General features: G+C 43.2%; 1 protein-coding gene across 5 annotated transcripts; it reads right to left on the reverse strand.

The window, feature by feature from the left end:
• Positions 1-5,751: 5,751 nt before the first annotated feature.
• On the reverse strand, positions 5,752-59,157 carry TCAF1 (TRPM8 channel associated factor 1). 5 transcript variants are annotated; one of them, XM_006929456.3, is made up of 9 exons: positions 59,023-59,157; positions 37,101-37,734; positions 14,274-15,268; positions 13,914-14,011; positions 12,420-12,633; positions 11,922-12,161; positions 10,301-10,638; positions 8,665-8,915; positions 5,752-6,093 (listed from the first exon to the last, which is right to left on the reverse strand). In XM_006929456.3, the coding sequence occupies exons 2-9, from the start codon at positions 37,718-37,720 to the stop codon at positions 6,084-6,086; spliced, it is 2,766 nt and encodes a 921-aa protein (XP_006929518.1). In that variant the 5' UTR covers positions 37,721-37,734; positions 59,023-59,157; the 3' UTR covers positions 5,752-6,083. The 5 variants fall into 5 exon arrangements, with proteins under 5 accessions (XP_006929518.1, XP_011278977.1, XP_023106444.1 ...); XM_011280675.3 differs by lacking the exon at positions 59,023-59,157 and adding an exon at positions 46,740-46,872; XM_023250676.2 differs by lacking the exon at positions 59,023-59,157 and adding an exon at positions 44,626-44,757.
• Between the last annotated feature and the right edge of the window lie 2,735 nt (positions 59,158-61,892).

Here is a 61,892-nt window from a genome sequence, read left to right on the forward strand (position 1 = left end):
CATCACCCACCCTCCCACCCCCCATTAACCCTTAGTTTGTTCTCAGTTTTTAAGAGTCTCTTATGCTTTGGCTCTCTCCCACTCTAACCTCTTTTTTTTTTTTTCCTTCCCCTCCCCCATGGGTTTCTGTTAAGTTTCTCAGGATCCACATAAGAGTGAAACCATATGGTATCTGTCTTTCTCTGTATGGCTTATTTCACTTAGCATCACACTCTCCAGTTCCATCCACGTTGCTACAAAGGGCCATATTTCGTTCTTTCTCATTGCCACGTAGTACTCCATTGTGTATATAAACCACAATTTCTTTATCCGTTCATCAGTTGATGGACATTTAGGCTCTTTCCATAATTTGGCTATTGTTGAGAGTGCTGCTATCAACATTGGGGTACAAGTGCCCCTATGCATCAGTACTCCTGTATCCCTTGGGTAAATTCCTAGCAGTGCTACTGCTGGGTCATAGGGTAGGTCTATTTTTAATTTTCTGAGGAACCTCCACACTGTTTTCCAGAGTGGCTGCACCAATTTGCATTCCCACCAACAGTGCAAGAGGGTTCCCGTTTCTCCACATCCTCTCCAGCACCTATAGTCTCCTGATTTGTTCATTTTGGCCACTCTGACTGGCGTGAGGTGATATCTGAGTGTGGTTTTGATTTGTATTTCCCTGAAGAAATGGGCAGAAAACATGAATAGACACTTCTCTAAAGAAGACATCCGGATGGCCAACAGGCACATGAAGGGAAATGCATATTTTAATCTTGTGTAAGAGGACCAGAGGCTCTTCATTTCATCCTCTAGCACTGAGAAAGAAAAAAAAAAAAGCAGCTCCTGACCTCAGGAGCCTGTCTGATACAGCTAGGCGCTGTTTTTCCCCTTTGTACATAAACCATTCCATGGAACGTCCACGTCAAACAAGATCACTCTGAGACCATGATAAGGCAACAAGAGCAAGATCTCTGGGCAACCACAAAATACCAAATATCCGTCTCTCTTACCTAAAATGAGGACCTGCTACTTTTTCAGAGACCAGTTCTGGCTCTATGGCCACTTTAGGCATCCCTTTACCAATAGATGAGATTTTCTGAGACCATCATAGAATTGCCCCTGCGTCTTGACAGCATCCAATCCAGAACGAAGCCTTGCTTCCTTAGACCCTCCCCAAAATGATTCGCCCAAAGCTAAATTCTCTAGTCATTTCTTTTAAACACCTTTTACTGAGATGCCCAGTTCCCTGCAGTGTGTGCTTTTCCCTAGCCGCAATGAGTTACCCAGCTTGTTCAGCTAGAGGGGTGCTCCTGGTGGTCTTTGGCTGGAGGGCGTCAATACCATCATCTGTTAGACCTGAGGATATTCACCCCTCCCCATCCCATCCATCCCATTAAATTCTCTTCTTCATCCAGTACCAGAGACTCTGTAGGTGTTATCCAAAGGTCACTCTGACACTACTGATGTGAGTCACTGTTCGCCTTTTTATAGTTTAATGTCCATTTTCTACGAGGATTCGAGATTTGTCTGCTCTAGATTTTGACTGTTACCAACGGACCAGCTCACAGTGCCAAATGTCTTGTAAATAAGTATCAGAAACCTTGATTACGACTTACTATTGCTTCCTTTGTGTGGCCCCCAAGCTGCTCTGACAGTAAGAACCACAGGAGAAACTGTTAAAAAATAAAACAAAAAAATTGGAGTTGGCCTCTCCCACTCGTTACCTTGATGGAGGCTACAAGGAGAGCTCATGACCTCTTCCAGGTACTTGGCTCTTACTTAAAGCAAACACTTCACAGATAACAGGACTTGGCATAGGTATAGCCAGTTATATATACTTGGGCCCAGAATTACAGGTTGTGTTGGGGAATGGGGGGGGATGTCTCGGTCTGTGGGGCCTCTCCTGGACTCCTTGATTTGGTTGTCTTTATGTTTTACATTTGATCATTTTGCCCTCCTGGCTCCCACCCTCAACATTCTCCCACCCACCCACCTGTACTATCTCTGAACTCAAATTATACTAAATAATTTTGGCAGTCTGTGACAGTGAATTTTATGCCAAATTTAAGGCAGTTCATGCAAAGAAATTTTTAGTACCCACACGTACATATTTCTTAATTATGTATATTTGAGTTCCTTTATAGTTCAGATGAACAGAAGTAACATTTTAATGACCTTCATGTACACATACTTGTGTTAACATAGTCCTTGGCTCCTGATAACTGTCATCACTGATCAATGCTTGTTTTGTTTCTAATTTACTCATTTATTCTATTTTTTTCCTAATATAATGAACACCTATAAAACTACGCACCCAGCATGAGAACATTGCCAATAACAATGTACACAACCTTTCCTCTCAAAGAAATGCTTCTTTATAGCATTCAAATGTGTAAGAATCCAAATGAATCAGTAGCATTTCTATAGCTCTCTTGAATTAGATGTGGAGTGTGTGTGTGTGTGTGTGTGTGTGTGTGTGTGTAGTTAGAAGATGCTTGAAAAGTAGAGGATCCCCCCCCCCCCCACACACACACCTTCTCTACCACACTTCTGACTCTAATGATGAGGGTCAAAGAAAGAAATCGTTTTCAAAATGGAAGCTAAGTAGGGGTCCAAAAGCATTGAAGGAATAAAGAACCTAGAAGTGATGTCATCTTGAAAGAAGGCATAGAATGTGTTACTTTTGCCAGCAAAACCAGTCAACATCTAATGCCATATCTACTTACCTAGTGGCTTGCTAGCATATACCTTAGGTGAGGTTGCGACTCACCAATGTGAGGACATTGGTTTAGGGACTAAATATAGCAGCCTAATGTGTAAGGCCAATATATATGGCTGTAAGGCAAATGTTCCTTAGAGAGCTCCACCTGGCCTTGGGAGTTGGACAACAGAAGAAGGTAAACTAGTGGGGAAGGAAGAGCCACCAAGAGATGAAGAATAGCAAAACACAAGAAATTTGGGAGCCTGAAGATTTCTCCTACATAGTTGACTGCCTTTCCAAAATACAGGGGTGGGAGGCAGAGGGAGAATTGGAGAAAACAGATTATGATGTTCAAGCAAAGTGGCAAAGAACATAACAAGGAGACTGACAGATGGATAGAAATCTTCTGACATGACCTGGTCTCATCTAAGACTAAAACTTACCCAAATCGTCAAATGAATAGGAATGCAGGAAGACTTACAGCCCCATTATGATCTTGAAATGTTCCCTGGAATAGAATAGGGACAAATATCATGCCTTCTTGGGAAAGAACACTGGTTGGCAATCTTCATGCAACACCTGTTGAGTGTTCCTTCACTCAATATTAAAAATCTGCTAGAGAGTAAGCTTAATCTCAGTTACATGGTGAGATCAGGGACAAGCTTTGTTTTTTGTGGAACACCTGCAGAAACAAGGGAAGGTGAAGTGTGAATAATTGGAAGAGATTTAGCGTGGCCGGACCTAGAGAGTAATGGGAAGAACAGTGAACCTGGACACACTGGGTGGATCCAAATATCTAAGGGCCTCATAAGCCATTGTAAGGGTTTGGTTTGGAGCATATCTTAGTCAATATGAAGTCACTGGAGAATTTTTATTTGAGTTTATTAAAAATTTTTCAAAGTAATACATGCACAAGGTAAAAAATTAAATAGTACAGAAGGACTTAAAATGAAAAACACGGTTTCCCACCCCACCCTCTTTAACCCTAGCCCCGTTCCCTAGAGGCAATGCATTTAACATTTTCTATTTTTAGATTTTCTGTTAACTAACTTGCTAACATTAAATAATATGTCTGAACAATAATTCTTGACTTATTAACTTTAGACAATCTTTAATAATTCCCCATTACAAAAGATAAGGATTTAACTTACACTATCCCCACCTTTCCTTTGCCTGTCCTTTCCCAAGCTTTCGATAGATAATGCCATTTTTAAGACTTCTGTTGATTTCATTTATAACTTTGGACAGTATACTGCCCTCTAGTTCTTGTTCCATTAACTGCAGACTTCATCTTCTCATTCTCGCTGTGAATGCAGAAGTGGCCCATCTCTTCCTTCCACCCCTCCTCCCCCAACCAATCCTCAACCTCTTTCTGTTCTCTTGTTTCTTAGCCTGTCAGGATTCGTTATATTCCATTTCAGTTCTGAATAAAAAATTAAGCTTCTCATGTTTTGTCTCTAGGCTGATCAGAACACTGAATACCAACAGACAGCATCTACATTATTTTGTCTAGGTAAATAGTGTTTACTGAAAGCCGAGTAGATGCGAGGGCATTTTTTTGCCATTCAAAACCCAGTGTTCATGATTCCTATGCCACTTGTAAGGAAAGATACCTACCGCCAATGTCAAATTGCATCTCTTCATACATTCCACGAGTTTTTGTTTCACAGTTGGACCTGAATGTCTCGACATACTTCCGTTTCCTTTTTGCCGACTGAAGCATGTATGTCTTCCATATTTTCAAACATTCCAGCTTCTCAATGATACGATCTGTGGAACAGAATGTATATTCTTCCCAAAGAGCCTGAGACTGTGTGCTCTCATCTGAAATGGGTCTGCTAGAGTGAGGCATCCTGCTGGGACAGCTGTCACTCTAGAGTGACACATCTTGCTGGACTGTCACTCTAGAGTGAGACATCCTGCTGGACAACTGTCACTCTAGAGTGAGACATCCTAGGTGAGGTCCATTGTTTCCTGGATTCCATTTCTTCTTCTTTCCTGGTCTTCTTCCTCATTTTCTTGGAGAACTTCCTCAAGGTACTTTCTTAGTAAGGGTGCAAAGTAGGTAGACTTTCTGAAAACTTGCCTGTCAGAAAATGTCTTTATTTTGACGTCACTCTTGACAGTTTGGCTTGCTAGGTTATCCGGGATCCAAATATTTTCCATAAGGGAAGAAACTGCTCCATTGGCTTCCAGCACTCAGTGTTGCTGATGAAAAATCTGCTGCCAGTCTATTTCTCATCCCTTTTTAGTTGAGCTAATTATGATGACTTTATTTTCTCTTTGGGCACTTGTAATACCTTCCCTCTTTCCTTAATATTCCAAAATTTCACAAGATCGTGTGTAGATATAGGTGATATCAGGGTCCCTCCATCTGGAGACTTAGTTCTTTCTGTTCTTCAATTTTTAAAAAATTTCTTCACCTAGATTTTGTATGTTCTCTTTTCCAAAAAGTCCTAATGCTTAGATATTGATTGACTAGATCACTTTCCTTCATTTTTTTCTACTGTTTCTTTTTGTTGTGTATCTAGGGAGTTGCCCTCAACTTTATTTTCCAGCCTGTCTACTGAATATTTTGGGTAGTTTTATTTCACTTTCAAAGGGCTCTTTTTATTCAGTTTTTCTTTCCTTTGTAGCCTTCTGTTTTCATGTTCACTTTGTTCACCATGTTCACTTTGTTTCCTCTAGAGTTGGTTGTATTTTTCAAGTCTCCCAATTCTAACTGGTTATTTTTCTTACATGCTTCTCCCCTGGTCCTCCCCTTCCACCTCCTAATGCCCAAACTACTGGGCTGACCGTTTGCATTTAAGAATCAATATAACTGTTAACTTCTATAGGAATTGGCGTGGGTATCCTCTGCCATTGTATGGCTGGGTCTGTTTCTCTAGTTAAGCCTCTTCTGGAACTAGAAGCACTTGGGCATTTGCAGAGGGATTTTGACAGAGAATTAGCTGATAGGCTGGGGGGGGGGGTCACTTATTTCCAAAAAAGAGAAATCTTATTCTGGGGCACCAACTTCTACCTCTCCTCAGGCAGCTTAATCAACTTCTGTACAAACAACAACAACAACAAGAACAACAGATTTGTAATGGGTACCAATCGCAATACTGCCTGTGTTCTGCACAATGGTTGGGGTAGGATAGGACGGGGTTCCGATTTACAACGGGTATAAGGTATAACTCTATAGACTCTTCAGGTGCTCATGTTTCTTTGGGATTAGGTTGTTCAGATCAGCTTCTATTCTGTCTGAAAGACACCTTCACTCTTTCATTCATTATCATGCTTCATCCACCTTCTCTCTTCCAGAAATGTGTTGAGATCTTCTTCAGTTATAATCAAATCTGTTCCGTTTTCTTTGCTGAGATGTGTCAGTTCTCTTTTGCATTTCTTGACTTCAATTTCAGTGGGGCCTGGGGAGGGAGGGGAAGTAAACTTATATGCTTAGTTCATCATCTTAAATTCAAAGTCCCACTGGAAGCTTTTAGACACAAGAGTGACATGAATAACTTTATATATTTAAGAGGTCCCCGGGGCCGCAATGCTAAAAATGAACTAAAGAGGGCCAGAATGCATACAAATATTATTCTAGAGGACTAAGAATCTGATTTCCTCACTGAGAACATGCAATGTCTGAGACTTCTGGGAGTCAGGCACTTTACCAAAATAACCCATCATTCAAAACCCAGTAAGCTACTAGAATGCGTTCATGGTGCCCTAGAGATAATGCGTGAAACCTGAATAAACTGAACCTGAAAGACCCACACTGTCTTTGGAAAACACTTTAGGAGCCTACCGTAGATTCTTCCTTTGAACTGGCATTTGGGGTAAACAAAGGGACTTTCTGTTCTGATAAAATTGGATGGGGGGTGAGCACAAGCAGCCAAAAAGCTGGCAAGAAGGACATAAAGGTCCTTCTGTTTGCTGGCTGGTTTCATTTACTCACTGATTTGCTTATTCAAAGCACTTTCGTTACTAACACCCATTCGGTAATCAGAGGGCCCTGGTTCGAATCCCAGGTCTACCACCTGTTAGCAATGTAGCCTCAGGCACTTTACTTGATCTCCATAAAATTCAGCTCACTTATTCCTGAAATGGGAGCGATACATTTCCACTTCATCAGATTATTGTGACGATTAAATTAATCTATATTAAAAACAAAAAACAAGTATGTTATTTGGCACACACTCAGAAACCCTCTAATTGGCAGGATTTTTTCAAATGCTGAATGAACGTCCAACATCTACGTTTAAAGCATCTAGAGGAAGACATTCATGAAATAGAGGAAAATAATTCTAGGACTGAGAAATGACATAATAAAGGAATCCACAGAAGAATACTCTGTGGGTCCAATCTTGTTGCCTATGCCTCCACCCAGTTCCTAACAAAGAGAATAAAATAGTGTATTAAAACAACTAAATGAATAGAAGTGATCTAAAGGAAACTGGCTGGGTGTACAAATTAATCCCAGAGCCTCAACTCTAGTTAAAATTACACAGAAAATGGGAGGTTGTGAATAAGATCAGAAGAAAACTTAAGAAAGTCTTTGCATTGTAATTAAATGAAATTTGGGTCAGTCATATCCAGTTAGCTGGTTCTGAAGTAAAGATTTCTCTGTGTGTGTGGACTTCATCTGCCAAACTGGTAAGGAACTCTGGGCAGCGATAGGAATCTGTGCCACTCTGGAAATATAGACACCATCACTAAGCCGGGTGCCCATTGTTTGCTAGACAAACACCCTCATGGATTTGTTCCAGTTTTTCAAGTGACTTCCACTCTTGATCTAATCAAGGAAGGGCTTTTACCTGAAAGGTGGAACTGAATGGAGACCAAACCCCAAGTAGCTATTAAAACCCCACTGTGGATTTAGAGCCTGTGGATCCTGTAGATGCTAAAGCAAGATTCCACAGTGCTTTCAGAGGCTGGTGTATAAAGTGTAGGATGGGATGGGATAGATCACACTGCCATCTGTAAATACCATCTAAAAGGGCGGTCTCACTCTACAATGATACCGAATTCATTAGACAGTAACAACAGAAGCTGACACTTTCTCAGTACCTGCCAACTGCCTGGTACTGTCCCAATTCCTTTTAGAGGTGCTGAAATTTAATCCTCACAATAATTCTATGAAATAGATCCCATTTTATAAGCAGTTTGCCCAGAGTCACGTGACTAACAGGTGGAAGAACCAGGCTTTGGATGCAAGGAGTCTGCTGTGAGAGATGATGGTCTTAACCTCCAGGCTGTGGCGAGAAAAGAGGACGTACTAAGCTCACTACTCCGTGGGCCAGCAGAACGCGGAGCAGTCTCTGAGACGTGCAAGTACTGTATTCGCAGGCCTCTTCAGAGCTATTTGTCTGAGTTTTCATGACCACCCCGTGAGGCAGGGATTTTTGTCCTCACCTCACACTCATAGAGCTACAGTGACTTTCCCAAGAGCTAACCCCAGCTATGGGCTCTTTCTGGTACACTAGATTGCGTCTCACGCTCTTGGAAAACGACCTAAGACACAGAATATCAAGGAACTGTCTGGTTATCCTGGTAAATTTGTGCTGCAGTAGATTCTAGGGTCAGGTTTTTGGAGCAGCTGGTCAAAACATACAAGACCAGAGAGTCCTCAGGATGTCAGAATGAGGACCACCCCCTAAGGGCCATGGCCCCCAATGGTGAGCCAAGGGCTGGCATGAAGGCAGGTGTCAAAGCTCTCAGAACCAGGCCAGTATAGGGCCAGGAGGGAATCTGACAGCTGAGAGCCGAGGAACGAGACTCGCAAACAGAAGGCCTTGCTCCTGAGAAATTAGGATTCCCCTTTTTGCTGTGTTCTTAACCCACTTTCTAGGGATGGAGCCAGGCAGTCAGGTACAGGGGCAGGGAGCTGAGAGGGCAAGGCTAGGACCCTAAGAGACAGAGGTCGAGGACTGAATCCCCATCTCTGCCTACCTCCCCAAACCTCTCTACCTGCCACCTCGCTGGGCACTCCTTACATCTGTGTGAGGAGGTATAATTTCATAATATTTTCCTTCCATTCAGGCAGATAGGCCAGGCTGGTAGCCACTTCCTTCTGGATAGGCCAGGCCCAGGCCTCAAAGAACGGAGCCAGATTCTTCTGCACTTGGTGGGAGAACATCTTCACCCACAGGTTCATTTTGTCAACATTGTCTGTGGGCAAGTTGGTCTGGTTCCTGTACTCCGTGAAGAGACGGATGAACGGCTCCCACCCAAAGGCCTCCTGTAGCTGGGAAGAGGAAGCAGCAGCAAGATGAGACATTTAATCCACAGAAAGAAGGCCCAGCAGACACTACAGTAAATTCATGTATTTAACCTCTGAAACACGAGTTTCATCTCTGTCACTGACCCTGTCTCCCGTTGTGGCTGCTGGCCTCATGGGCCATCCTGATCTTATCTTTGGAAGGGCCTCTGAGCTAGCACAGTGCTCAGCACCGAGCAGACACTCAAAAAATGATGGCTGTGGTAATAACTGTAAAGGTTATTATCAGTATTTACCACCAGTATCGTTATTCATGTAGCTCACTAGATCGTGAAAGCGACCACAGGATATCACACAAGGATTCAAAACAGGCTGACGTGAAAAAAATCCTTGTATCTTCAACAGTTGCAAAGTTAAACCCCAATAGTTGGGGAACCTCCACCCTTACCCTGACATTAGCCTGCATCGGCCACAGGCCTATGTCAATCTGCAAGGCTAGGAACATGGCCTTTAGGGAAAAGAAGGTGAGTCCTATAGACACAGAAGATTATGTACAGTCTAGGTGGCTAGAATTAAGTTACATAAGACATAGTTTTAGGAAAAGGCAGCTGTCCCGAGGCCACTGGCAACAGCCCACGTGAGGCTGGGTTATGGTGCTTTACAGTTGGGACGGACATTAGCCATTCTCTGGAACAGCGTCAGCTGGATTTCACACGTGAGCACCTTTTGTCCCTGGGGTGAAAGCGGCCCAATGACAAGGTTAAGGTCTGCAGGCACTTTCACTGTTGTTCTCAGGGCAGCGGATTCGAACAGAGCAAGAACCAGAATAGAGTGTGCCTGGCTGGAGACTGAGTTCCAGAATCCCAGGTGGTGCGACGCTGCCCCAGCGACCGCAGGGAGGGAACTGGCGTGTTGAACAGTAGTTCAAAGGCAGGGGCAACCTCGTGTCCAGGCCAGTGAGGAATCTGGGACTGCCTAAGAGGGAGAAACTGAGGCAGGGAGAAGATCCGCCTCCTGTAAGGAAACAACAGATCCCATCCCATATCTTGTGTGTGGGGGGCAGGGCGGGGGGGGTGTTTGGTTTTAGAGGGCTATTCTGTGGCACGGCTTGGCTTCAGTCTCAGGTATGTCTGGGTTTAAAGCCAGAGATGATAACTGTATTTAAGTACTCTTTTCGCCTCTACCAAGTTTAAGCTTTCGTGGTACTTTCTATCCACTCTACTGAACCTCCTCAGAATCATGGTGTGAGGGTGGGGCTGAGGCAGTCATGTCCACTGGGAGGCTTCATCAGATAGCACTGTCACACTTGGGCTCCATCAGGTCTCCTGGGTCACTAGAACGTCACCTAACAAGGTTGCGCTGCCGGTCCCCTGAGTGGGAGGTTCCCATCCCCCTCCACGGCTGCCCAGTACCTGGAGATATGTTTCCAGGGCGGTCCACGCATTCCAGTTTTTCACATTGGGACCCTTGCCCAGGTAGATTCGGACCCTCTTCTCCCGAACCGGAGGCCACAGAGCAATATTGGCGCGGCCTCGAGGGATGCCCAGGACTGTCTCGTGCACATAAACACACCACAGGTTGCAGGTGGCCTCCGTGGTGTGCGGGGGGAACTCCCACTCCTGCCGTTGCTGGTTACGGCCGAGCTCGTGGACGGGGCCCCACAGCCCCTTGGTTCTGATGAGCTTCTCATTGATGAGCTCCTGCACAGACTCCAGATGGCACATGATGGGGTACCCTGCGTGCATCCAGCCTGGGCCGCAGGAGGGAGGAAGAGGGGTTAGGATGCTCCCCACGCATCTGTACCAGGACTCCCCAAAACCATAATGCTCAGAAGGACGTTCCACACAAGACCCACCTGGGCTTCCCCCCTCCTCTCATGGTGGATGGGTGCCCCCACCCCACTCCCACCCGAGAGGGTGTGGCTGCAGGACTGATGCACGTTACAGACAGCCCTTTGTGTTCCTCTTCAATTTCTATTTTTGTGAGAGTGTCCTGTCCATGTGAACCTGTCTCATTATACCCTTCTCTCAAAACTGAAAAACTCCTGACGGTGGTTTCCCCTTCTCAATATTTAGATGTGGAGTTGCCCACATTGACACTACTTTATAGGGATCATCTCTGGAGGGGCAAGAAAACTGGGGTCCAGAGAAATTTCCATCGTTCTTTAATGTCCACACCCCCCCTGGTTTTCTAGGCTTCTTGACCCCCTGGCACAGATCTCTTCATTCAGTGTCTTCTCAAAGTTGTTCAGTTCCTTCTCCCAACAACTGTGACCTAGGTCCAGACCCTCTGCCACTTTTACTTTCTCCTTGACATCCCCTGCTGGGGCTGCTGTGAAAGCCTGGCACTATTCTCTGAATGGTTCCTGCTGTTGAAGACCTCTCTTGACATGCTGACTTCGACTGTTACATACTTTTATGTTTTACTTTATTTTTATTTTTGAGAGAGGAAGAGAGAGTGGGAGAGTGGGAGTGGGGCAGAGAGAGAGAGAGAGAGAGAGAGAGAGAGAGAGAGAATCCCAAGTGGGCTCCGGGCTGAGAGTGAAAAGCCTCATGGGGGCTCGAACTCACGAACTGTGAGATCATGACCTGAGCTGAAGTCTGACGCTTAACCAACGGAGCCACCCAAGCGCCTGTCAACTGTTACATATTTTAATGTGCTGCTCATATAGTTCTGTAGCCTGCTTTTCTTGTGTCACATAATCCCATCATATTTCTTTCTGCCATCAAAATATCACTTTAAATATCTTCCTCAATGACTACTGAAGGTACACACCATATATCACTTAACCATTCCATACTTTTGGACATTTAGGTAGTTTCCCATTTTTTGTTGGGGGATATGGCTGTGTCTATTTTTCTTAGATCCATTTTCTCCCTTTTCATTTAGATGGCAAGACTTACATCTTATATGTCTTGCTAGAAAAACATTTTTAACCTGCTGGCCGCCCACTGGATGGCTGTTGGAAAAAAAAAAAAAGGAGAGGCCCCGAGGGGAGCGCGCACAGAGGGCTGGTTCGCCCAGGGCACCCACCAACTGAGATCTGCACGTCGGCGACGATCCTCTGGGGCAGACGCAAAGGGAAGGGCTCGGCCCCCAGCCGCGCCACAGCCTGCATCACCTCATCCCAGAGGCGAAGCAATGGCTCAGGGTTCTCCAGGGTACGGAGATTGGCGGTTGGCACGGTCAGGATGATGTTGTCCGTAGCCAGCTCTCCCCAGGGACCTGGATTCTCCTGGATACGCCTCTTCCACTCCTCCTGCGAGGTCTCCCCTAGGAAGAGAGGCCATGGGGCTTGAAACTCACTTTCCCAAATCCCTTAATGTGAAAAGATACAACCTGAGCCCAGGCGGAGAACAGCAAGGTCATGAACAACCACATCCCCTCTCTCTCCTTCTGTGAAGTCCCTCCCCATGAATGTGGTTTGGTCCTTCTCTCCTTCCCTCTACCAACCCATGTGTCTCTCTTCCTACACCGAATAGCCCCAGACGACCCATTCCTGCAGGCGTGCACCCCACGGCTTCCACTCACCTAGCTTGTAGTACGGGGCATGCACAGCCCCCTTCACAGTGATGGGCACGGAGCCCAGTTTGCTGCTCTGAGGCACGATGATGTAGAGGAGGCCGCCCCAGAGGCAGGTGATAGACTTTGTGGGCTTGTCCAAGCAGCACCGGTTGATCACGAGTGGGCCTCGGAACAGCTTGCTGGCTCTGGTCAGGTCATCCGTGTGACAGCCAATCTGTATCTGGAGCAGAAGATCCCCCCCGCCCAGAGTCACTTCGGGGAGTGTGCAGGTGGAAAGGGAAGGCTCCCAGGAGGTGGGGACAGTCAGGATCACTGGGCCATGACCCCACGCAAGCCCAGTTTTTCCACCATTTGTGAACCATGTGTGCCAAACCCATGCAATTCCATCATTCCTCAGGGCCGCGTGGACTGAACCACGTGTAATGTCCTCCCAGGGATGCTGAAGTGAGGGGCACTGGGTGGAACCCACATGCTAATGCTGAGGAGGGCCGACTCCCGGGCCCCTGGGTGTCTCTGAAACCCACAGGATACTGGGTTGCCTATTTCACTGTGGCCATTCTGGCACTGGTAATAGGGCAGAGGGGATCTTGTGGACTCCTGCGTTTTGTTGACTAGAGAGGAGGCCCGGTGAAGGGCAGGGTGACCGGCTGATGGCCTGGAGGATGGACTCGGTTCCTCCTGTTCTCCAGGGCCCCCCTCCTGGGCCAGTGGAGCAGTCCCTGTACTTCGCAGAGTCCTGGGATGGTTCTCCCAGGCTGATGCTGGAGAGTTCCAGGAGAGGTACAGGCACAGAACAGACCCTACCTGTCACAACTCTCAAGGGGGCTGAGCAGGATGGCTACTTAATTTGTGATATGTGTGTGTGACAGCGACAGAGCTGAAGGTGGAACAGGGAAGCAGGAACAGTCTTCGGTGTCACAGGGAAGAGGCAGAAAGACCTTGGGCTCCAGTGGGAGGTTAGATGGGCATGGAAAGGGAACTGAGGTTGACTGAACATTGCTGCATGCCGGGGTCCCTCCCTCCATGTGGTGCCTTATTTTATTTTACTTTAATGGAAGCATTTTATTTTTTAAATTATTATTATTTTTAAGTAGGCTCTGTGCCCAACGTGGGGCTTGAACTCACGACTCTGAGATTGAGAGTCGCTTGCGTACCGAGTGAGCCAGCCAGGCACTCCTGTTTGCTGCCCTTCTTATTCCCCACTTGCAGGACATGAGTGAAAGGCACAGAACTTGAGAGCTAGCAGTTGGTGAGCTTTGAGTCCTGGGCTCTGCAATGCATCAGATCTACTGATCGACCCAAGTATAGTTGACACACAGTGTCACATTAGTTCCAGGTGTGCTAGATCGATGTTTTCAATCCACCTGCCCCCCTCAGTTGTCTTACCCTTAAAATGGGGTAAGTCCTTGCCTCACATGGCCAGTAGGGTTTTTAACTGGCAACCCGGACAGCAAGGACCTCTGGCTTCTGCGTCACACGGGAGATGGGGCCCGGCCTTACCTTCAGATCAGCAGAGGCAGCAGCTTCAGGCAGCGAGACCTCTATGATCTGCCTTCCAGGAATGTAGAGCCCGGTGCTCATCCAGCAGTATCTGGTGCCTGCCGACGCACAGAAGGGCAGACTTTATCCCTCCTCCGTGACGCCATCTCCGTCCAGCACATCCACAGCCCCTTCGGGAGCTCCGCCCGCCTCCCTCCCTTCATGCCGCCCTGATTCAGGTGCTTAAATGTCACTTAAATCCCCAACCCCCATCTCCTGGAAAGTGCACGGCCAAGGGTGGCGATGGCCTTCTGAGGCCATCAGGCCCCATCCCCACGGCCCCCCATGCTGAGTCTCCTTCTCCCTGCCCCCATTCCTTACCTGGATTGTTGCAGTTGACGTCAACGGTGATAGGAGATTCCGAGGGGCGCAGATAGGGGCTGCTGTACATGTCTTCGATTTCTGGCACTAACAGAGAGAGGTCGCTTCCCGAGTGGGCCAGACCAGTGGCCAGGGAGAGCATAGCACCCCTGCAGCAATCATTGATAACGGGGTTCTCTCGCGTTGCTACCGGGAGCCGATAGCGACTCAGCAGTTTCCTCAGGAGCCGGTGCACAGACATATAGGCAGGGATCTCCTCTGCGGGGATCTGGAGGAAAGCAGCCCCGTCCGGCCCCAGCTTTGCCAGCCAGCCCTTCTCCACATTCCCTCTCTTCCGGCCCATTATGACCTGGAACTCGGCCAGAGTGGAGCGGAAGTGATAGGTCCTGATCCCTGCTTTAGGAGTACGGAAGGGCCCCGGATTGAGGCTCTGGCTTGTGATGCTGATGCCAAAGGGGTTGAGGAGGAGGTTTCCTGGGAACCGCGCCAAAGGGGACACTCCAGGGTTCTTGAAGGCCCACCACCAGGCTTGGGCTCCAACGAACAGTCCCCCGCCCTCTGCTACGAACTCCTGCAGCTCTTTGACCCCCACATCGCTCACGGGTTCAAAGCAATAGACACTCGCGTCGCTGGTCAGATGGGGCTCGATGCTGGTGTCTATGCCCCCCACTGCGAGCAGGCCGCTCAGTGTCCTCAGTTCTGTCTGCACCACGATCTTGCCTCTGCGGCCCCCGTCCAGCCAGCGCACAGCATTGAGCAGAAAGGGGCCCAGTTTGCCAACGGTGAATAATACCTTGTGGCCGGTCACGACCACCCGGCCCCGGCCGTAGCGGGCAGCCGCTATGACACAGCCATGGTAGGAGTCTAACCCCAGGGGAAAGGCCAGAGCCCCGTGCACCAGCAGCTGGGATGGGAAGCAGTCTGAGTTGCTGATGTCCAGCTCTGAAATCCCGTGCAGGAGCTCGTCTCTGTCCTCGGAGAGGTCATCCTCACAGCTGCAAAGACACACAAGTGTTCTCCATTCAAGGAGCAGCCACAGAAAGCCCCGGGGACAGCACCCAGCATACAGCAGGCAGCAGCTTTCCTAATATGACCACTTTTGTCTCTCACAGGGCAGCTGGGAGAACAAGGTGGGCACATCTGACCTCCCTGGGTACGGAGGCTGGTCAGAGGGAAGACGGGGACGTTGATTCTGGTCTACTCATTCTTGGAAGACACACTCTCCAAAGCAGGGGCGCCTGGGTGGCTCTGTCGGTTAAGGGCCCTACTCTTGATTTCAGCTCCGGTCGTGATCTCCCGGTTGATGGGATCAAGCCCCATGTTGGGCTCTGCACTAAGAGCTCAGAGCTTGCTTGGGATTCTCTCTCTGACCTCTCTCTCTCTGCACTTCCCCCCCCCCCCCCCGCCACTTGCAAGTGTGTGCTGTCTCTCTCTCTCTCTCTCTCTCTCAAAATAAATAAATAAACAGGGGTTCCTGGGTGGCTCAATCAGTTAAGTGTCCAACTTCGGCTCAGGTCACCATCTCGCAGTCAGTGAGTTCGAGTCCCGCATCAGGCTCTGTGCTGCCAGCTCAGAGCCTGGGGCTTGCTTCAGGTTCTGTGTCTCCCTCTCTCTCTGCTCCTCCCACACTCATGCTCTGTCTCTCTCTGTCTCTCAAAGATGAATAAATGTTAAAAAAAATTAAAAATAAATAAACATTAAAAAAACACAACACAAATTTATTTAAAAAAAAAAAAACAAATTCTCCAAAGGAAATCTCAAAGGAAGGCTTGCTGTGTTTACCTAATATTATATCTTAAATATTCCAGATTTAAGTGTTTATTTCAGCCTTTTGCACATTATATAAATAACTGAATGGTGAATCATGTTTTCATTCTCATAAAGAACCGTATTTATAAGTTCTGTGCAGCCAATTTTCTGCAAATAAAGTCAATGGAGAGCTGAGTTGGTGGCACCAGTATTATCTCAAAAGGTGGGGCAGGGGAGCTGAGTGGCTTCAACTCTAGTGAGACCCTCCTGGTAACTTGAACCTAAAAGGATTGACTGCTGACACCCAGCACTCCACCCACTCATTGCCGGCTCCTGGAGTGACATCCACACTATAAGGTCTTTCTCAGCACCATCTGTACCCGTCTCTGGGTAACGGACCCCTATCACCTCAGGACACCTGTAACCCCAAAATAGGAGATGCAGCCCTGGCCACCTAGTGGGATCCTCAGGGGGTAAGAGGTGGAGTGACCTCCGTAAGTTCGAGATCCCAGAACTGGCTGTGCCACTTTTGTAAAGATGTGGTAACTGCAGAAGGCAGCTGCCAGGATACGATGGAAAACAGGAGCCAGGCGGACACCAGAGCTGAGTTGTGTCCTCTGGATGGGAGAACTCCAGTTAACCGACGGGGAGACTGCGGTGCTCTCAGTGGGTACGAGCCTCTCCTGGAGACAAGGTATCACCCTAGTGACTCTCCAGCTCCTTCAGGTAGTAACCTCCGAAGTTATTCAGCTCGCTGTTCCTGCTCTGATTCTCAGTTTACCCAACCACCTTGTGATTATAATCTTGCTTCTGATTCTGACGATCACCTGCCCCAACAGGCCAGGCCACGCAGAATGTTCTAGTTTTGTGACATGTCTATTTCTCAAGCAATATCTTGGACAGTCTGTCTTTAATTTGGTGATTCTAAAATTAAAAATATTAATTTAAAAGAATTTTTATGACTTTATACCTGCATATAAAATTAAATGCAAAATGTGTTTAAATTCTTATAAGAAGCAGTTCTGTGTATAAATTTCACACAGTTGTTTTACAGGTGAAATCAGTGAAGAGGTAGGTCACTGTGTTTTATTTATTTTATTTTTTTTTAAGTTTATTTATTTATTTTGAGAAAGACAAAAACTACACAAGTAGGGGAGGGGCAGAGAGAGAGGGAGACAGAGAATCCCAAGCAGGCTCCACTGCCAGCACAGAGCCCGACGCGGGACTTGAACCCAAGAAACTGTGAGATCGTGACCTGAGCCAAACCCAAGAGTCAGACGCCTAACTGACTGAGCCACCCAGGCACCCCTGTGTTTTAGATAAATACACTGGCATCAAGGTTTATACACTATTATGACAAGGGGGGTGATACTGAATGTGCAAACTTGAGGTCCAGACACTGAGTCGCTAGAACCTCATCTAGACGATGACCCTGGGTGAGGTCCTGCTCATGCTAAGCTGGGGGGCACCCTCAGAGTGTCTTTGATGTCTAATAGCCATGACTTCTATGCAGGGGGAGAAAAATTTTTCTTTCATAAACTGAAAAAAATCTGAACTGGATTTTTACTTCTCTTTCCCATTCTCTTCTGAAATGAAACATTAAATTTTGAAATCAGAATAAATCCATGATAGCACTGGGTTTGGAGAAGGGCACAATCAATAAACTGGGCCAGTGAGAAATTTATAGAAAATGGAAATCAAATGGAATCAGACTGATCAGAAACCCTTGAAAACAGAAGAATCTGTAACTGCATCTATGTGAAAGAAAAAGACCAAGAAAACAGGAGGAGTAGGGATTATCATTTGTCCTGAGAAAATACACCTCAGTAACCAGTAATGACCAATCTAGAATTTCAGTGCCACTTAACATTTAAATAAACAAGAATCACTGAATATGTGATGAAAAGTAACACCGTGAAAGAGAAGCACGAAACTAACCAGAGAAAACCAACACTCTAGTAACAGTGATAAATGAAGAAGAAAGTCCTACATAAATATTGTAGATTATTGGAGTTTTGAGATGACATACTTTGTCTCAAAAAAAAAAAAAAAAAAAAAAAAAAAAAAAGAACAGGCTGCTATAAGAAGTTACTCATTAGAGTATAATTAAAAGTATAATTGCCAGAGAATCTCAATTTTAATACATGGCAGAAAGTAAATCTTGATGGGGATGAACACTATGAATAAGTCAACAGGGAAACTGAGTCAAGTGATTGTTCCAGAGGGCAGTGCTGAAGGGCACGAAGCTAAACAGTAGCAGAAAAAAGAGAATGAAGGACAAAGGAGAAGATCTAGCAAGCGGGAGTTAAGAAAGCAAAGAAAGAGAAAAAAAGTAGCAAGAAACCTACAATTACATGCAATTTCCTTGCACTGAAAAACCGATTTCAGTTCTCAGAAAGACAGGACTACCCGAATGCAAAGCAGGGTAAATGAGAAGTGCAGGATCTAGCTGGTTACTGACAAGCTAATGAACTTCAAACATGAAGAAAAAGCCTTGAAGGCCGCCAGAAAGAAAACAAAGCCAAAGAGAACAAATTACCTACAAAGAAGTGAAACAAGTTCCCTGAAAACAAAGTATTTGAGGGCAGTGAAGGCACTCTGTATGGCACACACAGCCGCCTAAAACTCTTCGTTGGCACGTGGAAATACTGATACCAAATCAAGGGTTTAGAAAATGTACCACTCATGAAAGTTTTCCCCAAAATGTACCTAAGGTTACCCTGTAGGTCTAGAAAAACAAGTACAACAGACAAACAGATTGGCTTCACGAAACAGTGGCGGGCACGAATACCAGTGTAATTTATAAGTAATGCTGAGAAAGGTCTTCTGATACTTGCTGCAGTTGCTAAGAAAGAATCCCGAATTAGCAGGACCATGACGTTAAACTAAACTGAGGCAAAACCAAACTGGAACCAAGGTGCTGCTGTTTTGGGAGGTAGAGGGTGAGCATGCAAAAGTGCGAGAAAGAGACAAATGGCGTTCTTAATTTGGAGATGTAGATTATAAAAACTAGTTAATTCGCAACTCAGATCTAAAAATATAAAGCTTACTAAAACAATAAGGGCAACACAGTAAATATGGCTATTAGTGTATAATAAAGGTGGCATCTTGTATTACTGGGAAAAGATACTTTCATAAATACAATTTCAAATAACCTATATTATAAATTATATTATAATAACTTACTATAGTAAATATTTATGTAACAATATATAATGCATAATATTATATAATATATAGTTATATAATAAAATGTAAATAATAAATATATTATCATATTATAAATTATAAATATAATTTCATAAATGTTGGGATGACTGGATAGGCATTTGGGAAAAGATAAAATGGATACCCTCTCTGTCACACAACACACAAGACAAGATTCCAAATGCATCCGAGCGGTAAATTTTAAAAGGGAAACCACCCAAGTACTGGAAGAAACCAAGAGTGAAATCTCATAATCTAGGTGTGAGGAAAGGCTTCCTAACTATGACCCCAAATCAAATGTGCTAAGAGAAAAGATTGATAAAATTAGCTACATATGCATTTTTGAATGGCAGAAATACTAAGTACGTTCAAAAAACAAACATGCTGTAATCACAGATAAAAGATGAATATTTCTTTTTTTTTTAATTTTAAATTTTCTTTTTTCAACGTTTATTTTTATTTTTGGGACAGAGAGAGACAGAGCATGAACGGGGGAGGGGCAGAGAGAGAGGGAGACACAGAATCGGAAACAGGCTCCAGGCTCTGAGCCATCAGCCCAGAGCCTGACGCAGGGCTCGAACTCACGGACTGTGAGATCGTGACCTGGCTGAAGTCGGACGCTTAACCGACTGCGCCACCCAGGCGCCCCAAAAGATGAATATTTCTAATCTGTAAAGAACTCTTAAAATGAGAACATGAAAAACATATCTGAAAATGGGCAAAACACGTAAAAGGACAGTTTGCAACCAAAAAAACCTAAATGACTCTTAACACACACTGATTTACTTCTAGAAAAAAGAATGAAGGGGCGCCTGGGTGGCTCAGTCAGTTAAGTGTCCGACTCTTAGATTTGGCTCAAATCATGACCTCATGGTCCCTGGGTTCAAGCCCCTCTTCGGGCTCTGTGCTGACAGTGCAGAGCCTACTTGGGATTCTCTCTCTCTTTCCATCTCTCTGCCCCTCCCCTGCTCATGCTCTCTCTCCCTCTCTCTAAAAATAAATAAACTTAAAACAGAAAAAAGAATACAAGTTACAACTATATTGGAATACCATTTCCCAGCTATCAGGCTAACAAAGCTTCAGAAGTCTGATAACTATTCTGTTAGAATTGTGTGGGGGAAACAGGCATCCTCTCTCCACTGCTGGTGAGAATGCTAAGTGGTACAACCCAACATGGAGATGAACTTGGCAATTTCTAACAAAAGTATACATACATTTATCCTTGGACCTAGCAATTTTATCTCTAGAAAGTTAGCCAAAAGGCACAATTTCAATAAAATGAAAACACTTAAAACAAAGTTATCCATTGCAACTTTATGATAGCAAAAACATGAAAGCAACACGAATGCCTGTACATTAAAGGTTGGTTGAATCAACTATGGTATACTCATAGAGACAAACAGAACGCCACTATGGAAAAAAAAATAAGGGAGATTTCTAAATATTGTCAAAGCATAATTATCAAGATATATTAACTGAAAAAAGCAGGGTGTAAAAGAGTATTCATAGCATGCTTCCTTTAATTTGTGAAATACTGGGCACAATATGTATCCACACACACACTGTTGTAAAAAGAAACAGGAAGGAATAATCAAGAAACTAATGAAATTGGTTATCATACAGGGGTGAGAACAGATTACAAACAGAGGGAAAGAGAATGAGAAGGTTTTTTCTTTTTTTTCAGGCTTTAACATGCCAATTAAAAAAACTACGCTTTACTTATTTTTTTTAAGTAGGCTCCATGCTCAATATGGGCTTGAACTTATGACCCTGACATCAAGAGCCTCAAGCGGTACTGACTGAGCCAGCCAAAGGCCCCTAAGAGTACTTTTAGGCTCACAGCACTATTGAGGGGAGAGCACACAGAAGTCCCATATACCACCCCCCCCCAACACACACACACACACACACACACACACACACACACACACACATGCATAGCCTCCTGTTACCAACATCCCCATCAGGGTAGTACATCTGTTACACTCAAACCTACATTAGCACATTATTATCACCCAAAGCCCATGGTTCTCATTAGGGTTCACTCTTGTTGTACATCCTGTGGGTTTGGACAAAGGTATAATGACATGTATCCCTATTTATGGTATCATCAAGTATTTTCACTGCCCCCCAAAAACTCTGTGTCCTGCGTATTCATCCTCTCATCTTGCCCCTGGCATCCACAGATCTTTTTACTGTCTCCAGAGTTTTGCCTTTTCCAGATGTCATCCAGTCGCAATCATACATTAATCATGCATTTAAATTTCCTCCATGTCTGTTCATGGCTTATTAGCTCATTTATTTTTAGCACTGAATAATACCCCACTTCTGAATGTACCACAATTTACTTACTCATTCACCCCCTGAAGAACATCTTGGTTGCTTCTACGTTTGGCAATTATGAACACAGCTGCTACTAATATCCACATGCATGTTTTTGTGTGGATATAACTCCTTTGGGTAAACAGCAAGGAGTGTGATTGCAAGATCATATGGTAAGAGTAGTTTAGTCTGTAAGAAACTGTGAAACTGTCTTTGAAGGTGGCTGTACCATGTTGCATTCCCATCAGCAGTGAACGAGAGTTCCCGTTGCTCCACATCCTCATCAGCATTTGGTGGTGTCAATGTCTTGGATTTTCAGTGTAGTGACAGCTCATTGTTTTACTTTGCATTTCCCCGATGACATGTGATATGAAGTATCTTTATAGGATTATCTTACATCTGTACATCTTATTGTGAGGTGTCTATTAAGGTCATTGGACCATTTTATTATATTGTTTTCTTATTGTTATTTTAAGAGTTCATTATATATTTTGGATGATAATGCTTTATATGATGTGCCTTTTGCAGATATATGTTCCCAGTCTGTGGCCTGTCTTCTCATTCTCTTGACATTGACTTTTGCAGAGAAGAAGTTTTCAATTTTAATGAAGCCCAGCCTACTCATGATCACGTTCATGTTTCCTTGGTATTATAGCTAAAAAGTCATAGCCATAGTCAAGATCATCTAGGATTATTTCCTATGTTATCTACTAGGAGTTTTACAGTTCTGTGTTTTACCTTCAGGTCTGTGATCTATTTTGAGTTATTTTATGAAAGCTATAAGGTCTGTGCCTGGGTTTCATTTTTTTGCCTGTGGATGTCCAGTTCCAGCATCATTTTTGAAGACTTTCTTTGCTCCATTGTATGGCCTTTGTTCCTCTATCAAAGATCAGATGACCAGATTTATGTGGGTCTCTTTCTGGGCTCTCTATTCCATTCAGTTTGTCTGTTCTTTCACGAATACCACACTCTTTTCTCTTTTGATTACTGTGAGTCTCAAGTATAGTGAGTCCCACTTTGTTCTCCTTTGATATTGTGTTGAATATGCCAACTTTGAAAAAATCAACCTCGCAGACATGTGTTAAAATCCATCCATTTAAAGTGTGCATATTGATGAGATTTTGTTACATTTATACACTGGTATAATCACAATAAAAATACATAACATTTCCATCACCACATAAAGCTATCTTTTGCCCTATTTTGGTCACTTCAGTCCCCGGGCAACCACTGACATGCTGGCTTTCAGTGTAGATTAGGTCTGCCTTTTCTGAAACTTCATATAAATGGAATCACAAAGTAGATACTCTTGCATTTGGCTTCTTCCACTTAGAGTACATTTCTGAGAGCCACCTATATTATTAAGCCTATCAGTAATCTATCCCCCCCTTTTTTTTAACTGCTGAGTAGTATGTCCCTGGGTGGATATGTCACATTTTGTTTATCTGTTCATCTGTTGATGAACATTTGGGTAGCTTCCAGTTGGGGGCTTGCTGCCATGAAAAATGATGTGCAGAATTTTTGTGTGGACGTGTTTTCTGTTCTTCTGGATAAATACTTAGGAATGAGATGTCTGAGTGGTATGGGAAGAGTAGGTTTAAGTTGATAAGAAATTGCCAAACTGTTTTCCAACTGTACATTCCCAACAGTAATGTATGAGAGCTCCAGTCACTCCACATTATTACCAACACTTCTTGTCAGTCTTTTTAGGAGCAGTTCTAGTGGGGTGTATGGTATCTAATTGTGACATTAATTTGCATTTCTCTGATCACTAACAATATTGAGAATCTTTTCATGGGCTTACTGGCCTTTCATAGCTTATCTTCCATGAAGTATGTTGAAATATTTTGTCCTTTTATTTTTTTTATTGGATCATTTGTCTTCTTATTGAGATGTAAGAGTTCTCTATGTATCCTGAATGCAAATCCATTGTCAGATACAAATACAGCAAATAATTTTTCTAGTCTATAGCCTGCCTTTTTGTTTTCTTTCTCTCTTTCTTTTCCTTCCTTCCTTTCTTTCTTTTTCTTTCTTTCTTTCTTTCTTTCTTTCTTTCTTTCTTTCTTTCTTTCTTTCTTTCTTTCTTCTTTCTTTCTTTTATCTTTCCTTTTTGTTTTCTTAATATTATCCACTGAACTTCAGAAGTTATTAAAATTTTATGAAGCTGAATTTATCAATCATTTCCTCTTATGGCTCATGTACTTTTTGTGTCCTATCTAGTCCATCTTTGCCTAACCCACGGTCACAGATACTCTCCTGTGCATTCATTTAGAAGTTTTTGACATAAAAAAGGAAAAAGAAAAAAGAAGGAAGGATGAAAAGAAGAAAGAGAAAGAAAGAAAGAAAGAAAGAAAGAAAGAAAGAAAGAAAGAGAAAGAAAAAAGAAAGGAAAGGAAAGGAAAGGAAAGGGAAAGAAAGGAAGGAAGGAAGGAAGGAAGGAAGGAAGGAAAGAAAGAAAGAAAGAAAGAAAGAAAGAAAGAAAGAAAGAAAGAAAGAAAGAAAGAAAGAAAGAAAGAAAGAAAGAAAGAAAAAGAAAAAGAAAAGATGGTTTTGAATCTCAGCCTCGGCTTTTAGGGCCAGATCTTTTTAGTTATTTGTTTTGTATGGAGCAGGATAAGTGTCAGGATTCACCTTTTCTCCATAAGGGTATCCATTTACTCCAGAACCATATGTTGAAAAGATTGAGCATGGATCTGTGAGCCTATTTCTGAACCACGTGTAGTCATTTCACTGATCTGTATGGCTGTCCTTATGCCAGCGCCACAGTATCTTGATTACTTTAGCTTTCTAGGAAGTCTTGAACTTAGGTTATATTAGTTCCTTTCATTTGCATTAATTTTAGAGTCCATTTGAACTTTGGTTGGGATTGCATTGAATCTTTATGTCATTTGGGGGAAAACTGACATCTTAAAATTACTGAGTTCTGATTCATCAATCTGGTGTATTTCTCTATTTCTTTAGGCTTTACTTAATTTCAGTGATGTTTTATAGTTTCAGGATATAGGTCTCATAACATTTCGTTAACTTTATTCATTAGTATTTCATGATTTGGGGTCCTATCTTTATTGGATTATTTTTAATTTCAATTGTCAATTTTTGGCTGCTAGTATATAAGAATGTAATTGATTTTTATTGACCTTGTATCTTGCAACCTTACTAACTTCAATTATTATAGTGCTTTTTTTATAGTTTTAAAGAGTGTTTTTTTACATAGATCTCATGTTTTCTGCTAATAAACATAGGTTTACTTCTTAATTTTTCATCTCTGTGCCTTCTTTTACCGGCCTTACTGAACTGGCTATGATCGTTAGTGCAGTGTTGAATAAAAGCAGTGACAGCAGATATCCTTCCTTGCCTTGTTTTCAATTTTAGGATATTTCCCTATGAAGCACATTCTTAGCTATAGCTTTTTCAAAGATGATTCTCACAATATTGAAGAAGTTCCTTTTTATTTCTAGTTGGCTAAAATATTATCATGATTTGGCACTGAATTTTGTCAAATGCTTTTGTGTGTGTGTGTGTGTGTGTGTGTGTGTGTGTGTGTGTGCACACGTGTACTGAATTATATGGTTTTCTTATTCATTCTGTTCATATGGTGAATTACTGGGGTGCTCGGATGGCTCAGTCGGTTACGTGTCCAACTTCCGCTCAGGTCATGATCTCACGGTTCGTGGGTTCAAGGCCCACATCCAGCTCCGTGCTGACAGCTCAGCCTGCTTCGGATTCTGTGTCTCTCTCTTTCTCTCTCTGCCCTTCCCCTGCTCATGCTTGGTCTCTCTCTGTTTCAAAAGTAAGTAAACATTAAAAAAAAAGTATGATAAATTACTTCCATGGTAGAGTGTTAAACCAGCCATGCATTCCCAGGATAAGCCATACTTGGTCACGATGTAGTATCCTTTTTATATATTACTTTTATTCTTTTTACAATATTTTATTAAGAATTTTTGCATCTGCATGAGGGACGTTGTTCTGTAGTTTTCTTGTGATGTCTTTCTCCGGTTTTGGTATCAGAGAAATACTAGTGTAATAAATTAAGTTGCAAAAAGTTTCCTCCTCTTCTACTTTCTTGAAGAGTTTATGTAGGGTTAGTATCTTTTGTTCTTTGAATGTTTGGTCAAATTCATCAGTGAAGCTATCTCCTTATTGGTTTTTTTTTGCATTGTTGTTTATTTTAAATAAAATTTTTATTTTAAAATAAAAAACCATAAAAGTTGCAAATAGTACCAAGTTCCAATATACCCTTCACTCAGTTTTCCAAGTGTTAACATGTTACACAGTTATGGTATGTTTGCCAAAACTAGTAAGTTAAAATTAGTAAAATGCTCTTAACTCCAGACTTTACACAAATTTCACCTTTTCCCACTGATATTTTCTAGGATCCAATCCAGGATACCAGATTGCATTTAGTATTGGGATGTTTTAAATTAGAATTCAACTCCTTTAACGTATATTTTCTGTTTCTTCTTGTGTCAATTCTAGCAGTTTGTCTCTCTGTGGAAAGCTGTCAAATGCATTGGCATACAGTTGTAATATTCCCTTATATCTTATATATATTAATCATCTGTATTCCATTCCTGGAATTTATCATTTGTATTCCTCTCTTGTTTTTGTGATCAATGTATCTCGAGATTTATCACTTCATTGATTTTTTCCAACTAACCAACTTCTGTTTTTACTGATTTTCCCTATTGTTTTTCTACTTCCTGTTTCATTGATTTCTGCTCTCATCTTTATTATCTTCTTATTCCTTCCACATATTTTGGGTCAAGTTTTTCTCTTTTCTTTTCTTTTCTTTTCTTTTCTTTTCTTTTCTTTTCTTTTCGCTTCTTGATGTGGAAATTCAGGCCACTGAATTTAAGCCTTTCATTTTTTCTAATAAAAGCATTTAAAAGTATACCTTTCTTTCTCTGCACTACTTTAACTACATTACACACATTTTGGCATGTTGTGTTTTCATTTTTATTCAGTTCAAAACATTTCCTAATTTCCTTGGCAATTTCTTTTTTGATTTGTAGGGTATTTATGTATTTTTTAACCTACAAATATTTAGATATTCCAGATATGTTTATCCCATTGATTTCTAGTGCAGTACCACTGTGATCAGAACATACTATGTATAGGGGCACCTGGTGGCTGTTAAGAGTCCGACACTTGATTTCAGCTCAGGACATGATCTCATGGAGGTTAATCAAGCCCTACATTTGTTAGGCTCCGCACCTGGCACAGAGCCTGCTTAAGGTTGTCTCTCTCTGCCCCTCCCCAACTCGTGCATGCTCTCTCTCTCTCTCTCTCTCTCAAAATAAATAAGTAAACTTAAAAAAAATAAATAAGTGTACCTTGCTGTTACAACCATGTCAGTACTTAATACATTCAAAAAATAAAATTAAATAAGCAAATATAGGCAAAAACCCACATTAAATAAAAGTAGGACCAGATGAAAACAAACAATCCAAGTACCTTCTGAACACAGTACTTGGACATTCTATGCTCAGTGAAGTATATTCTGAGGATAAAAATAAATACAAAGAAATCTTTAAAACTTACTATTTATGCTCTTGGCTATACTGTGGGAATAGTAATCATGAAATTATTTTGTGCGCACTGTAGGACTGAGCTAATGAGTAAATACTGAAGTTGTGGAAACCAGTATTCGCATTATGGGAGATGGAAGATACAAACAGGGAATCTTCCCTGTGGTTTTGGATTAAAACTGGGGGTATCAGTACGAACTTATGATTATGAGATCAATATTTCCTGGCTGTCTTCTGAGGAGCCCAGGAATGAGGACAGTCCAACAGCAGTGAGTACACCGTGATGACCATAGTTTCTAAATACCATTCACCACCAAAAGGAACTAAGAACTCTTGAATAAATGGCTGAATCTGGTTTTGGGCTAGAAAAGGACATGAACCTGCAACGTCTTGTTGTACCAGACACTGAGTAAATACAAGAAAACTGATGGGGCGTGTCAAATGATTTAGGAGTCAGCTTAATAGGGCTTTGCACTTGCCAAATTTGAGACAGTATGACCTTCCAAAAACACGCACTATAAATGATTTATATTTGATTTTTTTTTAAAAGGGTCCATGTGTGGGGCGCCTAGGTGGCTTAGTCGGTTAAGCATCTGACTCCTGGTCTCCGCCGAGGTCATGATCTCATGGTTCATGAGTTCCAGCCCCACATCCGGCTCTGCACTGTCAGCACAGAGCCTACGTGGGGTTCTCTCTCTCCCTCTCTCTGCCCCCCACCCCCTGCTCGCACTCTCTCTCTCTCTCTCTCTCAAAATAAATAAACTTAAAAAAAAAATAAAAGGGTCCATGAGTACAGAGTGATACTCAAGCAAAAATTTAAAACCACCACAAAATCAACAACAAATGTTGTGGGGGTGGGGAGGGATCCCAACCAATTCTGGCAGAAATCTACAAGTAAACCTACACTCAGCTAGAAGGTCAGGTTGCTACAGGTGCTCAGAAGAGAGACATCCATGTCAGAATGGGAGAGGGTGGGAGAGGTTTTCTGGAAGAGGTGATGTTTGACATGAATCTTTAAGAAAGGGGCAGGAAGTACCCGTGTTCAGTAGAAGTAATCACTTTGGTAAATATTGACCCGGGCACAGATCATCAACTAGTGCTAAAACCACTGGGTGGAAGGTTGCTGGTGAACAGGACATTAATACTCTCAAATTGTCACACCATAGGTTAAACTGGTTAAAAGGGGGGAAAGGCACTATTATACTAGGAACATCTGGCAAACTCCAATTTAACTAAATAGCCAATTCTGTCATCACCAGTAACAATAAAACTGATGTCATATGCCTCCCAATTTGATACCTTGTAACGAGCCCAATGTCACCTATGTAGTATTCTTGCCAAAAAATGTTTGGACTGAGTATAATCATGAGAAAATAATTAGACAAATCCAAACTGAGGGGCATTCCACAAAATGGCTGGGCTAGATGCTTCAAAAACACCAGTGTCCTGAAAGATAAGAAAAGCTGGCAAATGTTTTGGTTGGATCCTATATTAAAAAAAAAAATCTAAAAAAGATGTTGTTGGGGGTAATTGCAGACATTTGAACATGGACATTAAATAATAGTGTTGTATCAATGGCACCATTTTTTTTTTAGATCATTGTATTATGGTTATACTGGAAAATGCCCTTGTCTCTAGGAGATATATATTGAAGTATTTAGATGTGATGTGTTACTCCGTCTATAGGTTTCTCTCGAATGGTTAGGCAAAGTAATCTGTTTCTGTGTGTTTATACAGTATATGTGACAAAATCTAGTCACTGACGTATCTAGGTGAAGGGTATGGTTATCATTACATTATTCTTGCAATGTTCCCATAAGTGTGAAAACTTTTTACATAAAGATGTGGGAAAAAATTAAGGATAGCTACAAGAAGAATAGAAAAATACTGTGTAATTTCCAAATAGTGAGAAGAGAAAAAGAAACTCAACCAATGGAGCAAAAGGCTGTAAAGGAAAATTTTAAAAGAAGCAATGAGAAAGTATAGCAAAATATTGAGCAAGATTATAGTATCTAGAACATCAATTTTTTGATTATATAAATGGATTATTTACCTTGTAACCTGCAGAGGCACTATGATTAGGTTAAAAAATCAGATTTACACTAAGAGACAAACCTTTTAGAAAAAAACATAGAGTAACAAAACAAAAAGAGAAGCAAAACAAAAAAAAAATAGGAATAGTAACTACATACTAGACAAAATAGAATTCAAGGTGAAAAACACCAGTTGCTAGAAAGGGTATGTTCTGACAAAATGTGCACACCATGAAAAAAACTCAGGAGTTTTCAGGATACCAAAATATAGCTTTAAAACATGGGAAATAAAAGCCAAGTTCAGTTTTAAAATCTCAGTGGGAGTTTGGAACAGTTGTCTTAGAGATCTCTTTTAGATCAAGTATGCAAAAATTAAGTAATTTATGGAGAATATGAATAATCCAGTTTCTCTAAGGGATAAATTTAGACATATGTACGTAAGAGAGAATACTTACAAAATGCTCTCAAAAAACGATATTGTTACTGATATTTTGCTAGGTCAGAAAAAGTAATGCTATTTAAAATATGTGATAACAGTAGTGTGGTTATATTTAAAGATCAGTCCTTGTCTTTTAGAGATACACTATTTTATGGACAGAATGATGCAGTGTCAGAGACTTGCTCAAAACAAACTGGAAGAGGGAGGAAAGGGGTAGGAAGGTGGTGAGTGGAGACAGATAGCTGGTAGTTGAGAATTGCACTGGCTGGGTGACGGATCCGTGTTTGTTCACTGCTCTTATTTCTATTTCTATGAATATATACGTTTGAAGATTTCCAAAATAAGAAATTTCTAAAAGGAAACTGCCAAGCACTTAAAATGAATAAGTGTATATCCAGCCTGTGTGGGTTTCAGTGAAAGGATATTCATTATATCTTTATTTACAGAAGAATTAGAAAGTAACTTTACTGTGTGCTAACAGGCATATAGTTAAATGACTTATGGAACAATCCAACGCAAAACGCTATACAGCCATTCTGAAGGATGATGCACATTATCAGAAAGATGCACATGGAAAATGTTCAAGATAATTAAGTGGAAAACCAAGTTGCAGGTTTCTCTGTCTCTGTCTCTGTCTCTCTGTTCCCCCAGCTCTTCCACACAGTCCTCCCACACAAATGGGGGAAAAGTCAGAAAAGATAGAGTCCAAACTCTGGAGGAACAAATCAGCAGGGGCAGAGGGACAGGCAGAGATGAAGATCTTTCCCTTTTTACTTTGCCTACTTCTGGATTATTTCTGTTATTTTCCAGCAAGCATGTATTTTGAAACTGGAAGAAAATGTTCATAAAAAGGGAAAGCAGGGGTGCGTGGGTGGGTCAGTCGGTTGAGCGGCCGACTTCGGCTCAGGTCATGATCTCGCTGTCTGTGAGTTTGAGCCCCGCGTTGGGCTCTGTGCTGACAGCTCAGAGCCTGGAGCCTGTTTCAGATTCTGTGTCTCCCTCTCTCTCTCTCTGACCCTCCCCCGTTCATGCTCTGTCTCTCTCTGTCTCAAAAATAAATAAACGTTAAAAAAAAAAGGGAAAGCAATCTAAATTGTGATTTAGCAATTCCTCTTTTTTTTTATTTAAAAATTTTTAAAATGTTTATTTAGTTTTGAGAGAGAGACAGAGTATGAGTGGGGGAGGGACAGAGAGAGGGAGACACAGAATGCGAAGCAGGCTCCAGGCTCTGAGCTGTCAGCACAGAGCCCGACGTGGGGCTCAAACTCACGGACCGTGAGATCATGACCTGAGCAGAAGTCAGAAGCTCAACCAACTGAGCCCCCAGGAGCCCCTAGCAATTACTCTTCTAACGTGGCCTGTCTTTCCACTTGGATTCACTCTCTGAAATGTCTTGTTTATTTTTTGAGAGCCAGTTTATGCCATTTTAGCCTACATAACTAAGCATGCCGTGAGGACAGAGTAGGAGTTAGGTGAGGATATTTACCCCCACCATGCCCCGCCATGATCCTGACATAAAATTCTATAGTTAGCATTCTGAATATTCCTAACATGTAACAAGCAATGACCTCCGATTTGTGGATCCTTGTTATAAGCTTATTAATTAATATCTGCGTAAGGTTCGTCAATTCAGGTTTCACAGGGCCAAGGAATTTGGAGCACGCAGACATTGGAGAGCACGACCGTTGGTATAACATTCTTTTCTATGCATCTCTGATGACTGAATATATATTGGGATCACCGTAGACAGAAAACCAGTCTCAATGGAGTAATAGCTAAAAGGAGGACAAGGATGTTCTACTCCAGCACTTTCCAGGGAAGTGGGAAGAGGGAAGAAGAGGTGAAACTGCATGCCAAGCATGTCTTGCTGCATATACTGGCAGGAAGATCACAGGTTTCCAGGTTCCCGTGAAACTCAGTATCACAGCCCTCTTCCTAACACAGTTATTTGTTTTTTGTAAATTCTTCCAGGTCTTGTTACTGAAGGTTTCTGTGTTTTTAATTACTAGATCTTTGGAAATCATTGTCTTGACATACAAAATACTGCCTGGGATATAGAATATATTCAGTAAATTGCTGGCTATATAAATGTATGAACGAACAACATTCCTTAAAAGAACTCTGTAATAGAAGCCTGAGATTTTGGTAAAAGTGAGATAAGGGACTTCTTATCTAAAAGAGGGACCAGGGGCGCCTGGGTGGCACAGTCGGTTAAGCGTCCGACTTCAGCCAGGTCACGATCTCGCGGTCCGTGAATTCGAGCCCCGCGTCAGGCTCTGGGCTGATGGCTCGGAGCCTGGAGCCTGTTTCCGATTCTGTGTCTCCCTCTCTCTCTGCCCCTCCCCTGTTCATGCTCTGTCTCTCTCTGTCCCAAAAATAAAATAAACGTTGAAAAAAAAATTTAAAAGAGGGACCAAACTATTCTGGTTTGTCTCCCTAACCTCCTCCTCTCCTAAACCTCCCTAGGTTGATCATCTAATGATGCGTTTAATTTACATCATATCTCTTATTGGTGGAGCCAATTCGGTCCCTAGTACCTGTTTTATTAAATGTATAAAGAGGATAAAATATGGCAATTGATCATGATGATGCAGCTTCAGTTTGGTAGAGGAAGTAGGTGGAAACACGAGTAAAAATGCCAATATTTGCGGTGCCTGGGTAGCTCAGTCGGTTAAGCGTCCAACTCTTGATCTCAGCGCAGGTCACGGTCTCAAGGTTGGTGGGATGGAGCCTCGGTGTCAGGCTCTGTGCTGACCACCTGGAGCCTGCTTGGGATTCTCTCTCTCCCTCTCTCTCTGCCCCTCTCCTCTTGCATGTGAACATATGCACATTCTCTCTCTCTCTCTCTCTCTCTCTCTCTCTCTCTCTCTCTCTCTCAAAATAAATAAATAATTTCCTAAAAGGCCAATACTTTACACAACTCGGAGAACACACATGACCTGGGGTAAAGCAGCATAATGATGGATGCTAGGTAATCATCAGTGGTTGGGGATGATATTCATGGCATCCTACAACTTACATACCATAGTGTGGAGGCTGGATGTCAGAATAATTAAAGTGCCTTAGGTATTTGAGCATGTTTTCTTCATTCGTTTAATCCTCACAACCACCCTGAAAGGTAGTCATTGTTAATCCCACTTTGAAGATGAGGCTTAGAGAGGGTGGCTCCAACACCAGGTTATAGCACATGCACCAGACAGAGCTTGGGAATTTACTGAAGTCTGCCTACTCTAAAATCTGGGCCTTTTCCAGGTTATATGAATATTGAGTCCTGCAATGGGACCAGGTAGTTTATGACAATGGATCCAGTGTTTTTCAAATGAAATACTTAATAAAAGGTGAGGCTTCTTTTGCACATAAAGTGCAGTGCCACTGGCCTCAGAGCCAAGGTGCAATCGAGGCACTGAATGAAGCTGGTAGGAGAGTAGAAATCGCTTAGGGAACAGCCTACATGTGGCTTGGTCTTACAGGGCATGTGGAGGCTAGTGTTTTTCTTAAAATAATTTTTTTTTAATGTTTATTCATTTCTGAGAGAGAGAGAGAGAGAGAGAGAGAGAGAGAGACAGAGAGAGAACACAAATGAGAGAGGAGCAGAGACAGAGAATGGAGACACAGAATCCAAAGCACACTCCAGGCTCTGAGCTGTCAGCACAGAGCCCGACGTGGGGCTTGAACTCACAAACCATGAGATGGTGACCTGAGCCGAAGTCAGAAGCTTAACCGACTGAACCACCGAGGTGGCCCATGGAGGCTAGTGTTCTAAATGCAGATGATGACGCTTTGCTTTCCAGGCAGGAAACCAGGGCAGTGACTAGGAGGCTCATGTCCTGACAACTGTGGGTATTCTCACCCGGCTAAAAGTAGATCATCTGGTTTTATTACTTAGGGATATTATTTTTCTGATCATAAATTAGACTCTTCCTCTGCTAAAAATGTGATTCATCTTGATAACAACCTGTGGACAGTTTGCTCTTTTAGAAGGCTAAGAGGATCCCAGGATCGTATGTAGAATTTAATTTAGTAAGAAATATGCAAGTAATAAGATTAAGGTTAGCTTAATTCACACTCTTATGTTTAAATGAGGGTTTAAAAATAAATAAGATACTTTGGCAGAGTAACTAAATCCATAGGGGCTTTCCATCTGAACCTCGCTCAGCCGGTGATGGAAATAATCTCCCTTGAATTCTAATAGAATCATCTTGGTGTCTTGTATTGTCTAATACTTCTAAAATGTTTTGAAGATATTCTCTGCAGTACTACCTATAAGAACAAGAGTAGAGAAAGATCCAGATGCTCAACAGCAGGCAAATGATTAAATAAATATGGTGTATGCACTGCATTCTCATGAAGTGAATCAAATATAACTTTAAAGATTATATAGAATGAAAAATATTCGTGAGTAGAATTCAAACTAGCATGTATACTAAGAGGACAATGATGTAAAATTATGGATGAATGGGGAAAATAATATATGAAGATGAAAAGAGTTGTATTATGAGTTTATGACATTACTTTTTAAAATGAAAATTAGGGGCACCTGGGTGGCTCAGTCGGTTAAGCATCTAACTCTTAATTTTGGCTCAGGTCATGATCTCCTGGTTTGTGAGATCAAGCCCTGCACTGGGCTCCACAATGACAGTGGGGAGCTTGCTTGGGATTCTCTGTCTCCCTCTCTCTCTTCCCCTCCGTTGCTCATGCACGTGCTGTCTCTCTTTCAAAATAAATAAATAAGCTTAAAAAAAATTTTTTTAATAAAATGAAAATTAAAAAAATAATAGATCCCACAATATTGAAAAAGTGGTTTAAAAGACCATCCATGAAGAAGAAACATAATTCAAAAGTATTGGCAATTGGCAATACACACACACACACACACACACACACACACACACACACACACACACACACTTATATGTATATCAGAGATGTCAAAAAAATTGAACTAAGAGACTTAAATTTGGTTTTATATTTTTTATGTCATAGAATGGTGCATTGATAGATGTGGAAGATCTTTAACAGGACTTCTAAATTATTTTTCTTGTCTTTAATGTTCTTGTATGTGAAGTGATATTATGGCCTTCTCCTTTGATAATATTTTCTACACATAGCTATATTTTTTGAACAGAAGTGGGAACATACTGAACAACAGGTTAGTATCCTACTTTATTTCATTTCATAGTACCCCCTGAGAGGTTTTTTCCATGCCCTTTTCCCCATGCCTAAAACTATATTCTTGGAAATAGTTTTAATGGTTGGTTAATAATTCTATGATTTATTTAGCTATACTACTCTTCCTTATTACAAATAGTGCTGCATTGCATATCCTTGGACATGAATCTGATTGTCTCTGATTACTTTTTTTAAAGTCCTATTAAAAAATCTATTTTTTCTCCTGAAACCAATACCACACTGTATGTTAACTAACTTAAATTCATTTTATTGTATTTTTTTATGTTTATTTATTTTGAGAGAGAGAGAGATAAAGAGAGAGAGATCATGAACGGGGGAGCAGGGGGCAGAGAGAGAGACAGAGATAAGCACAAGCAGGCTCCACACTGTCAGCGCAGAGCCCAGTGCAGGGCTTGAACCCACAAACTGTGAGATCATGACCAGAGCTGAAATCAATAGTCAAACGTTCAATGGGCTGAGCCACCCAGGCACCCATTAACTAACTTGAATTTAAATTAAAAAATAAAAATAAATAAAAATAAAAATGCTAGGTTTAAAGGTTTATTAAGGTCTAATTTACATAAAGTAAAATTCACTCAATTTAGGTTTATAATTAAAAAAAATTTTTAATGTTTATTTTTGAGAGAGAGAGACAGAGAGGGAGAGAACGAGCAAGGGAGGGGCAGAGACAGAGGGAGACAGAATCTGAAGCAGACTCCAGGCTCTGAGCTGTCAGCACAGAGCCTGATGTGGGGATGGAACTCACGAACTGTGAGATCATGACCTGAGCCTAAGTTGGATGCTCAACTGACTGAGCCACCCAGGGGCCCCAGATTTAGGTTTATAATTAATGAATGTGGATAAATATATAGTTTAGCAACCGCAACAACATCGGGTGGGAGAAATATCCCTCAATGTCTACTTTTCAGCCTTGGCTACAAGAGAGTGAATATTAAAACTATGGGGAGAGGAGGAGAGGGTTCTTGTTTCTTCTTTTCCCATACTAATCTCAACGTATGCATTTAATCAGTATTTCACGCCTCTCTCTCTCTTCCTCACACACACACATGCACACGCTCAGCTCAGGAAAATCAGTATTGCCATCTTCAATCCATCTACACGTCTAAAATGACCCACATAACATATGAGCAACGCTTTGCTATAACTATCTGTAGAAGTAAAGACAGTCAATGATTGTGATGCCGTCTCACCTAGTTAACAACCAAAACTAAAACCCACAATCTCCACAACAGAGTCTGCATACTTGCCTTATTAACTCTGATTTTCCCTCAAGCATCAGTCTTCCAGTGGATTTTACACGTGTGCATACACATATATGAGTGCACACACACACACAACCGAGCTCCACCCGCAATTCAGAATCACTGATGATGAGAGATGATTTAGGTAGAGCCAAAGAAAAAAGAAGTATAGTTTTGATAGAGAAAAACATCTTTGAAGGCAAGTAAGGGGGGTTAGGTAGTTAAGAAAGAGAATTATGGCCAAGCCTTCCCTCCCTATTCCTTAGGATGAAGGTCATCGGTAAACTGAAATTTGATCAGTTTGATCAATCACTATGCCCCAGAATAACCGTGTCTTTCCTCCTTGCACATATGGGGTTTTGTTTCAAATGTCCCATGCCAAGGAGAGGCCACAGCCCATGATCTGTATGTCTGTTCTAACCCTGCTGTGCCTTCCTCACCCAACCCTACTTTACCATGCTCCCACCAGTCAGAAATACCAGTGCTCTTTGCTCCAAGGATGCTGTGAGTTTTAATGTACAACAGGGTGTGGCCTGGTACACTTCTTCTACTCCTGGAACTACACCTGCCTCTACTCTCCCTCATTCATCCATCCAGTCACCAGCCAACACATGTTTACTGAGCATCTACAAACCTGCTTACGTCCAGCACTGTATGAGATGCTGGAGCATAGTGTGCACAGAACAGGCTGGTTAGTGCTCTTAAAGAACCTTCCATGTAGCCTGTCTCTGTACCCATCATCAGTGTCCCTCATTCTCCATCATCAGGTCTTTTGCCTACAGACATAAAATCCTCCCCTAACTCTTAGACTTAGCACAAACAACATATTTCAAGCTAGACGTCAGGGAACATCATGGTCACTAAGAAGTTTCTCTGCTCAAAGAGCCAAGTGGTCTGGTCTTGGGAGGCAACAGCAATGGTCTGGTCTGAGTGCCTGGTCTGAGAAGGCAGGAACCCTCCTGTGCCTCAGGGTATTTTTAAAATCTGGTTGATTTAGGGTGAATCAATGCCTAAGTGCCAAGTTCTCTTCTGTTAGCCTGGGAGCAACCTAAAGACAAGAACCATGTCTGTTTTTGAACCTGCAACCAAATCCCCACCGGGGTAAATGCACTTACCTAACTAAGACTGGGATCTTGGGCATCTTCTTGGAGACTTTAAAGAAACTTGTGTCCCCTTTGTTGTCAGTGAAGTACACGCCGGCCACACTGGTCACGAGGTTGCCAGGGAACGTGAAAAGCACCCTTTCGTCATCGCCCTGGTTGGCCCAGTCCCAGGCCTGGCCTCCAATGAGCAAGCCCCCTCCACGTTTCATAAACTTGACCAACTTTTCTGTCATGGTTTCATTGTAGGCATCAATGCAGTAAACCCCCAGGGAGTCTTTCACTTCGGGCTCAATCTTCGCCTCTACCCCAGAACCCTCAAGGATTTTGGCCAGGGGTGCCAGGGACGGGTGTATGCCAATGGGAGCCCCAGGGGAAGAACAAAGCCAACCCACTGCATTGAGGAGAAAGGGAGTGAGCTGGGCTTCTACCAAGTAGTCCTCGTGGGACACCACCACCAGGCGGCCTCGGCCATAGGAGGAGGCAGCAATGAGGACCTGGCCCATGTCATTCACCATGACCGGAAAGGAGGCCTCTCCAATGAGAAGCAGTTCACATGGGATGGCATCTTCGGGGACATCCCAGCTGGTCACTCCATTCATAAGGGCCTCAAAGGCAGCAGAGGGAGTCGCCATGGCTGGATCGGCTTCTGTAGAGAGGAAATCAAAGACTCAGTTTGGGGAAGGACAGATAAATAAACAAGCCAAACAGTTCACTGCTCCCCCAGCTGGAGCAATTCTTCTGTCTATGCAGACGAGACTGACTCTATGAAATGACTCAGGGACTCACCAAGGGGGGTCAAGGTATCCAATCCAGGAGAATGCATCGCACGCTGACCAGTCCTCCTAAACTCCTGTGGTTAAACTAAAAGAGCCCGGCACTTTTCTACCACAGAAGGAAACAAACAGAAATGAAGGCAGAATTGTGTCCCCAAAGAGATACGTTCAAGTCCTAACTCCCGGTACCTGTGAATGCGACCTTCTTTGGAAATAGGGTCTTTGCAGGGACAATCCAGTTAAGATGAGGCCATACTGGATTTGAGTGGGCCCTAATTCAATGACTCACGTCCTTTAAGAAGAAATCTGGATGCAGACAAGACACACAGGGGAGAATGCTAAGAGATGGGAGTGATATATCTATACCAAGGGCGGCCAAAGGTTGCCGGTGAGCACTAGAAGCCAAGAGAGGGAGGCGAGGAGCAGATTTTCCTTCAGAACCTGCAGACCGAACCACTGTGCCAGTACCTTGACTTCAAACTTCTGTGCCTCCAGGACCAGGAGAGAATAGATTTCTGCCGTTTGAAGTCCCCCAGTTCGTGGGAATGTCTTACAGCAGCCACCGGAAACACACACACTGGTGCAGCATGCTGTCCCCACCCCACTCAGCTCCCACACCGATCTCACTAAGTGCAGCTCGGGGACCCCAGAGTTTCAGTCTGGAAAGCCTGCGTCCTCTGAGAAGTGTCCTTGGTCACAGTCACAGCTGGAGAAGAGGAAAGCGGAAGTCCTCTGTGGATTGAATCCAGAAGCGGAATGTATGCAACACATTATGAAACGATGGCCGATTCTCACTTGTGCCCAGACACCGTGGAGACGGGTGTGTATGTCTGTGGCCGTGGCCTCGCATAAATCCTCTGCTGCTTCCCCGTGAGCTCCCTGCTCGGGATGCGCTACAGTCTGACCTCCACTGTGGGCACGGCACTGGAGCGATCCCCTCAAGAGCAGATGTGTTTTCGTCATCAGGACACCTAGGGCTTGCCGTTCTCACTGCCCACCCGGTGGCACCGGACAGGGCCGGTCCCCGAGGCTGTCACCACCAGTAACGTTACTGCCTGGGCCAAGCGCAACATCTTCAACCTGCTGACCCATTTACCTTCCAGCCTTCTCTTACCCCTTCTGAAAAGTCCCAGGTTTTTAGTCTTGGGCCCGTAACCTCTTTACTTTCTGTTTCCCTTGTCAGAGAATATTCTCTCTGAAGGCAATATGGCAAAGCGGCTCCAAGCCCGGACTCTGGAGGTAGGCTACCAGGGCTTGAATCTCAGCTGTTCGCTTGCTGACTGTGAGATGGGCAGCACATTTCCGTCCTCATTTCCTCATTCATTAAGAAGGGATAAGAGTATCTACCACATCAGATTGTCCCAAGGATTAAAGGAAGTAACAGGTTAAGTGCCTTTCAATTACTTATTTCATATATATATATATATATATATACACATATATATATACCTGTATATACACACTCATATATATATATATATACCTATATATATATATATATATATATATATATATATACACTTATATGTGTATATACACACATACACATGTATGTTTGCTTATAATTATTTAGTTAAGGGTAAGCTATTTAACTTGCCAACGTGCATAATAGAGAATTCTTACAAAGTGAACAACAAGCAAACCTAATGTTAGAATTTACAAATACTGGACTAAGCATTTAATGATTTTTTTTAAGTTTATTTATTTTGAGAGAGAGATGATGGGGGGAGGAGCAGAGACAGGGAGAGAGAGACAATTCCAAGCGGGCTCCATACTGCCAGAGCACAGAGTCCGACGCGGGGCTGGGTCTCACGAACCATGAGATCGTGACGTGCGCCGACGCCAAGGGTCGGATGCGTAACCAACTGGGACACCCAGGTGCCCCTAATGATTCTGATTTTATAGTTTTCACATTTTGGAGCCAATGCTGACACTAAAACTAACGATGACTACATTTAGTTCTCAAATATTTCCACGGGCCTTTGTAAAGGTCCAAGGCACAGACAAAAAGGCCCTGGTTCTGAGGTAACGAATAAACCCAAGATCCCTCCTGAAGGGGCACGTTCTACCATTTGCAGAGGCCTCTAAAACTAAAGAAGTACTAAATTTATTCTTTTCCCTTTAAACTAGTTCCTCTTAGGCAAACTATGTGAGCTTAGTGGCCCTAGTTGTTAAGGAGACATCTACCTCAGAGAAGCTTTGAGACCACAGAATCAGCAAGTGATTGGTTGCCAAGGGCTTGTGCCTTCTCCGTTCTTCCTGGTGTCCACAAATAGCCAGGACGGCAAACCACACAGGCACGGTTGTGTCCCTTCTCTCTCCTGTCCCGTATCCAGCTGGTCACAGGCCTGTCAAGGTCATCGTTCATGGTTTCCAACCACACTGCCAGTAACCTAGTTCGGGTGCTCGGTAATTCATTCCTCGACTGAAGTGATCCAGTTTCTAAGTCACCAGGGTCTTGATGATCTGGCCTGTGTTCTCCTAAAGCCACGGATCACATTAGTTCCCAGAAGAGAACCCCCGCCTGGAGCTTCGCCTTTTCCTACGGGGTTAAATCTGACACCTTTATCCTGGGGTTTAAGGTCTCCGGGGCGGGCTGTTCCTTCCATTTTCCAGCCATGTCTCCGGCCACTCTGCAGTTTCCAGAACACTTGGCATCCCTGGACATACCCTGCTGTCATTTTAGATTCTCTTTCCTTCCTGTTCCCTCTCCCACATCTTTCTATCTGCTGAAATCCTATCCTTTTAAGAGAAGATATTCACAGAAGAGGACATTTAAATGGCCAATTAGTCTATGAAAATATGCTCAATCTCACTTTCAGGCAATTCACGATAGGATGCATGATGCTGCCCACAAAAAAGGGAGATGGTGAGGGAGAGAGGGAGGGAGGAGGAGGAGAAGGCGGAGAAGGTGAAGGCAGACAATAATGCCCAATGTCCAAAAGGCTAAGCGGACACTACTGCAATTTGCCGGACGGGCCGAGAAGCTGAGAGCGATCTGACAGATTGCTTTGTCAACAGAGTGGCAGCTCCGTTTCAGGGCCGAGCCTGTCCCCAGACCAGCAATCCCTCTTCTGATAACCCTGCCTACAGAAATAAGAGCAGCATTACAGATATATGTACAAGGATGCTCGCTGCCATACGAAACTATGAATGGAGACCGATAAATGCAAACCTAGGAGATAAATGACGAAGGATGTTTTCTGGAACCATCTGTGACTCCTGTGGGTGCAGCTCTCTACCCTAAAGCACACCTACCCCACTTCCACAAACTGTGGCACCCCACAACCCATTATGGCAACATAAGACCCCAGGGCGCAGCCCCCAGGCAGCCACCCATACACGCCCCACCCGGAAAGAGCCTCCCGTCAGATCCCTCCTCTGGGGGCCCTTGTCGCTGCCAGTGCGGATCCTCCAAAAATGCTCAGGGCAGGGAGCTCACATTTTTCTCTCACTAGCTGTCTTTCCAGCTAGTTCATGGGAGAAGAACTATCTGTGGAAAAGTGACAAAGACACAGGCAGATGGCCTCGACACCTGAAAAGGAGGGGACCAGAATGAAGAGGGCTCTTCCTGTGGAGTTGCCTCCTTCTACCTGTCTCCTGGGCTGGACTAGTGGCCCGAGGTGAGTGGGGTTTGGTGGGGACACTCAAGCTCACCTCCTCTCCGTCCTGCATCACGAGTGGGGACTTGAGTGCAGCCTCAGCTTTATACCAACACTGTGTGTGTGGCAAGCCAGCTTTTGAGAGGGAGAATGTCTGAATAAAGTATGATCATCTATATTGTAGAATATCCCATCACTGTTACAAAGAATGCGTTAAATTTTGCACATACGTAGAACACCCTAGGTGTGTTTTAAATGAAACTTTCAAATCACTGTACACAGGACACACACCCGTTTTTGTATGAATGAAAATAGTAATCGTTTTAGTAGTAGTAATGACACTACAGTGCTCCCCAGGCTCCAGACGTTACTGGAAGTGCTTTACATCAGTTCCTTGATCCTAACAATACACCTGTGAGGTATGTATTATCACTATCTCCATTTTATAGGTGGGCAAAAACAAAAAATGTGATGGCCAGAGAATGTGTTACTTGCTCAAGTCACACAGGTGTGAGCGGTGGGACCCAGGATTCAAACCTGGGGAATCTTATACTGGAGTCCACACTTGTAAATACCGGAAATAGATAAGCCTCTTAAGTACCAGGATTTTATATACGATTAAAAAAAAAATCTACGGAGGCCACATTTCAGCATGCGAACATTCACTGCGTCAGGAAGGGACGAGGCGCACAAGTCTGCATCCTTTGAACTGCTGTGTGTATCACAGTGAAAAATAACACAGATAATAGAACTTCAAGCAAACATTAAATGAATGAGTATAACATCATTGGCCTGCTCAACCGATCATCTCTCACTCATTCTAAAATGTCTTTGTTCATCTCCCAATCGGTTGAGCATTTACCCACCAAGAAATCTGGTTTCCTCCTCTGTGGGGTTCCTTGAACTTTGCAGCTGGTTCTGTTCCCACTTTAACCAGTTATATCCAGGACTGCAGCACTTGACTGTTAAACGAAATGCTTCCTGTTTATGCCCAAATCCCTGTTTGCTCTCCTAGCTTGGGGAACACAGATGGACACGGCCTGGGGGAATCCCTTTTATTTCTCTAAGTTCTTCATCCTCCATTCTCCTTCCATGGCTCCTGCTTTCTCTCCTTTGGGCCAACTCTGGCCTCTGAGCTTGCTGGAACCCAAGGCACCCATAAAGCAGAAAGTACCTCAAGCACAACTTGTAACTCTACAAATCCCTCCCCCTACCACAAAGAGGCCTCATGCTACCTAAATGGTGTTTTCCTGTAAGAGCTGTATTTGGAAGGGAAGGAGGGTAGTGGGCTGGTCTTGGATAATGTGCCACATCCTGCATTATGGTTTGATTTCAAATCCCCAAAGCAGGATACGTGTCTGAAATCAGGGGATATGTTTGATTCTTTGGATTCCCCAGGAGAATGAAGACGTACTCCATGGATGGGTGACTGGGAGATGGATGTGGGTATCAAGGGCAGGCCTAGGATCACTTCTCCAGCAAATAGCTACCTTGGCCTTGATGAATGAGTAATACCACAGACATCCAGTCCTATAGGTCTTCCCTTCTCCATGCCATTTTCTTCCACGAGCCCCTGTTTCTTTTTCCCTGTATACATCCAATATCCTTTCCAGTGTCCATCAACTAAACTAGAGTTGGGGTGGGTTCCCCCTTCTTTTGCATTCTGTCCTACATACTTACAGATCAATCTTACTTGTTTTTCACTTAAAAATGGTTTCATTGGGGCACCTGAGTGGCTCAGTAGGCTGAGCATTTGACTTCGGCTCAGGTCATGATCTCATGATTCATGAGTTCAAGCCTCACACCTGGAGCCTGCTTCAGATTCTGTGTCTCCCTCTCTCGCTGCCCCTCCCCCCCACACTCTCTCTCAAAAAAAAAACCATTAAAATTTTTTTAATGGTAAGGAATATGTAATGTGTGTGGAAGGACACAGATGGTAAAAAGTTAAAAAATTAAACATTCCTACGTAGCTACTACCCAACTTAAAAAACAGACCATTACCAATGTTTTTGAAGGCCTCCTGGTGGCCCTGTCCCATCCCTCCCCCATTCCCTAAAAAGCACGATTCAAAATGCTGTTTTCTGTTCCCCTGTTCCTATCTCACTACATTCCCTTAATTCCTGAGTTCCCCTGGGGCTCTCTTTCCCTCACTCATATTTGCTCAGTTCTCTCACCAGGAAACTCCCAGGAGAAGGCATCACGCAGGAGCCCGGGAGTGGTGACCGGCCTGCCTCCGAGAGCAGAGCGTTCTATCAGAGGGACAACGTGCAAGACAGGTCATTCTCAACCTCGAGGGGTTGTTGACACCTTCTTCTGGTGTGGGATCCTCTCCGTTAACCTCCAGGCTCCCACCCCAGCCAGACCATCCTACGCAGGCTCAGAACCAGTAGGCAAAAAGCTTGGCGGTGACGTCAGAGGAGGAAGGGAGAGGGGCTGGGATCGGGGGAGGTACACGGGTGGGGGGCGGGGGAGGACAGCATGGGGAGGAGGGGAGCGAAGCGGAAAAGCTCTGCCTGGCAGGGAATGGCTCCAGACCCGCTGGCACGGTTGGGGTGAGGTAGGGGTACACAGACAGACCACTGGCCCTTCCTGCACTTACACGCGCCCGCGCGCGCGTGGACACACACACACACACACACACACACACACACACACCCCAGCCTCCAGCGGGCCGGTGAGAGTGGGCAAGGGAGCTCAGTCCCCGCGCCGGTGTTTGCAAAGATCAAAGGGCAGTAAGACAGAAGTGATGCTCTGTCACCAGCCACCTGTGTGACCCCGCGCGAGCCCTGCCTCCTCCCTGGGCTGCGGCATTCTCCTCCGACGCAGCTGTGGACGAGATGCTGTGCTCCCGCTCGGGCCTGCGCGTCTCGACGACACAAAGCACGCAAACACAAACATCAGATGTCAGAGCCCGGAGAGGGGCAGCACTGCGGCAGCGGCGACGCGGCGCCCAGGCCAGAGAACATCACCAGCAGGGGCGCGGACACGGTCAGCGAGAGGCCCGTCCCCGGCCTGGGAGTCCCCCGGCCCCGCGGCGCGCCGCTGCCGCAGGTCCGCCCGCGTCCCCATCGCGCCCCCTCGGCCTCCGGCACCGCCCTCCCCGGAGCCGGGCCGAGGCCACCGCCGGCCGCCCCTCCTGCGCTTTCGCAGAGGGCCACTCACCAGGTCGCCCTGCGACTTCCACGGGGACAGCCGGAGGGGGCAGGGCTGGGCGCAGAGGGGACGCGCGGTGCTGCGGGGAAGGGGCTTCCCTGCGGGCGGCGCCGGGCAGGCTGGCGAGCGGGCACCGGGAGGAGGGGTTCCCGAGGAGTCTCCTCCTCCCCACTTCCTCCCGGGCGCGACCGCCAGCCCGAGGGGCGGCGCTTGGCAGGGGACAGCGCTTCTTTGTGTCGCCGGCCCAGTGGGCTCGGCGCTGCGACGGCCCCCACCCTGGCAGAGTGGACGGGATTAGGGACATAAACTCTACTCGTTACCCAGGGCAAGGCTGAATAAATGATAGGGTATCAGTTCTTAGGAGGAGCTTAGATCTCCATTTGGTTGGGGGGAATGTACTTGACGCACTGCCAAGGGGAAAATAAAAACTGTAGGAAGCTGTTGACAATGCTTTCGTTTTTATAGTAAAAACTAGCCCTTTACCTATTCGTATTGCGGTGGGAGAAGGCCCGCTGCGTCTCTACCTGTTAGTACCGTCTGCCCTGAGGAACAGCAGAGGACAACTTTCCTAGAGCTCTGCATTGTTACATACGTTACTTCTGTAAGTGAAAAATGAGAGGATATTGCAGACAGACAATAGGCAGCCAGAGTTTATGCATCTGGGTCCATTTCCGTTCCTATTTCTACCTCGAACTCGCTTCCAGTAACCAGCTGACTGTTGCTCCTCACTTCGTCTGGAGCCTTCACCTCCCTCAGGTGCTAGCTAGTTCCAGCATGTGAAGTGCAGGGTGGCGCAGCGGTTAGAAACTCAAGGCTGTCACCAGATGCCCTGGATTCAGATCGCGGTGCTACACTTCACAGGCTGAGTGGCTTCCCCAGAGTTACTCTGCACTTCGGTTTTACCTGTACACCGGGGATGCTGAAATTAGTACCTATATTACAGATCTCTTACAAGGCTTAAATTAGGTGAGTGAACACTTACAAGGTTCTTAGATCAGTAAGACTGTACCAGCGCTTCTTAAGTAAAATAAATACTCAAGTTGTGCTAAGATTCAATTCTTCGTGTTCAGGAAAATGCATCCAAGTCATATTTCCTTTCGGCACCTCCCTTCAACCCCCTTTCCAATTTCCTTTCTTCTTTAAATCCTTCCCCAAACCGAATCATATCAGCAAGAGCCAACAGGGGGATGTGGGTAGGTGAGCTCAGTGGCATAAAACGCCGAACGCAGGGAACAGAAACCAAGAGAACCTCAATTCAGGCTCCTGCCCAGTGAAGGACCACCTGTGTGAAAGTGAGCAGGCAGATCCTTTACCTCCCACAGGGCTCAGGGCTCCCAGATGATGAAGGAGGAGGGCTGGAAACTTGCTAAGTCCCTTTCCAGTCTGAAATGCCACGACTAGAAGCACCGCAAGGCAAAACCCCCAAATACCGAGTTTCACGAAAAACGTTAAGGGGCAAAACAAAAACGCACATATTGCTTACATAAAGATAAATACAATAAAAGTACAAAAATATACATGAGAAGGACAGAATATAACTTAACATCTGAGGATGGACACGAGATTTGGTGGAGTAAGGATTTTCACTGTCAGGTTTTGTTTCTTAGAAGGAGGGGACACACACACACACACACACACACACACACACACACACGGCGGAGTGGGGGAGACCAAGTGCGCTGAAGGGAAGGTAATAAAAAAATGTTCGCATCTGATAATTCTGTTACGTTATTGTCTGTACCTATCTGCAGTTTTGGAACATTTCATTATGAGAAGTGTTTTTAAAAGGCATAAATTCCTGGAGAACAAGAATGAAGCACGAAAGAAAGAAGAGCCAGAGTGGTAGAAAAGGAGCAGAACCAGACACAGGGATGGAGAGACCGCAGGGAATCCTCTTTGGAAGCCGTCCGCCTCCTTAGGCCCAAGCGGTCTCAGGCCCAAAGCCCGACTACCTTCGCAGCCCGGCAGGCGCCCCCTCCCCCGCGCTCCCCCGGACCCCGGGCGGGTCCGTCCTTCTCCCCCCTCCCCCGCCCCCCGGGCCGTGCGGGCTTGATCGGTGGACCTGATCGGTGCGCCGGGGGAGGCCTTCCCCGGTTCTAGAACCGTCTTTGGACGAGACTCACCCGTTATCCAGCAGTTTGCACACCGGGCTACTTCGGAGGGGGAAGGGACTCCTCTGCAGAGACGTGACAAGGAGACAGGGCAATCAGCCTGCGGATTTGGTAATTGGTGGAGGTGGGGGCGGGAGGCGTGTGGGGGGAGACTGGCTGCAGTGCGGAGAGGGGCTGGGGGGGGGCGTGCATCCCGGGAGCTGATTGGCGGCTGCGGCGGGGGGGGGGGGGGCGGAGCCTGGCCGGCCGCCCCCAGACCTCAGAGGCCCTGCTTTGTGTCGGGTTCTGGGAGAGGATGCAGCCACGATGGCTGGACGGTGTCGCGGCAGGGCGATTAAAAAAAATAATAATAAATCCTTGAGACTATTTACCAACAAGGGAGGGGTTGGTAAATATAGATTTGTATGTAAGACAAGGATGAGTTAAATCTACATATATGTGCCAGGACTGGGGCTGTAGCTATATTCATATTTTTAATGAACATTTAACCATGGTAGTAAGAATGGAGAGCTTGCATTTTTGTACGAAAAACTTTTAAAATATATATGCTTATATAAACACAGGAATTATATGGAAAACACACATGAAAATATTAGAATCAGTTCAGACAGTTAAGAGTGGATTACTTTTAAGTATCTTTACTTCACACCCCTCTTTAACATTTCAATGATGATATGTGTCATTTTGTGATAAAAAACGATACATTTAATCAACTAAAATAGATAAAAAGATCCTTGCTCAGGTAGCTGGTAGCGAGGCCTCTATAAATACGATTTCTCCCTGTGTGGGGGATTCTTGAACTTTGTTCTTCATCCTGTCTCATTTCAGTCAAGAAAGAGTGGGATATAACAGGTGACTTTTGAGCGGGGACTGGACTATATGGCCCTGTCTTGAGTCCATGTCTGCTCATCTAGCTTGGTGAGCTCAACATGAGAAGCTGGGGGAAAACCACCTGTCCCTTTTATGGCTGCCGGTCCCAAAGACCTGAAAGATTCGTGTGGCCTCTGCACATTCGCCTGTTTCCTCAGCCTTCACCCCTCACTGCACTGGCCCCTGTTCTCTGGGTGCCTAAGGAGAAGGTGTCCCTGGCCAAACTTCTCAGGAAGCGACCATGAAACAGCTTTCTCCCCTCCTGCAAAGCAGTGTCCAGGCTGGACCTTCCACAGGAATGCGGACTCCGTGGTAAAGGGGATAGATTGCTACATCCTGTATTACTTCACGGTTTCATTACCACTCACCACACTAGAGGAAACATAAGTCTAGACCTATGTTTTCTTCTTCTTCTTCTTCTTCAGATTCTCCACTTCATGTGGCCACAAACCGGTACTTCGTAATGTCCACTTGACGGATGGATGGACAAGATACATGAACGTGAGGTCAGCCTATCATTTTCTTTCTATAGCTGCTAAAACTTCAGCTAGTTCTAGCCTCTCTCTCTTTCAGACTGCACATTACTAGCTCGGTTTTAAATCCTATATCCTTCCTTATTTATACTTTCTCTAGCATTTCTGCTTTTCTTTCCAGTTTCTACCTCGAGTAACAGAAATTGCCAGGAAATCCTGAAAGTACTGAAATAAATTTGGAGATGTTACGTTCTGTAAATACTCGGCTACATTGGGATGAATAAACAATTTGTTAAAAATCCATACTGTAAAATATTATGGAGTTCTAAAAAGGATGAGCTCAAGTTATACCTTGAATGCTCCCAATATATACTTTCAGTGAAAATCTTGTAATGCTCCTTTTGTGTATTTATGTTTATCTAGCAGGAAAAATAAGGACATATTTGGCTACCTCAAGAAGTGGGGTGGGTTGGCCAGTAATTTTTTTCTTTAGACATTTTGTATTTTTAAAATGTTACAAAAATAATTTTGAAAAAAATAGGACTACTCAGTAATACCACTCTTAGGTATATACATATACCCAAGATGCATATACACGTCACCAAAAGACATGCACTAGAATATTCAAAGCAGCACCATCCATAATAATCTAAAACTGGTGGCTAGTCAAATGCTACCCTCCCTGCTTTCTGACCCCTAGTGCTGTCCTGGCATTATCTTCTATTATAAGTGTCTTAAAAATGACCAGCAAATACTGAGAATTCATTTTCAAAAGCTCTTTAAAGGAAATTCTAAAGGATGTATCTCAAGAAGAAATAAAATAATATTAGATAAATTATCTAAAATGTAAGACAAAATGGTGAGACTTCTAAATCTGGCGTTGAGAGGATACCTTATTTGGAACAATACTTCCACTGAAAATTCACAGCAATAGATGTTGGACAAAATATAGGAAACAATGGAAGACTTTGAAGAGCAAACAACACAGGGAGAACTTGAGAAGCTACAGTCCCAAGGGAAGAAAAACACAGGACATGAGTTCCACATCTGCTGTGGCTTTTTGGTTTAGGATAGTTTCCAGTTCACAATGCATTTCACGAGCTGAAAGTGTCAATCTTACTGGTTCAGGATTCTCAAACCAACTGAACCCAAAGGGCAACATTTCAGACAAGAAGAAGTCCCTGAGAAGTGAATGTAAAAATCTATGTACAAGTTCCCCTTAATTTGTCCCTGGCTGACTGACTTTCAAGCTCTGCGCACACAGGGATAGACCCCCCACCTTCCCCCCCAAAAAAAACTTGTTGAAAATAGAGGCTAACATGCTAAATAGCTGAGCTGTCAATTCAGTAATTGTACTGCTCTGGGAACAAAGCAGTAGAGGACAAGTCCCACAGAAGTAAGTGATTCTTATCAACACTCTGCTTTCAGTTGAGAAAATCCATGGCGTATCAATAAGAATGACACCTTAGGAGTAAGCATTAAGGGTGGGTAAAGGAAAAACTTCAAATGTACCAGTTTTAAGAAAGCTTAAAACTCAACTTTGATAGTATGAAAGTAATCTTCTGGTACTTTATCTGTTCCCCGTCCCCCCCAAAGTCCTCTTTGACAAACAATAACATCAACCATAACTTTATAATTTTTCATTCATGATGTCCTGCACCCCATCAAAAATTTAGAGGGAGGGTAAAAATCAGAAGACATGGCCAAGAACTCAAAAGAAACAACAAATAATAGAAATAGACTCACAGGTGGCTTGGACATTTGCATTCTTAGGGACTTACTTTAAAATAACTGTGATCCAATGGAGTACTACGTGGCAATGAGAAAGAATGAAATATGGCCTTTTGTAGCAACATGGATGGAACTGGAGAGTGTGACGCTAAGTGAAATAAGCCATACAGAGAAAGACAGATACCATATGTTTTCACTCTTATGTGGATCCTGAGAAACTTAACAGAAACCCATGAGGGAGAGGAAGGAAAAAAAAAAAAAAAGAGGTTAGAGTGGGAGAGAGCCAAAGCATAAGAGACTCTTAAAAACTGAGAACAAACTGAGGGTTGATGGGGGGTTGGAGGGAGGGGAGGGTAGGTCATTGGGCATTGAAGAGGGCATATTTTGGGATGAGCACTGGATGTTGTATGGAAACCAATTTGACAATAAATTTCATATATTAAAATAAATAAATAAATAAATAAATAAATAAATAAATAAATAAATAAAATAACTGTGATCAATATGTTAAAAAATTACAGAAGCCAGGTTGGAGGATTTCAGTATAGAATTAAAACTCATATATAGAAACTATAAAAGCTCCATCAAAAAACTGTTAGAACTAATAAATGAATTCAGCATATTCAGTATGGTTTCAGGAAACCTAATCAACATATAAAAATTAGTTATGTTTTTCTATACTAACAGTGAAGTATCTGTAAAGGAAAGTAAGAAAACAACCCCATTTACAATAGCATTAAAAACAATAAAATACTTAACCAATTTAACCAAGGAGGTAAAAGATCTGTACACTGATAACTGTAAAACGTTGAAGAAAAATGTTGAAGACACAAATAAATGAAACGATATTCCATGTTCATAGATTGGAAGAATTAAGGTTAAAATGTCCATACCAACCAAAATTATCTATTAATTTAATATAATCCCTATCAAAATTCCAATGGCATTTTTTCACAAAAATAGAAAAAAATTCCAAAATTCGTATGGACCATAAAAGAACTCAAGTTTCTAAAGCCATCTTCAGCAAGAAGAATAAAATTTGAGGCATAAAATGCCCGATTTCAAACTATACTACAAAGCTATAGTAATCAAAATACTATGGTACTTGCATAAAAACATATAGGCCAATGGAAAAAAGTAGAGAGCCCAGAAATAGGCCCATACATTTGTATCCAACTCATTGTCAACAAAAGTACAAAGAACACACAATGGGGAAAGAATAGACTCTTCAATAAATGGTATTGAAATAACTGTATACCCACATGCAAAAAAGTGAAATTAGGCTATTATCTCATACCATATACGAAAATCAACTCAAAATGCATTAAAGACTTAAAATTGTAAAGCTACTAGAAGTAAACATAGGGAAGAAAGTTCTTGACATTGATCTGGGCAATAAATGTTTATATGACCTCAAAGGGGATCCAGAGCAACAGGCAACAAGAGAAAAACTAAACCAGTGGGACTACTTCAAACTGAAAAGCATCTCCACAGCAAAGGAAACAATCAGCAGAGTGAAGGGACAACTTATGGAATCGGAGAAAATATTTGTAAACCATACATCCCCAACAAGGGGTTAATATCCAAAATACGTAAGGAATTCAAGCAACTAAATAGTAAATGGTCCAATTAAAAAATGAGCACAGGACGTAAGCGGACATTTCTCAAAGGAAGACATACAAATGGCCAATAGGTATATGAAAAGGCACACAAGTCCACTAATCATCAGGGAAATACAAATCTAAACCATGACATATCACCTCATAACCTGTTAGAAGAGCCACTACCAAAAAGATAAAAAGTGTTGGTGAGGATATGGAGAAAAGGAAAGACTTGTGCGCCGTTGGTGTGAATGCATATTGGTATAGCCATTATGGGGAATAGCATGGATGTTCCTTCTGAAATTAAAAGCAGAACTACCTGTGTGCTTGGATGGCTCAGTCAGTTAAGCGTCCAGCTCTTGATTTTGGCACAGGTCATGATCTCATGGTTGTGAGATTGAGCCCTGCATCAATCAGGCTCTCAGCTGGGCATAGAGCCTGCTTAAAATTATTTCTCTCTCCCTCTCCCTTTGTCCCGCTTCCCTGCTCTCTCTCTCTCTCTCTCTCTAAAATAAAAAAAAAATGAAAAAAAAATAGAACTACCATATTATCCAGGAATCCAGCTTTTAGGTATATATTCAAAGGAAATGAAATCAATATCTAGAAGTGATATTTGCACGTCCATGTTCACTTGTTCACTGCAGCATTATTCGCAGTAACACCGAGGTATGGAAAAAACTTAAGTGTCTAGCAAATGAATGAATGGATAAATAAATTGTTGTATGAATATACAGTGGAATGTATTTAGCCATAAAAAAGAAGAAAATCTGGCCATTTGTGGCAACACGGATGAAACTTGAATGCATTATGTTAAGTTTTGAAATAAGGCAAATACTGTATGATCTCGTATGTGGAATCTAAAATAGTCGAACTCAGAAGCAGAAAGTAGCATGGTGGTTACTAGAATGTGGGAGGTGGGGGAAATGGGGAGATATATAGGTCAAAGGTTGCAAAGTTTCAGATATGTAAGATAAATAAGTTCTGGAGATCTAATGTATAGTACAGTGTCTACAGTTAATAATATTGTATATATACTTGAAATTTGCTAAAAAAAATAGATCTCAGTTCTCATACACACAAAAACGGTAAACTATGTGTGGTGATCAGTGAATTAATTAGCATGTGTGGTAATCATTTAATAATTATACATATCACATTGTACATCTTTTTTACATGCAAATTTTATCTCTCAGTTCTACCTCAATAAATGTTATGAATTAAATGTATCATACAACTAAGTTATAAAATTTAGGAATTTTGGAGTATTCCTAAAACATTCAAACTAAAGTGTTACAACATGTAATTTCCAAATAAGAGGAGCAGTAAAATGGGGACACAAAGGAGTAAAAGAGGGGAGAGGAATAAAAGAGACAGACAAAGCATAAAAAATAATAAGCAAATAAAATTACAGAAATAAATCTATTTGCACTACTAATCACAATAAATATAACTGGAATAAATTATTCAGTGGTAAGTTATAAATTGTCAAACGATAATTTTATTTTCCTTATTTTTTAAAATGTTTATTCATTTTTGAGAGCGAGAACGTGAGCAGGGGAGGGGCAGAGGGAGATGGGGACAGAGGATCTGAAGCAGGCTCTGTGCTGACAGCAGTGGGCCTGATGCAGGGCTTGAACTCATGAACCATGAAATCATGACCTGAGGTGAAGTTGGAAGCTCAACCAACTGAGCCACCCAAATGCCCTGTCAAACAATAATTTTAAAACCCAGCATTTAAAAAATACAAATAAGTTCATGATATATATCCTTGAAACATAGATTCAGAAATATTTAAAGCCACAGGATGAAAGAAAGATAAATCTTCCTTGGAAGTAAACACCAATCAGGGTAAACACTAATCAGAGAAACCTTGATTGATTGATTTAAATCTTTATTTATTTTTAAGACAAAGACAGCGTGTGAGCAGGGGAGGAGCAGAGAGAGATAGGGAGACACAGAATCTGAAGCAGGCTCCAGGCTCTGAGCTGTCAGCACAGAGTCTGATGTGGGGCTCAAACTCACGAACTGTGAGATCGTGACCTGAGCCGAAGTCGGACACTCAACCAACTGAGCCACCCAGGAGCCCCAGAGAAACCTTGATTTGATACCTGAGCAAATTAAGAATTTAAAACAAAAAGCATTAATAGGTAGCCACAATATTGAATCCCTACATTATGATAAAATTTTCAATTTACTCCAATTCACTAGTAACATAGCCTCAAAATATATAAAGTAAAAATATACAGATCTATAATGATAAATTTCAAAATCTACCATCAGAGTGAGAGATTTTAACATACGTATTTTTGTAATTGATAATTCAAACAGATAAAAATTGGTAACGGTATGGAAGATCTGGATTGCATAATTAATGCACTTGTTTTAAAGGTATATATAGGACATTATATAATTAGAAACTACACATTATTTTCAAGCACACAGATGAAACTCACTGTGTGGTAGGTTATGAAACTAGCTTCAAGAAATCAAAAGCACTTGATATTGTACATTCTCTGACTACATTATGAATTAGGCAACATTTACTGCAAAATAAAGAATCTTCATGTGAATAACTGAAAATTAAAGTACACTGTCCAAAAAATTGCATGGCTTAAATAAGAAATCATAATCAAAATTATAGATACTTAAAGCTACATAATAGCAAAATATTCATATCAAAACTTGTGAGAGACAGCTAAGCAGTGACAAAATTTTATAGTTTTAAGAGTTTAACAAGCTAAGCATATACCTTAAAAGCTTAGAAAATAAGGGGCGCCTGGATGACTCAGTTGGTTAAGTGACCAACTTTTGATTTTGGCTCTGGTCATGATCTCACTTTTCGTGGGATCACGCCCTGTGTAGGGCTCTGTGCTGACAGCATGGAGCCTGCTTGGGATTCTCTCTCTGCCCCTCCCCCAATCACATGCATATTCTCTCTCTCTCTCTCTCTCTCTCTCTCTCTCTCTCAAAAGTAAATAAAGAAATATATATTTTTAAAAGCTTAGAAAATAAATAAAAATTCAAAGAATCAAGAAATACTAATAAAATAATTAATGAAAAAAACCCCTAAGGGGTGTGTGTGTGTGTGTGTGTGTGTGTGTGTGTGTGTAAGTATGTGAAAGAGCTAATAAAGTAGTCCAAATTCTGACAAAATTAGTCAAAATAAAATGAGAAAATATATACACACATTAATAATGAAAAAATGGGTCAGAATAATAGGTGATGAAACTGTTTAAACAGATAATGAGAGAATATTATAAAACCATTTTATTCTATTGTTTGAATAATACACATATGTAATGGTAAAATATCTTAGAAAACAAGTTTAATGAAAATTGATTCCATAAGAAGACCTAAATAATCCTAAAATCCTTAAAGTAACTGAAACAACAAGTTTAATACATTCTGATAAAGTGAACTTCACTCCCTAAAGGTTTTGCTGGTGATTCGAGGAAATACTCAAGGACCAGATAATTACAACCTAGACCAAATTCTTCCAAATTCCACAGAATTCTTCTACAGAATAGAGAGAATACTACTCATCTTATTTTATGAGATGATATCAATAACAGATAAAGTTAGAACCAAACGGGATAACTACATGTCAATCTCAATTTACATATACAAATGCCGATATCTAATGCTTATCTTTATATCTGTATCTTTACATAAAAGTTATTGCATATTTACCATCGGCCATTTGTTCCAGGAATGCAAAGTTGAATTAATATTAAAGATTGAATACTACACTTCATCATATTAACATATTTAAATGGAAAAAATATATGAGAAAATCAATAGCTCCAGAAGAAGCATTCAATAAAACATCTCCTCATAATAAAAGTGCTTATCAGAAGAAGAATCAAACTTTCTTATGGGACAAGGCAATTACAAAATAACCATTGCAAATGCAATATTTAAAGTTGACCTAATGAAATCTTTCCTCTTTATTATGTTAAGGATAAAACAAGATGCCCTTCTCTACTTTTATTCTTTATACTGGCAATGTAGTAAGACAGGAAAAAGAAATTAAAGGTATAGGGATTGGAAAGGAAGAAACAAAACCGTCATTATTTTCAGGTGATATGATTGCCTATGTAGCAAATCTGAAAGACTCTATAGGTAATTTTTGAACTATTAATGGAGTTTATCAAGCTTGATACAGTTAATATATAAAAGGCAAATGAATGATACAGAAGCAGCAATAAGCTACACAATATAAACTTACAAAAGAAAACATTTACAATAGCGGTAAAAATATAATGTACTTAGAAATAAATTTAATAAAAGTAAGCAAAAGGAAAGCAATAAAAATATTACAAAATATTGAAAAACATTAAAGATGAACTAAATAAATAGCATTATATACCAAGTTCATAGATGAAAAGGTGAAACATCTTTTTTTTTACTGCTTATTTATGTTGGGAGACACAGAGAGAGAGAGAGAGAGAGAGAGAGACAGAGAGAATCCAAGCAGGCTCCATGCTGTCAGCACAGAGCCCACACAGGGCTTGATCTCACCCACAAGGCTCAATCTCATGAACCGTGAGATCATGACCTGAGCTGAAATCGAGTCAGACACTTAACCAGCTGAGCCACCCAGGCACCCCAGGTACAAATCTTAAAGAGGCCTTTTCTCCACAGATTGATATATAAAGTTAATGCAATATCAATTAAAATTCTAGTGGGTATGTTTGTTTGCTAGTTTGTTTCTTGTTTTGGAGAACTTGACAAGTTTATTTAAATATTTATATGGAAGGTCAAAGATCCAAGAATTGTTAAAACACTTCTGAAGAAGAATAAAATAAATAGCAGGATCTTTATTACCATATTTCAAGACTTATTCTAAAAGTAGAGTAGTGAGGGAAATAGATAACTATAGGATTAGGGAGCTTATAACAAATTCATGCATATATGAAAAACCAAATTTATTCAGATCGCTAGTGTTGAGACAATTGATTATCCCTGTGCAATAAACAATATAACAATCAGTTTCCAGGTGGATTAAGACTAATTGCCAAATGCAAAACTATGAATGCTTTTAGAGGTAAATGTAGTAAAATTAATGTATTATCTTGAGAAAACAATTTTCTCAAACAAGACAAAGTATAAAAGAAAATCTTGGTAACTTGAAATTAAAATTCAAAACTTAGTTCTTTAAGAGAAATGGACATACAGAGAAAGAAAAGCTAAGCACCAAACTGAAAGCAAGTATTTGTGGCATATACAGCTGACAAAGGAGTGACTATCCTCCACATTATATAAGGAAAGCATTCCAATGAGTCAATAAGAAAAAGACAAACAACCCACTATGAAAATGAGGAAAAGACAGGAACCAGGATTTCAGAGAGGATGCACAAGAGTTCACAGATGTATGAAAAGATGGACATTTCATTAGTTAGAAGAGAAATGCTAATTAAAATCACAATGGAACACTATTTCATGCCCACCAGACTGGCTAAAAATGAAATTTGATAATACCAAGTTATAACAAGTATGTGGAGGAACAGAAACGCTCATCCATTGCTGGAGGGAGTAAAAACTGGCTCAATACTTTGGAAATGGTTGGAAATAACCTAATGAAGTTGAACATACACCAATCTTATAGCCCAGTAATTCTAGGTATACAATCCAGGGAACCAGAGTGAGCCTGTGCATGAGAAACAGAAGACATGTACAAGAGTGTTGGGGAACAACATTATTTGTTAATATCCCCTGTAGTAGGCAGCCTTTATAATGGCCCCCAATGATTCCTGCCTCCTGATATTCATATAAGCCCTTTGATATAAGCCCTTTCCCTGGAGTGTGGGCTGCAAATAGTGACTCACTTCTAATAGAAGATCACATGTCACTTTTGAGATTAGGTTACAAAAAGAATCTGGCCTTCGTCTTTCTCTCTCTTTCTCTCAGGGAGCCTTTACCCTGGGGGAGCAAGTTTCCATGTTTTGACTAACTCCTAAATAGAGGCCCATTTGGCAAGGAACTGATGTGTCCAACCCAAGCCCGTGAGGCCAAGAGGCCTGCCAAGAGTCACCTGAGGAAGTTTGAAAGGGGTTCCCCTCTACCCTCAGCCTTCAGATGATTGCAGTCTCGCCAACACCTTGCTTAGAGACCAGCCCATGAGAGATACTGAGTCAGAGATTCCCAGATGGATTCCTGACCCACAGAAAGTGAACTAATAGGTTTTTGTTTTGTTTTGTGTTAAGCCAAGTCTTGAGGTAATTTGTTACATAGCACTAGATAGCTAATACCTTTTCCATACTAGCAACAGCCTAAATGGAGAATGGATAAACTATAGTATACTCATACCATAAACAGTGAAAATGAAGGAACCATCAACAACGGTGAATCTCAAAAACTTGAGTATGTACAGTATACTGCCATTAATATGAAAATTTCAAAAAAGGGAAAGCAAATATGTACATATATGTTTCTGGAATGCACACACAAATCACAAAGCTATAAAGAAAAGCAAAGAAATAATTAATACAAACATCAGGAGAGATGTCACCTCTCGGGGGAGGGAGAAGGGGGCTTCTAAGGTACTGCAATATCTTATTTTTTCGACCTAGGTGGTGGTCAGGCATTTTATTCATTATTCTCTAGACCATTCTTAGATGTTTTATAATGCCTCTTAATGATTAAAAAAAATCAAAGCAAAAAAGAAAGCAAGGTATTGAAATGAAGTCAATGGACAAATAAATAAATAGTTTGGAATATGAAAGGATGGATGGATGGACGGATGGATGGATGGATGGACGGACGGATGGATGGACGGATGGATGGATGGTCTGCTAGACAGATACATTTGGTCCTTTATGTCTAATTTGCCTTGCACGTGTTCCAAGAAGTTTCATGATTATGTGATTCATAAATCCTTCCTTTCTAAGGCATTCACAGTCTATTGCAGGTTGACCGAACTCGTTCATTGGCCAGCTTGGGCTGTTTCCCTGGGGAACTGTTTATAATCCGGCACTTACTGCTAAGGCCAAAGACATTCCAGACTAAATGTTCAGCCTGCTTCTCCACACCTACTCTCACCACCACCCCTCCGGCACCTTGCACCTCCCTCCCACAGAGCTGACACGCTCAGAGCCTTTGGGTGCCTAGAACACTGGAGTAGGTGAGGACATTACCTTTCGAGGGGTGGGGTGGGGTGGGGTGGGAGTGTTCCTGTAAAGACAAGCAACGCCCAAATAATTCAAAAGCAAGGCCGCAGGAGATGAGATAACATCACCTCCAGGGCTCCCTTTTAGCTCAAATCTCCGTAGTTCCTTGCAGAGCACACACACAAAAGCGCAAGAAAATGGGCAAGGGGAAGTTCATCCATCGCCTTCTGACAAGCAAGGGTGAAAAACAATGCGGCAAGAAGAAAAGAGAGACGGAGCTGCAGAGACTGCAGAGAAGGATCCGAGAGGTAAACAGCAAGAAGTCCTCTATTCGACACGTCTGCCACCCTCCCCTTGGGGCCCCGCAGAGGCCCACACCAGTCCCCATCCTTCCCTACCCCACACCACGCACAGTCTCCCCGGGCATCCCTCTGTCCCCGGTCTCCCCTCCCGGGCCACCGCACTTCAAGCAGTGGCCTGTGTCACTAGCAGGCCTCTTTGGGCCACTCACCGTTTGCCCCGCTCTTCCCTGCGGCGCGGGTTGGGGCAGAGAAGACCTGCTCGCAGGGGGCAGCGTCAGTTCCCTAAGGGAAGGCGCCTCTCAGGTGAGAAGGGACTGGGCGGCCGACGACGCTGGGGACGTGGAAAGTCGCAGGCAGACGGGGTGGGAGGGGGGATGCGGGGGGCGTGGGGGCGTCCCGGGAGCTGATTGGTGGCCGCAGCGCTGGGGCGGAGCCTGGCCCGCAGCCGCTGGACCGCAGAGGCCTCGCTTTGTATCAGTTTCTGCAGGAAGATGCGGCCCCAAATCCGGGGCAGAGACCCCAGCACCCGTCCAGAGAGTGCGGCTGGGCAATTTGTTGAAAAATAAATCTGAGAGTATTCATGAACAAGTGAGCAGTTGACATATTATAATATATTTTTCTGTAAACAGTGCACACTTATTTCTAAGGACGAATTTAATCTATGGGTCCTAGATACATTTTTTAATTAAAAGCATCAAGTTGCATTAGAATGGAGCATACGATTACAAGAAAATCTTGCATCGCTTATATGAAGGGCGGGGATAAGAGTGAAGAAGTTGGCAATTGATATCTTCATAACCATTGAATTATTTTAAAGTAGCCCATGTTTTGTTTTATAAGTCACATAAAACACGAAGGTGTCAACAATTTTACTAACCAACAAATAGGTGACAGATATTGGGCATGAGAGAGAGAAAGAAAGGTGTGGCTACTAAAAACCTAGACACTGTATCGACTGCCGCTTACCAGCTGGGGAGTGCATTTGCTTTCTGGGGCCTCAGTAAGAAACGCCCACAAATCAGGGGACTTGAAACAGTACATTTATTATCTGACACTTCTGTAGGTCAGGAGCCCACTGGCTAAGATCCAGGTGTAACAGGGGTGTGTTTTCTGGAGGCTCTAGGGGTAGAATCCACTTCCTTGCCTTTTTCAGCTCCTGGAGGCTGCCCAAATTCGTTGCCTTTTGGGCCCCATCTCCAAAGCCGACCATCTCACCGCCTGAATCTCTGCCTGTGTCTGCATATTTCTCTGCTTCTGTTTCACTTCTTTCTGAGCGAGTGTGACCTGTTCCCTTTCCGTCCTGGACCCAGCAGGCCACCGTCAATTCTAAATCCCACCTCCTTTTTTTTTTTTTTTTTTTTTTTTGGGACAGAGAAAGACAGAGCATGAATGGGGGAGGGGCAGAGAGAGAGGGAGACACAGAATCGGAAACAGGCTCCAGGCTCTGAGCCATCAGCCCAGAGCCTGCCACGGGGCTCGAACTCACGGACCGCGAGATCGTGACCTGGTTGAAGTCGGACGCTTAACCGACTGCGCCACCCAGGCGCCCCAATCCCACCTCCTTTTTTGTGCTTATAGTATTTCTCTTTCTTTTCATCTGCTCTCTTCCTGCATTTGTTTGCCTCTGTCCCCCAGATAACTTCCCCTCTTTACAGGTAGAAAGTGTAGTGGGTGGAACACCTTATCAAAAGGACACTTGGCTGTGTGCTCTTACTGCCACTTAAAGCTGGTGCTTTCCAGGGTTGTTGAAACACATATGATAACGTGTGAGACACGACGTTTTTGTTTTTTTAATGTTTATTCATTTTTGAGAGAGAGGTGGGGAGGGGCAGAGAGAGAGGGAGACACAGAATCCCAAGCAGGCTCCAGGCTCCAAGCTGTCAGCATAGAGCTGTCAGCACAGAGCCCCACAGAGCCCCTCAGATCATGAGCTGAGCTGAAGTCTGAGGCTTAACCCGCTGAGCCACCCAGGCGTCCCTCGAGATATGAGATTCTTAACGGATGGCTGTCTGTACTAGTTCCCGGTCTCTCCCCTCCTCTCCAGACCCTCACCCAGGCTGAACTTTCCTTCCCAGGCCCAATGCTGGTCCTCAAAGAGCATATCGGTGATTTCAGAGGAGGAGGGCCTAGGGGGCTGGCGTGTGGGGAGGCAGCTGTGGGAGGAGAGGAGCTGAGCGGAACAGCCGGGCCCCCCATTGGCAGGGGATTAGCTGGCTGAGGTCCGTGCTGTCTTGGGTGGAGGAGATTTGCAGGCTGCACTTGCCCTGTCTCTTGCCAGCCGCCCCCCCCCCCCCCCCCCCCCCCCCCCCCCCCCGGAGCAAAGCCTAGAGGGCTGGCCCAGGGATCTCTGCCAGGGAGATTTTGTACTGAAAGCACTGGCCTCAGTGGGTATTGAAATGTCAAGGTCATGCTTTCTTGCTACCTATGCTAACTCTTTCTGCTGTCTGCATTCAGTATTTCTTTTTTTCCATAAAGGAGGTTGGGTGAGATGTTTTCACTCTCAAAGTCTGTGACCAAATGCTCAGGAAAAACAACTGAAAATGGTGGGTTTTGTGAGTGTGTCAGGGGAGAGAGTGGGGCAGGCAGGCATGTGTCCTGCTGACTCTCAGTGTCTGGGAGGAGGAATATGGCAAGAGAGAAACGCAGCTGCCTTGGCAGAGAGAATGAGTGAGAGACAGAGAAAACTCAACGCCAAAGAAGCCCAGGTCTTTCAGGAACACTCTGTCTGCCTCCACAGAAACCCGCTCCCCAAGCACCCCTCTCAGCTGCACAAACATGCCCAGACATTGGCTTTGCTTTCACCCCCAGAGGACTTTCTAGTCAGAGACGGCCCCTCTGTGTCTGGGAAGCTGGTTGCTCATTTCTAGAAACCCCTGAGAACTGAACCCCCATGTCTGCCCTCCACTCTGTGGCCAGGCCTGGTGGGGCCGTTCTGAGGGAGACGAGGCTTTGGCAGGGAGGCGAGGAGAGAGGACAGGCGGCTTGCAGATTTCCAGAGAGCAGGAGACGGTGGTTGTACCAGTGAACAGAGAGGCTGATCCTCTCCTGAGTAAGAGGATTCTTCCTGTCCTTTCTCCCT

This window comes from Felis catus, chromosome A2, assembly GCF_018350175.1.
Source record: "Felis catus isolate Fca126 chromosome A2, F.catus_Fca126_mat1.0, whole genome shotgun sequence".
Classification (NCBI taxonomy): domain Eukaryota; kingdom Metazoa; phylum Chordata; class Mammalia; order Carnivora; family Felidae; genus Felis; species Felis catus.

What these genes read in the sequence shown, in the direction of transcription:
- TCAF1 (XM_006929456.3), bottom strand. Translation starts at nt 37,720, where the DNA reads ATGGCGACTCCCTCTGCTGCCTTTGAGGCCCTTATGAATGGAGTGACC. An exon ending in CGACGTGCAGATCTCAGTTG is followed by an intron (nt 10,639 to 11,921) that starts GTGGGTGCCCTG and finishes CCTGCGGCCCAG; the next exon opens with GCTGGATGCACGCAGGGTAC. An exon ending in CCCTGGAAACATATCTCCAG is followed by an intron (nt 8,916 to 10,300) that starts GTACTGGGCAGC and finishes TCCTCTTCCCAG; the next exon opens with CTACAGGAGGCCTTTGGGTG.